The following is a 61,907-nucleotide window of genomic DNA, read 5'->3' as shown; positions in this document are numbered from 1 at the left end:
TCATTTTCAAAATCACATAATTTATTATTATTATTATTATTATTATTATTATTATTATTATTATTATTATTATTATTATTATTATTATTATTATTATTATTATTATTATTATATATCGAGTTCAAATTATAATTTTTTCAATTTATTTCTCATTACTAATTTCTAATTTTTGTACTATGAATAATCAAACAAAAAACTCAATGTGTGTAGTGACCCGCTCTTTTATATATATTAAATCCAGTATTTTGTGTTTATTATTTTTCATCAGTGAATGGAACCGATTATTATCCGGATATGAATTCAGCTTATGATCCTGAATTTATATTATTGAAGCAGTCAGTGATGTTTTTCAAAAGTTATAACTGGCTTAGCGAAGTCATGTTATTTATTGAGCGAGATGAGACTATCGATTATATTATTTATAATTACTTAAGTTGTGGATTATTTCCGACTCATGAGTTAATTAAATCTGCGGATTTAATTTAGACATCAGAACAACGAATGAATTAAATCTACGGATTTAATTTAGATTCATTTTACAACCTGTCAATTCTAGCAAGGCGGGAAATCATAGGTCGAAACACAGGATTTATTTAAAAAGTTAGACAGTATCAAAGCAGATACGAGCACGTGATTCATATTACAATTACAAAAGCACCGAGATATACGAATATATCTCATTTATTCACCACAATCAACCTCCATTTCTATCTTCTAAATTACACCAACACTAAGTACCAAAAGGAAATAACAGAATAAGAAAAGGGGAAAAGGAAAAGTGGGCTGCAAAGGCAGTCACCACTGCACTCTTTCCTCCTGCTCCACCGCCTATTTTGCACCTTTTGACTAAGCACACTCAAGCGTGCATACCACATCCAACCACCTCAGCCGCAACCTATGACTATACCTCCTCTAAAGGCAGATACATTTTGACTTCCTTGTAGTATCAGCCAACAACTCCATCTTTTAAATCATCAGCCAAGCAATTTCCATCCACTTCTTCACACGCCAACAACAAGAGAATGAGAAAGAGAGTTGATTTGCTGCTGCTTGCACTTCTTCAAGAGGTAAGCCTTGTCTTAATTCCTCCACTACCATTCTTGTTCACCTGCACTTATTAAGGGAACAACACATGATTCGTTTCAGTAAATATCCACTGGATTAAATCCAACAACAACAACGAGCAACGCTAAACCCTCACAAGGTATATACTATCTCAGTTTATCCAGTCCACATTCATACCAACAAGCATGCTCAGTTTTATGGAATGCAGAGTGCATAAATGAGTAATATACGTACATATGGTCATAAGCAAACCACGAGTTGCTGTAATAAGATTAATCCATAGTATATTTTTACACAAATTGAATCCCAATCTATGATGCTTCCCCTTGCTCTAGTAACATGAAAGACATAGATTATAGAATGAGAAATTCCTTTCGATTTAGTGAAACTGAATCTAGTATTTTAGGGAAAGATAAAAGTAGTATTTTGTTGTACCTAATTTCATTAAATCGGGGACGGGTACAAGATGACGTCGACGCTGACCGATGAAGAGGAGACGGAGGTCGTCTAACTGAGCAGAGGCGACTTCACCTGAACCGAGAGAGAGAGAGAGGCTAGAGCTCGATTCTTGAGCAGAGAACAGATTTCAGCGGCGCGGCGATTTCCGGCCAAGGAGGGACGCGGCCCTGTTCGATGACGAACTGCCGAGACCTTCGCTACGACGATCGGTGACTCCGAAAGTCGGCTTTGGGCGAGGCAGCGGCAGCCGACGGCGGCGGCGACACCAAACGGCGACTGGAGTCAGCGGCAGCAGCCCCGGCGAGCTAGCCTCTGTCGGCAGCAGCTGTTCTGCCGTCTCTCGCCAACTCCAGAGCAGCAGCAACGGCAGCAATTCCAGGAGAGGCAGCGGCTGCCGAGGCTCCAGCTGGCGACAGTGGCGGCAACTCCAGACGGCGGCGACTTCAGTGGACGATTACAGGCGCAACAGCGGCGGCGGATGTTGGACTTCGCCGGAGTCAGAGATGGGGGGGAGAAAACCGAGCCGTGAGAGAGCGAGAGGCGGGTCTGGGTGGTGACTGATGAGAGAAGGGAGGAGGACGAACGGCTACTCGCCGGATTTGCAGAACGCGGCGGCAACTGAATGGCCGGAGAAGAAGGCCGATCGGCGCCGGATGCCGACTGTTTCGAGAGTATAGAGAGAGAGATTGATTTTTGAAGAATGAATTGAATGATTGCTGAGAAAGAAAGAGATGCAGTCTCGATAATTGACAGAGAGAGAGAGTGTTCTGCTTTAATGAAAAAAAGGGAGAGAACCGATAATTATTGAGAGAGAAAGGCATTCTGTGGTGAAAGAAAATAGAGAGAGAACCGAGATTGAGGGAGAGGGACCGAGATGTTTGAGTTTTGTCGGGCCAATTCTTTGGGCTTTATTTATTTTAGTATTTGGGCTGTGATTTGGGCCTTTTATTAATTCATTTGGGTCTTGTATTTTCTTTGGGCCAATTCTTTAAATTATGTGGGCTGCAGATTTAATTAATTAAGCCCAGTTAGTAATTCAGCCACTTGGGCTGAAATATTTTCTTTGGGCCGATTTCATTCACTGACTGGGCCTTGCATATTATTTCAATTGGGCTGCTATTATATTATTTGGGCCCAGATTTATTAATTATTCAAGCCCACTTATACTTAATTAATTATTAGGCGGCCTTATGTCGAGCCTTTTAATTACTTAAACTTACAACAGTACTTTCTCCCATTTATTAAGCCCGATTGAGTTTTACGAGGATAAAAGCGAGTAAGTCGAAGTATTTATTTATTCTTTCCTATCGACTACGAGGAGCGGGGTTTATTTAATCGGCGGATTAGAACACCCTGTAGAAAACGGATTAATTTTAGATAATTATCCAGCTTCATGAGATGAGACTTAGCTTTTGTTTAAATCCGATAGCCTGGATTAATAGTAAAATTTCCCGACTATTATTTCAGAATAATAATTCATGCATAAGAGGATCATGCATCATTAATTTCGTATTCTCATTATTTGAGGATTTTGCTCGAGCAGTATCTTATTTATATTCTCGTAATAAAGGTCAAGCACGAGATTAATAATCAGTCAAGGAGCTACTGTACCACAGAAAGTTTCTATCAGGTGGGCATTACTTTTACTATACGTATATAGAGATCCCCTGCGTGTCGTAGGCCTCTTATACGAATGAATGCATGAGATGATTTAACTGTTAATTTCAGTTTTATATATCTATCAAATGAGTTTAATGTTACATTTGAGCAAGTTATTTCGTTACAAAATATTTGAGTTAAAGTTATTTCAAGTATTGTCTTGCCATAAAATGTTTAAATTTTAGTATGATATCTATCTGCTTTGGCTTTGCCAATGATGCAATCGAATTCGGGTCCTGAGCAGTTGATAGCTATCCTGCCAGGGCTAGTGTACACCAGTGACCGTGAGTCATCTAGCGGGTTGGCCGGTCAAGTGACCGTGAGAGGTGGCCACCTCTCCGGCACACAGTTCCAGATATGATAGATTACAAGAGAACTTAGACTGCAGTCGAACTTTAAGAATCACAAATGAACTTAGTAAGCTTGGGCCTTTTTAGCGAAAAACTCCCTTGCTGTACTGTTTATGATGGCATGACAATTTACAGTTTTGAAGCATGTATTTTTATACCTAGGCATACGTGCCCACTGAGTGCTTTTGTACTCAGCCCTGCATATGTTTTCTAAATGTGCAGGTTGAGCTGATGTGATGATGGTGCTGCAATGAGCGGAGTCACCAGGGTTGTTAATAAATAGTTAACCTGTCTAGAATATGTCTTCATACATATGTCTAGCTACTTTCCGCTGCAAAATGTTGTTGATGTTATAGTATGTTATGTCATACTTTGAGTCTTAAGAGAATGGTTTCATATGATGTATAACTTGATTAATGATATTAATTAAGTTTTATGCTGTCTTTCATAGACTGTTTTCAATTGAGTATTAATGAATAAAAATGACGAGTTTTATTAAGATGAGTAAGTTTTACGGCTATAAATGACGCCCCTTTTCTTCCCCTTCTTCTTTAACCCCATCCCTAGTCGTAGATCACTCGGCTTAACTATCCTTAGTTAGGGCGGGCTGTGACAGAGTGGTATCAGAGCGAAGGAAAGCTCTGAATTAGAAGTCTTGAGTTTAGTCTAGAATGAGTCACTAGACTAATAGTTATTAACAACCGTGAGCTCAGCGCACCATCACACCAGGCTCAACGAGGTATGTAAAATTTCAAAGTTTATTTGACGTTAAATTTTGAAGAGCATGATGTCGAGGTTATATGATGAGTTATGATGTTACACTTTGAAGGTGCATAGTTTGAGTTTGAGGATGACAACATGATTAATAATGAGTTATTATGTTGTAAGAGCATATGTTGACGTTACATGATGAATCATGAGAGCGTTTATATCATATGATGTTATATGATTGAGGATGCATAATTATAAGTTATGATGTGATGTATTTGAGATGTTTTGTGATGAGAATTGTTTGAACAGTTGTGATAAGTCACAATGATTTAGATGAAGGAATCTAATGTCATTGTTAAGAGAGATTTTCTACTAAGTAGAAGGATGAAATGAGAACTTAGAGCTAAAGCTTGAGAGAATTAGCAATTGCTTTAAGTACTTGTTGGTTTGAGTTATGAGTTTGAGTTATGAGCTTGAGTATAATAGCATGATTAATGATGAGTTATTAGCATGCTGCAATGAGATATTGTACGATATGTTGAGTTGTTTTGTGACGCGAGTTTTGCTCACGGAACCTTAATGGTACTTGAGGAGGTATCATGAGCCATAGTCTTTGGAGATGGCTTTGAGAGAGAATTGTTGAGTTGTCTTACTGAGTCACGATGATTTAGATTAAGGGATCTAATATTATTGTTTAGAGAGATTCCCTACTAAGTAAAGATGGGACGAGATGAGAATTTAGATGTTTTGAGCTTGAGTTTTAAGATAACAATACTACTTAGTAGGAGTTTTGCTAAGTTATGTTTTGTTTATTTCTGTTGCTGGAGCCAAGTAGAGTTAGTTCCTATAGTCACCTTTAAGTTCTCCTTATAGGTTGGCCAGGACTGTTGGCACTGTACGAAAGTGGACTGTTGTGAGATCGAACTCAGGGAAGATCGGATACGAGGACGAGGCGTACAGTATGTGGTACAGAGATACCCTAGCAGATTTTCAAACACATGTTCATAGACTATGAAAGGATGAGAAAGAGCCAAGGAAGGCTAGGGTTGAAAGGATGAGAAGTAGCCGAGGAGGGCTAGAGTTGATGAGGATGAGAAGAGAAGCCGATATAGGCTAGAGCTAAGGATGATCTTGAGAGTATGAGCGGTACACCCTTGTTTTTGATTAGTTTCAATTACATTGCGATGTATATAACTTACTTAGGAGATACTGATACTTGAGCTTTTGACATGCTGATAGATAAGCATGCGAATATAGTACCCTACTGATGTTAAATAGATGGATGTTCCTAATGTGCTAAAGTAGCAACTAGATGAGTTAACTGGTAGCAATTACCGTAGGAGGTCCAGACCGAGACATAGTACTATTAATGGTGTCGGTTTAGAAGGGACATTACGATAGATACTATGGTTTTTGTAGGGTTTATATAACCCCTTTATGTAAGTCCTCTAAAAAGAGGCATTCTACTGATGGATATATTAGGTTGATCAGAGTGGTCTTTTGTTAGCATTTCGTGAGTGCTTATTGCCTTACAGATGAATGTTAAGGTGACCGTGAGGGTTTCCTTAAAGTTGAGTTAGTAAATTGAACTTGAGTTTCGAGGATGCTTAGAGCGTTGGTCGAGTTGAGTTTTCCTTTTGTGATTTCAAAAATGCCTCAAAGATATCATCAAGAGTGTGATGTGAAGGATAGGCGGGATAATAATCCGCCACCACCACCGCAACATGAGAGGAGAGTCGAAAAATATTGAACTTTCAAAACAAGAGTCTAGAACATAGGACCCTGAGTTTAAGCTTTTAGCTTGCTGGTGTGAACTTAAGTTTTGTTATGTATAGTATGTTGAGGATTTAGAAGACACAGAATTTCCAAGTTCGGGATAGTATATCCCGTGTGACTGGGGAGTGATTATGTTGGACCTGGCCAGTCCGCATGATCCAAATCTCAGTAGACGTGTTTTGGGTTTATAAACCCATGTGTTTCAACTTTCGGTTGAAAAGCCAGATGGGTTCTTACTCTAGGTCATTTTTGTTCGACCTGGTAGTTACTTCATTCTACCCTCTGGTCATTCATTTGAGTCTCTTGAACAATTTGTTTTGATGTCCTTCTAGGGTTGAACTCTTACAACTTTTGAGTTATCCTAGTAGATTCTTTTGATATATAAGACTAGTGAGAGGCACGTCAGAGGACTTTAACACCCGAGCAACTGGTAAACTACACCTGAGAACAATTCAAGGCTACTCTTGAGAAATATGTACCGAGGAGTACAGTAAGCAGCGAGAGACTTATTATCGAAGTTTGATTCAAGGAAAGAAATCGATTGTAGAGTATAATTGAGAACTCTGTGAGCTATCACGTTCGCTCATCAGAAGATGGATACTGATGAAGAGATGTTTGAGTTTTAAGTGCTGGTTTAAGGCAGGACTTTAAGGTAGTATGGGCAAGATATTGGATGCACCAGTTAGAATCCTGTTTAATACAGGAGCCTTGCATTCTTTAAGTGTTTGAAGCATGTTACCTTCAAACTCGAACCAAAACGAGCTAGTCCCAAGTTGAGAGTAATCACTCCTGTAGGAAGAGCTACTACAGTTTCTCACATGATTTCTAAATTAGAGTTTGAGTTAGGACCACTAAAGATGAAAACAAGAACCTTGCACTTAATGCCTATGTGGAACGTAGACATTATTCTAAGGATGGACTGGTTAGCAGAGAACTTTGCCCCGACTGATTGCAAGAAGAGACGGATAACTTTCCAACCACCTGGGAAGGAACAAACATGTTTTCACGACATTGATAGAAAGAAGAGAATTCCAATCATTTCGGCACTTCAGGCGTCGAAATTGGTAAAGAAGAAAGGAGCACAAGCTTACCTAGTTTACTTGAATGATGAAGGAGAATCAAGTAAAAACTTTGAGGATGTAGTAGTGGTAAGGGAATATAGAGATGTATTTCCCGAGGTCTTACCAGGATTGCCACCAACAAGACAGTTGGAGTTCACTATCGACCTAGAACCTGGATCAGCACTAGTGTCGAAGGCACCCTATGGAATGGCGCCTAAGGAGCTACAAGAGCTGAAGGTTCAGCTACAAGAATTGCTCGAGTTAGGTTTTATTAGACCTAGTGTATCCCCGTGGGGAGCACCAGTCCTTTTTGTCAAAAAGAAGGATGGCACGTTGAGAATGTGCATAGATTATCGAGAGCTGAATAAATTGACACTCAAGAACAAATATCCTTTACCAAGGATAGATGACTTGTTTGATCAATTACGAGGAGCGAGTTTTTCTTGAAAGTTGACTTGGGATCATATTACCACCAGTTCAAATTTTGACAGAAGGATACACCTAAGACAACTTTTCAAATGAGGTATGAGCACTATGAGTTCATAGTTATGCCATTCGGTTTGACGAAGGCACCAGTAGTTTTCATGGATCACATGAATCGAGTGTTCCATCAATAACTGGATAAATTTATCCTAGTTTTCATAGATGATATTCTCATCTATTCAAAGAATGAGCAGGAGCGCCAAAACATTTGAGAACGATGTTGGAAACGCTAAGAGTTGAGAAGCTTTTTGACAAATTCACCAAGTGCGAGTTTTGGTTGAACGAAGTAACTTTTCTATGACATATTGTATCATCCGAAGGAATTAAAGTTGACCCCGTCAAGGTACAAGTTGTACATGAGTGGAGATCACCAACTACGCCTAACGAGATTCGCAACTTTTTAGGCTTAGCAGGATACTAGAAGAGGTTTATTGAAGGATTTTCGACGATAGCAAGACCGAGAAAAGAAGCTAAGTACAATTGGAAAGAGGAGTGTAAAGAGAGTTTTTAAGAGCTTAAAGGAAATTGACTACAGCACCAGTGCTGCCAGTCCCGGAAATGGATAAAGAGTATACCATCTACACAGATGCGTCAAAGAATGGGCTAGGATGTGTTTTGATGCAAGAAGGAAGAGTTATAGTCTATGCATCATGACAACTTAGACCCCACGAGATAAATTATCCAACGCATGATTTAGAGCTTGCAGCCGTTGTGCATGCCCTGAAAATTTGGAGACATCACTCTACGGAGTTAGATATGAGATTTTCACGGATCACAAAACTTTGAAATACTTTTTCAAGCATAAGGATATTAACATGAGGCAAAGGAGATGGCTCGAATTAGTAAAGGATGTTAAATGCGACATTAACTATCACCCTGGTAAGGCCAATGTAGTAGCCGATGCATTGAGCCGAAAGGTTTCGTCAAAGTTAGGATGTCTTCTCACGAGAGAGGATGAGCTTATAAAAGACTTTGACAAGATGAGGATAGAGATGATAAAACCACCAGGGACGATAGCGAGTATTGTTGCGACGATGTCTAGTTTGAGGAAAATGGTGATTGAAGCACAAGGAAAGATGAGACAATGAACAAGTTACGAGAAAGGATAAGAGCATGAGATCTCAAGAGTTACCAAAAAGCATCAGACAATGCTATCTTATTTTAGGAGAGAATATGCATTCCCCGCGATGATGAACTTAAGAATACGATCATGAGTGAGACTCATGACACGCCTTACACCGCCCACCCAGGAGGCACAAAGATGTATCAGGTAGTGAAAAATAGATTTTTGTGGGACGGGATGAAATGAGACATAGCTTCGTTTGTAGAGCGATGCTTAGCTTGTCAGCAAGTGAAAACATTACACCAACGACCCTATGGGAAGTTAAAACCGTTGGAAATTCCCGAGTGGAAATGGGATCACATAGCGATGGATTTTGTGATAGCTTTACCGAAAAGTCAAAGAAGAAATACAACAATTTGGGTGATTGTAGATCGACTAACAAAATCTGCACATTTCATACCGATCCTAATCGCGTATAGACCAGATAAGTTAGCACAATTGTATGTTCGTGACATTATAAGATTGCATTGAGTACCGGTGTATATCACCTCAAAAAAAAATATATATATATATATATATATATATATATATATATTACATCACGTTTTTGGATGAGTTACAGAAAGAGTTGGGTACAAGGATGAATTTTAGCATAGCAGACGATAGAAGATATGATAGAAACTACTATCCTTGATAGAGGAGTAAATCGGGAGAATGTGTTGCCACTAATTGAGTTTGCCTATAAGATGTGAGACAAAGTTTCGAGATAGGAGACAAAGTTTTCTTGAAGGTTTCACCCTCAAAAGGGGATGAATAGATTTGGAGTTGAAGGACAGCTTAGACCCAGAGTTATAAGTCCTTACGAGATATTGCAAAAGATAGGTCCAATAGCGTATAGGTTGGCTTTGTCACCTAGCTTTGGAAATGTGCATAACGTGTTTCACGTGTCACAATTGAGAGGATATATATTTTCGACCCAAACCATGTGGTTTACTAAGAAGAAATGATCTTAGAAACAGACTTGAGTTATGAAGAGAGACCTCAGATGATGCTAGATCATAAAATTCGGCAATTGAGTAATAAGTCGATTGCATTGGATAAGGTCCAATGGAGATATGATAGTTAGAAAGAAGTGGAAAGAGAGCTTGAAAACAAGATGAAAGAAAAATACCCCGAGTTGTTTTAGCAGAGATATGCAAATTTCGGGACGAAATTTTTGTTAAGAGGGGTAGTATGTAGTGACCCGCTCTTTTATATATATTAAATCCAGTATTTTGTGTTTATTATTTTTCATCAGTGAATGGAACCGATTATTATCCGGATATGAATTCAGCTTATGATCCTGAATTTATATTATTGAAGCAGTCAGTGATGTTTTTCAAAAGTTATAACTGGCTTAGCGAAGTCATGTTATTTATTGAGCGAGATGAGACTATCGATTATATTATTTATAATTACTTAAGTTGTGGATTATTTCCGACTCATGAGTTAATTAAATCTGCGGATTTAATTTAGACATCAGAACAGCGAATGAATTAAATCTACGGATTTAATTTAGATTCATTTTACAACCTGTCAATTCTAGCAAGGCGGGAAATCATAGGTCGAAACACAGGATTTATTTAAAAAGTTAGACAGTATCAAAGCAGATACGAGCACGTGATTCATATTACAATTACAAAAGCACCGAGATATACGAATATATCTCATTTATTCACCACAATCAACCTCCATTTCTATCTTCTAAATTACACCAACACTAAGTACCAAAAGGAAATAACAGAATAAGAAAAGGGGAAAAGGAAAAGTGGGCTGCAAAGGCAGTCACCACTGCACTCTTTCCTCCTGCTCCACCGCCTATTTTGCACCTTTTGACTAAGCACACTCAAGCGTGCATACCACATCCAACCACCTCAGCCGCAACCTATGACTATACCTCCTCTAAAGGCAGATACATTTTGACTTCCTTGTAGTATCAGCCAACAACTCCATCTTTTAAATCATCAGCCAAGCAATTTCCATCCACTTCTTCACACGCCAACAACAAGAGAATGAGAAAGAGAGTTGATTTGCTGCTGCTTGCTCTTCTTCAAGAGGTAAGCCTTGTCTTAATTCCTCCACTACCATTCTTGTTCACCTGCACTTATTAAGGGAACAACACATGATTCGTTTCAGTAAATATCCACTGGATTAAATCCAACAACAACAACGAGCAACGCTAAACCCTCACAAGGTATATACAGCACCAGTGCTGCCAGTCCACATTCATACCAACAAGCATGCTCAGTTTTATGGAATGCAGAGTGCATAAATGAGTAATATACGTACATATGGTCATAAGCAAACCACGAGTTGCTGTAATAAGATTAATCCATAGTATATTTTTACACAAATTGAATCCCAATCTATGATGCTTCCCCTTGCTCTAGTAACATGAAAGACATAGATTATAGAATGAGAAATTCCTTTCGATTTAGTGAAACTGAATCTAGTATTTTAGGGAAAGATAAAAGTAGTATTTTGTTGTACCTAATTTCATTAAATCGGGGACGGGTACAAGATGACGTCGACGCTGACCGATGAAGAGGAGACGGAGGTCGTCCAGCTGAGCAGAGGCGACTTCACCTGAACCGAGAGAGAGAGAGAGGCTAGAGCTCGATTCTTGAGCAGAGAACAGATTTCAGCGGCGCGGCGATTTCCGGCCAAGGAGGGACGCGGCCCTGTTCGATGACGAACTGCCGAGACCTTCGCTACGACGATCGGTGACTCCGGAAGTCGGCTTTGGGCGAGGCAGCGGCAGCCGACGGCGGCGGCGGCACCAAACGGCGACTGGAGTCAGCGGCAGCAGCCCCGGCGAGCTAGCCTCTGTCGGCAGCAGCTGTTCTGCCGTCTCTCGCCAACTCCAGAGTAGCAGCAACGGCAGCAATTCCAGGAGAGGCAGCGGCTGCCGAGGCTCCAGCTGGCGACGGTGGCGGCAACTCCAGACGGCGGCGACTTCAGTGGATGATTACAGGCGCAACAGAGGCGGATGTTGGACTTCGCCGGAGTCAGAGATGGGGGGGGAGAAAACCGAGCCGTGAGAGAGCGAGAGGCGGGTCTGGGTGGTGACTGATGAGAGAAGGGAGGAGGACGAACGGCTACTCGCCGGATTTGCAGAACGCGGCGGCAACTGAATGGCCGGAGAAGAAGGCCGATCGGCGCCGGATGCCGACTGTTTCGAGAGTATAGAGAGAGAGATTGATTTTTGAAGAATGAATTGAATGATTGCTGAGAAAGAAAGAGATGCAGTCTCGATAATTGACAGAGAGAGAGAGTGTTCTGCTTTAATGAAAAAAAAGGGAGAGAACCGATAATTATTGAGAGAGAAAGGCATTCTGTGGTGAAAGAAAATAGAGAGAGAACCGAGATTGAGGGAGAGGGACCGAGATGTTTGAGTTTTGTCGGGCCAATTCTTTGGGCTTTATTTATTTTAGTATTTGGGCTGTGATTTGGGCCTTTTATTAATTCATTTGGGTCTTGTATTTTCTTTGGGCCAATTCTTTAAATTATGTGGGCTGCAGATTTAATTAATTAAGCCCAGTTAGTAATTCAGCCACTTGGGCTGAAATATTTTCTTTGGGCCGATTTCATTCACTGACTGGGCCTTGCATATTATTTCAATTGGGCTGCTATTATATTATTTGGGCCCAGATTTATTAATTATTCAAGCCCACTTATACTTAATTAATTATTAGGCGGCCTTATGTCGAGCCTTTTAATTACTTAAACTTACAACAGTACTTTCTCCCATTTATTAAGCCCGATTGAGTTTTACGAGGATAAAAGCGAGTAAGTCGAAGTATTTATTTATTCTTTCCTATCGACTACGAGGAGCGGGGTTTATTTAATCGGCGGATTAGAACACCCTGTAGAAAACGGATTAATTTTAGATAATTATCCAGCTTCATGAGATGAGACTTAGCTTTTGTTTAAATCCGATAGCCTGGATTAATAGTAAAATTTCCCGACTATTATTTCAGAATAATAATTCATGCATAAGAGGATCATGCATCATTAATTTCGTATTCTCATTATTTGAGGATTTTGCTCGAGCAGTATCTTATTTATATTCTCGTAATAAAGGTCAAGCACGAGATTAATAATCAGTCAAGGAGCTACTGTACCACAGAAAGTTTCTATCAGGTGGGCATTACTTTTACTATACGTATATAGAGATCCCCTGCGTGTCGTAGGCCTCTTATACGAATGAATGCATGAGATGATTTAACTGTTAATTTCAGTTTTATATATCTATCAAATGAGTTTAATGTTACATTTGAGCAAGTTATTTCGTTACAAAATATTTGAGTTAAAGTTATTTCAAGTATTGTCTTGCCATAAAATGTTTAAATTTTAGTATGATATCTATCTGCTTTGGCTTTGCCAATGATGCAATCGAATTCGGGTCCTGAGCAGTTGATAGCTATCCTGCCAGGGCTAGTGTACACCAGTGACCGTGAGTCATCTAGCGGGTTGGCCGGTCAAGTGACCGTGAGAGGTGGCCACCTCTCCGGCACACAGTTCCAGATATGATAGATTACAAGAGAACTTAGACTGCAGTCGAACTTTAAGAATCACAAATGAACTTAGTAAGCTTGGGCCTTTTTAGCGAAAAACTCCCTTGCTGTACTGTTTATGATGGCATGACAATTTACAGTTTTGAAGCATGTATTTTTATACCTAGGCATACGTGCCCACTGAGTGCTTTTGTACTCAGCCCTGCATATGTTTTCTAAATGTGCAGGTTGAGCTGATGTGATGATGGTGCTGCAATGAGCGGAGTCACCAGGGTTGTTAATAAATAGTTAACCTGTCTAGAATATGTCTTCATACATATGTCTAGCTACTTTCCGCTGCAAAATGTTGTTGATGTTATAGTATGTTATGTCATACTTTGAGTCTTAAGAGAATGGTTTCATATGATGTATAACTTGATTAATGATATTAATTAAGTTTTATGCTGTCTTTCATAGACTGTTTTCAATTGAGTATTAATGAATAAAAATGACGAGTTTTATTAAGATGAGTAAGTTTTACGGCTATAAATGACGCCCCTTTTCTTCCCCTTCTTCTTTAACCCCATCCCTAGTCGTAGATCACTCGGCTTAACTATCCTTAGTTAGGGTGGGCTGTGACAATGTGCGATCCAATTTTTCAGCCTAAATTCCAGCGTCATCTTAGTTAGTTTTATATCAATTCGTATTTCAAAATTTGAATGTTGGGATCCAATTTTTACTAATATGTTGTTATTTTGCTACTCTATAGTGTTAGGTAGTTATTAATTCGTATTTGAAATTTACTAAACGACAATCATAGTATGATTCATTAATGCAGAAAGACGAATATACTATAATATCATATACAATTATTTGTTTATGGTATTTTCAAAACAAGAAAATGAGAAAATGTCATTTAAAAATGATTTAATATTAGTATATGATTTAAAATAGTTTTTAACAATAATATTATCATCTTAATGAGTATAATATTAAATTTAATGGGTATTGTATAATAATGATTAAATTTATAGAGCAAGGTAATTTAATGAGTATGTTAGTCATGCTCCTAAATTAATGAAAACAAAAAAATTGAAAATACCAAATAGAATTAAAAAATTTAAAGAAATTATCTTGCTCTAAAGAAAAAAAACGCATCACAAAGACTTGTATGAGACCAGTTTGTATGAGGTCCATGCTCCAACATCTCATCGAATGCTTGTGGACTGTTAGTATCATCGTCGATTATTTCATCTTCAGAATTAGTACCAAACAATTCATAAATACAATCATTGATTTCTTGTTGTTGAGCCATTCCAATTTTTTTTTTTTGAAAATAAGAAACTCGTGACTGTGCTTAGAAGGGAGAAAGAAGAAGAATTGTATGATAATTGATTTTTTGATATTTTTGTGTAATCTTTATGCATTATAGAATATGTATGTATAATAGAATATTATATATGTATAATCATGGCATAAAGATAATACAAATTCGTTATTTTTTCTCGAAATGAATATACGTAAGTGAGGTTATTCTAATTATCCATTTAATATCTCACACTATAATACTCATGTTTTTCTCTTTAAAAAAAGAAAGAAAGAAAAATAACTTAAAAGTCAATGCCTACCCTAGCACCTTATATACGATTAACTCACAATCATGGCAGTATAATAAAATTATCCATTTAATATCTTACTTTCCTTTTGAATATCTTTGCTAAGTTTGTTAAGGGAATCATACATTTATTGATACAGTTGACCTTCATATCCTATCTCAAAATTAATGAAAGGGCATTATAGTCATCTATTATTTCCAGAAATTTTAAGGGGTATTATGGCAGCCATAATTATGGCTCCATATAATTTCCCATAATTTAATTACACAATATCACAAACCAATTTAGGAGATTTGCATTGTAAAAGGAAAGAGGAAGATGTAGATTCACGGCTTGAAGGTGATATCCGAACAAATTTAGGAGATTAAAAGGGAATAAATAATCAGTTCCCAAAATGGTGTAGTATTAGGCTTGGGACATGGAGTGGGACAGGCTTTGGATACAGATCATCCGAACTGAATTAAAGTACACAGAAAATATATTCGAAACAAGCCTATTAACTCCAAATTAAGGTTAAATTTTTGAAGTTTTAATTTTAGTGATGATAAGTAATTAAAATTCATTGTGTAATATTTTCTCCCTCCAGGAAAGAATATAGTCAATTTTTCATTTATAGACTCTACTCCACAACATAGTATTCTCACTATTATTAACTTATTTATCTACTTACTTTTAAGATGTGACTCTCTCACAATATACTTAAGCATTTTTATTAAAATTGTATTCCTAAAATTATTTTTTATGAGCTAAGGGGGTAATATTTTCTTATTTTTATAATAAGTAACTATAAAATAAATGAAGTTAATAGTGGGATAAAATACTATGGGACAGAAGTCGAAGTGGAAAAACAAGAAGATTTCTCTTGCAGGGAGGGTCACTCTAATTCGGTCCGTTCTAACCGCTATTCCAATTTACCAGTTGTCTTTTGTTGTGATGAACAAAGGAGTGCTTTCTCAAATCCGTAAAATTTTGGGGAGTTTCCTTTGGGGTGGAGGGTCGGGAGAAAGGAAATTACACTGGGTCAAATGGGAGAATATCTGTAGAGACTGGGGCCTTGGAGGTTTAGGCATTAAAAATCTGGAGTGGTTCAATAGATCCCTTATGACCAAATGGATTTGGCGTTTTCTCACGGAACGTGACTCTCTTTGGTCTCGGGTGATTAGAGATTGCAGGGGGGATATCTCGTGGGACGAGGATGGGTTCAAAATTCTTGGGCCTAGGAAGGAGAGTCCGGGGTGGTGGAAGAAAGTACTTGAGTTGAGCAGGGGCGAGAGAGGGAGCTGGTTGAGGGAGAATCTCGAAGTCATTGTGGGGGAAGGCAATGGGCTGTTATTTTGGCACCATATTTGGGTGGGGGGATCAAGTCTTAAAGAGTTGTTTCCAAGGCTGTTTAGGATCAATACAAAACAGGGGGGAGAGATTAGGGACATGGGAGAGAGGGTCGAGGGAGTTTGGGTTTGGAACCTTGAGTGGGGAAGACCGCTGAGGGGGAGGGAGTTGAATTTGTTATCTAACCTGTTGTTACTGATTCAAAATGTTGAAGTCATGACAGGTTCTACAACTGGTTGGAGATGGAAGGCTGATCCGAAAGGAATGTTTTCGGTGAAATCGGCATACGAGATGATCAGTCAAAAAATGGATACGGCCACGGAGGTACAAAACGCACCAGAGTTCTCAATCATCTGGAAAGCACCGGTACCAATGAAGGTGAAAACGACGGTTTGGAGGGTGTTCAAAGGAAGGATGGCTTCTTGTGAAAACCTTCTTAAAAGAAATGTGCTCCACTCGCCTGTTGAAGCCGAATGTGTTATGTGTAAGAATGCAATTGAATCATCTGATCATCTTCTTTTCTCCTGCTCTACATCCTCAGAAATCTGGTACGCTCTCCTCTCTTGGATCCGGAAAACTTCGGTACTCCCATCCAGTGCAAAGAATCACCTTCATCTGTTTCGAAACCTGGGAAGGAAAGAAGACACTTCGTTTTATACCTGCATTTGGTTCTGCTGTGTTTGGAGTCTGTGGAAATGGAGAAACGACTGCAAATTCAATCAAGCAGTTTGGAATTCTCGTAAAGTGGTGGCAGAGATTAAGTCTAGAGTGTGGGGGTGGATTTTCGCGTACAAGATCCGGCAAGCACCTTCTGGTTTCAGCTCCTGGTTCCTTGATGCGAATTGCTAGATTCTGTTGCTTGTGTTTGAGTTGGGGGCAGTCTGTTTTCATTATGTTCTTTACCGCTTTTTCTTTTAGCTTCTCTCTGTTTTGTTTCCCGGTTTTCTTGACTTCTTGGTACCTCTTGTACCAATGTATCCTTGCTTTATCTTTTTTATGAAATGCCTTTTCCCGATCAAAAAAAAAAAAAAGTTCTCGTCTGCTAAAAATAAATTAAAATTGAATGTTCTTGTGTTTCTACAAGTATAATATATTTTGATTTTTGTGTAAAATATACTGCGATTATTGCACCCCCAATAATATTGAATAAGCTACTTCTAGATGATGCGGTCATTTAGTAGTGACTGCTACTGATGAAATATACCTAATATTTGCTTGGTTACATAATTAAGCACATCACATGTATTTGCCAGCCAGCAATCAGCATCACTCCAAAACTCAATTTCACATACCATTTAATTTCTCAAATTCAAACCCCCACTCGTCTCAAATTCATGATGGATTTGTAACACGTAACAATTTCAGTATTCCAATTAATGATCAAAGAGAAAACTTGGATGACAAATTTCTGCATTAATTATATATACTATCGAAATCATGTTTCACAATTCAATAATGTTATTTGAACAAAATATGATCAAATACTTTTAAAAAGTAATTATTTAATTTTTTTTGTTCGAAATAAAAAATTTAGTTAATTTTATTATTTTATCCACATTGTAATTTTTTTGTAATTTTTAATAACTTTTTTAATTTTTATTATTTTTAAAGTACAAAAACTACAAAAAAATATAATTTTTTAAAAAATGTTAAAAATTACAATGTGAAGAAAACAATAAAATTAACTAAATTCCTTTTAAATTTAAACAAAATCTTTTAAATCAATCAATTTTTAAAAATATTTAATATTTTTTTGTCCGAGCAAATTTTATTCAAATAGCACTACTCTTCACAATTATTCCACATCATCACCGAAAATAAATTTACATATTAACCATTTTATAAATGGTTTCATATAATTGGGTCATTTGGAAGAACCGTGAGGAGAGTAGATTCGAAATGAAAAGCTGGGAGATAAAAAATTTGGTTTTGAAAATTAAAGCAAGAATGTGGAGTTGGAGTAGGATTTTTGGGAGCTTAGATGCCGAGTCGGTGAATGTCCGGCGATTTTTCGCCTTTGAGGATGTAATGTTTTCGATCGGTACCTCTTGGTGCCAAATTGTTGATCTAATACAATTTCCTTTTCTTATTAAAAAATAAATGGTTTCATATAAACAGGGTACCCCAAAACAGTAGAGCGACTCGAAAAATGAATATTGGTTTAGCTGTAGCTTTAGAACATGCTACAATTGCATCGTAAGTAGACCATATAGTCGTTAAAGCAGGCTACCAATATAATGAAATATATACAACTCATTACTTTGCTTCGATTACATGCTTAAGCTTTAAGCATGTCACATGTATCTCACCTAATTTAAACTAGGTATTGCACGTGTATTTCTCCACATTTAAACTAACATATATAAAGCACCAGATGCACAACATGTTCATTAACAAAAACAAGCTAACCTAATTATAATGTGCAGCTAGAAATAATATATATGATATTTTGATGATGTTGGACGAAAATATATATGAGATAGTTTGTAATTAGGTAATTGAACTCAAAAAGTATACATGATATAAATATATACTCTATTAATTCATAATAAGATCCTATAATCTAATCTAGATATTGTAATCTAAATATAGAAATTTACAAGTTAGAATTGTCGGAATGAGCAGCAGCAGATTTAGAGTTATGAAACCTCCACAAAAACTGGTAGTCTTTACTCTGGCAAACCAATTTGACAGCGCTGCAAGAAGCATTCACACACATCTTCTTCCCTTGCGTCTCCCACTCTATCCTCACCGAGCACGTGAAGGCCGCCATCGACTGCTGCACCTCCGACTCCACGAAGCGTAGCGACACCTCCCCTCCGATCCTCCCCCGCTTCCCGCTGGCGGCGCAGTCGAGCCAGCAGCACTCGGGCTGGCCGACCATCTCCTTGTAGGCGGAGTTGCACATCCTCACCTTGTTGTTGGAATCCGAGACAATGGCCGGCACCGCCTCCGACTCCACCGCCTCCTCCGCCCCCTTGGCCATGGTGGGGCGCTGGGGGTCGTCCTCGATGAGCTCCACGATGATGCTGGAGCCGACGGGGCGGACGGGGCGGGGCGAGATGACGGAGGGCTTGGGCGCGTGGAGGTGCAGCAGCAGGTCTAATTCCTCGGGGGCCTGATCCGCCGTGAGGTTCAAATCTATCCCCTTGCCCTTGGGCGGAGGGGCAGCGCAGTAGAGAAGGGGCGCGTCGATGGAGATGGGGCGGGTGAAGGCATGCATGGCGGGGGAGGCGAGCTGGTAGGTCCTGGGGCGCTTGACGGAGGGGGGCGAGAAGGCGGCGGTGCGGCCGCGCTTGCGCGTGCGGGTGGGGCGGGCCTGGAGGTGGGCCCACACATTCCTCAAGTAAGGAGACTTCTGAATGCCGTCGTTGTCGGCGGTGGAGTTGGCGGCGGCGGGGGCCTCCGGCTTGGGGGCGATTGGGCGATACCGGGACATGATCTCGGCCGTTCTGGCGGTGGCGTAAGGGTTGATAGTTTGGATCATTTTTTTTCTACAGCAAGGTAGGGAGGGGGTGGATGGTGTGGTGATTATAAGAGGGGAATGGACGAATGGGAAAGCGGCAACATCAAGGCCAAATGACACTTGGAAGAGAGGGGTGGGTACGTGTGAGAGATGGAGACATGTGGGATTTCGAATACCTTTAAACTTACATGCAAGCTTACACTTAACACTTTGCTTTTCATTCCTCATTTTTTTGTCCCAACTCACTTACATTTACACCACTCCTCCTGCATGCTTAATTTCACAAACTCAATTTCTTCACTTACTTGTAAAATGTAGTCGTTTCATTCTACGTGTAGAGCTTCTTCTCCTTGATTGTAATTTATCTACGTACTAAACAAAAGAGAAAATATTATTCTTTTCGTCTTTTTTTATTTCATTGTTTTTTAATTTAAGGTAAAAAATATAATTTATAACATTAATATCTCAATAAAAATATTATCACGTTACTCTTTAGAGTAAAAACGAGGGAGAAGAGGGAATCCTTTTTCATTTTATTCAAAAAAAATTATCATTCTTACAGAGTATGTGAAAACGATAACGATGTAAATATTTTCCATCATTTTCCATACTCTTAGATTATATACAAAAATAAAACAACCTAAATTCTTGAGATGAATTGTCGTATTAATTAATTTTTATTAAATTATATACAATACGTATTTTAAATTATTTTAAATTTTCAATCTATTAATTAAAGATGAAACGTACTATTAACCGCGAGTTTTGCGATTCAATATTAGTTATTTTTATTATAATAATGATAAATTTTACAACTACAAATTGCTCGAACTATTCGTATAACAATTCAAAATGAAATAAAATATAATCACACAAAATTAGTGTAATTTGTATGCATGTTACTCGCGAATTGGCCTATCAAATGTTGTTGATATATCGGTAAAAGTAGCTTAATTTTCTTTTTCTTTTTTCCTTTTTTTTGGGTATTGGGGTGACTAATTTTTTATTATAGTGAAATTAGTGGCCGTCTAGCTTCTTTTTTGGAAAACTTATTTATAGCTCGAACCTTTTTCTGGAAATTGTACAAGCTTCAAGTACAAAAAAGCGTTTATTGAAATATAGGTGAAACCGTGTAAATATACGGGAAGAGATCTGAGGCATATGGATATGTAATGGAATTTAGTATAAATAGGGTCAAATATAAGATAAATGCTTAAAAGAACGAGGGTAAACTATATATCCTTAAATATTAGTACGTCTTTTGTGATAATGTAACATATCTCCATTAGTAAAAGGCTTTTCCTATCATCAATAGATTTTATAATCATACACAACGGTATTTCATGTGTTATGTATCCTCATAGTACCGTTATGTATACATAGTATAGATAACGGTATATTACCGTTATGTATGAGCGTCCTCATACATAACACCACTATATACAACGTTTTTTTTTGTACATAGATAACGGAAAATTACCGTTATGTATGAGCGTTTTTTTTAGTAGTGAATCGGGTTCAAATTATCAGACAAAATAAAATATTACTCCTTCCGTCCCACCGAAAGTGGTGCGTATTCTTTTTTAGACTGTCCCATCGAAAGTGGTGCATTTCTTTTTTTGGTAATAATTTTACACTACAAACAATGTGGCCCCATATACATTTACACACATTTACACTACAATTTTATTCTCCTTAAATTTCGAGCCCAAAAGAAGTGCACCACTTTCGGTGGGACGGATGGAGTATAATCTTTAAAAAAAATTATTAAGTCTTTTATATTAGCCTTGTATTAGCACACATGTTTATAAAGTTCCCGTACATCGATTTGCGAAACAGCGTAGTAAATGCACATTGTATTTTGACCTTTCATTTTCTTAAGTAACATTCATCCTATAGTCAAAATGGAAATTATATTAATAATTAAATATAGTGTTGAAACCTAATAAAGGTATCAGGGTCAAATAAGCGACTATAAAGCATTCAAGTGATACATTGAACTATCTCATTTATTTTCCGAGAATAGATTGATAGTTAGAAGTGAAGAGATGAAAAATGAATATATCTTTAAGGTGAAAATTAATAGAGGAGAGGTTGTGCAGTGCAGATAATGACAATATTAATGAGTTTGGAGTTATATATGTAGTGATGATAAAAAAGAAAAGAGAAACGATGGTGATTGGTTGGAGGGGAAATACCAATGAGGCGGCGGGAGCAACGCGTGTGGAGGAGAGGTGCATGCATGCCTACACCTATCACCAATCCTTTCCCTATTATTCCTTCTACGCTTCAAATCTTCCACGCACACCCATTTCATATAAGCCTGTCTCATTAGGATATCAATCTATTTTCTTTTCTTTCCAATACATATTTCTAGCCATTAAAACACCGTTTTTCTCAAGGTTGATAATTTTATTCTGATTATTGCATGAATTATAGACAAAGTACAAAAAATATCACAGATGGAAAGTTTAATTATAAAAAAGGTAAACTTATTCGAGAATATAAATAATCTTCTCTTAAAATTATCATTTTGTGTATTTTAATTCATATACTCCATCCGTCCCACTTCAATTGACACACACTTGCCTTTTTTGTTTGTCCCATTTTAATTGACATTTTCCAAAAATAGCATGTGATCCTTACCTTCTCTACACACATTAAACAAATGGTCATCACCCACTTTATACACTCAACCATTTATTCTTAATCTATGTGCCCGAAGTAAAAGTGTCAATTGAAGTGGGACGGAGAGAGTATTTTTTAAAATGTTAAAATCCGTGTCAATTTTTTATTGGTATAACCGACTGAAAAACATACTATAGAAGATATTAGAAATAATATAAAAATATAATTCAATCATCTATTGGCATTTCAATATTTTTTTCATTCTTATTTATCTAAATTCTCTATTTACTCTCTCTTTGTTTTAGATATACTCAAATCAAAATTTTGATTAAAAATTATATATTAGGAATAACGTTAATATTTATTAGATTGATACAAATACACATAATGAATCTCTTTATGTAATTATATGTGTGTGTATATATATATATTAAGAAACAAAAACACCCCTAACGCTTATATTGTAAACCAAATTAATAAATCCCTAACGTTCATAAATTATGACAAATAGGTCTCTAATTAATGTTCACAATCATTAGATGCAACAACTTATTTGTCCCAATTTGTAGACGTTTGATGACTTATTTACTCTAATTTATGAACGTTAAGAATCTAATTGTACAAAACATCTATTTACTTTTACATTAAATGTTAAGGGTATATTTACCTCGCCATAAAATTAGCAGGCCGATTTCCCTCGCGAGGGATGTGAGTGAAACGGACTCGCCGAAGTTGAGTAAGCAATCAGATTCAAGTCACAGTATGACGAATACTAACAAAATTAATTATATCATTAGACAATAGATTTTTGAAATATTTTTTTATTTTAATTAAAATACAAAAAAAAACGTGAAAACCCTAACCTAACTTCTTCATTAATCAGACAACAATCGCCACCTCCTCCACACTCCGACATCCCTGTTGCCGCCCTCCCCGCCAAACCTTTCCACCCATCTCTTTGTTTTAATCCCTCGCTATCGCCTACCTCGTTCACGTCGCGCTCCTCTGTTGCCACCCACCTTCGCCGCCTTCACCCACCAAATCATCGATTCAATTTGTTTCAGTTCTTTGAAATTATTGTAGAAATCGAATATATTATTCTCTCTATTTTATTATTGTTGACTTATTTTTATTAGGTATGGATATTTAGGAGAATAAAATTATAATGTAAAAGTATGTAAAATTGTGTGAGGTTATATTATTTATAATATAAAATTATTACTAAAAATAAAAATGAATCATTATTATTGAGACAATATAGTGAAAACAACAAGCCAACGATATTAGGAGGAAGGGAGGAAAAAATAATACACAGTGTCCAGTCCATGTCCATAACCGATAAAGTAGATATTTCGTTGCATTATTCACAATATATCCACTTGCATCAACATTAAGAATCGACCTAATCAATGTTGTGCTAAATATAAACATGTTATTTGTTAATGTGAAAATCAGTACGTACCTAGCAATAATCACTAGACAAAAGTAATCATAACCACGTGCTAGTTGATGACGAAGGACATGTATTTGTGATTAGCACACAAATGAAAAAAGATATAAGTAATAGCCATGTAAATTTTAAGAGCAGTTTTATTTGAATAAAATACTATATTTAGATAAAAATAAATATTTTATAAAATTAATTTATTTAAAAGTTTTGGTTCAAATTTAATAAGATTTAGTTAATTTTATTATTTTTTCCACATTATAATTTATTCTATAATTTTTTAATATTTTTAAAATTATTATTAACTGTTTCGTATTTTTTGTACTTAAAAAATAGTATAAAAAAAGTAAAAAAAATTACAATACGAAGAAAACAACAAAACTAATTAAATTATTTTTTATTTCAAGCAAAATAATTTAAATAAATAAAATAATTATTTTTTTATCTTGACATATTTCATCCAAATAGCTAGCATTAATTCGGATATAAGTTGTATGATTAATATGTATGTAAAAATTTAGACAAAATTATATTATGACTGAGAGAGAAGCATTTAATTTGATTAAAAAATAAAGAAAGAAAATTAGCACAGGTTAGAATCTGTGATAGCGCATTTGCAAACATTAAAAAACGTGCCAAGAGGAAGATAGAAAGACAACACGTGGGGTACGCGTGGCGCAGAGTAAAAGCGCGCCTGCTTTTGCAACCAATGGCGATTGGCAGCAGCAGCTGCATGCAATTGGATGCTTTGCTCAGCTGAGACTAAGAGAAAGGAGGAGAGTTTTCATTTGCATTTAATTTCAATATTAATAAGATATCACGCCCAACAATAAAGTCAAGCCAACACAAACTTTTTGTTTCATACGCGTCGCCATTTAAACCTACGTATTTGCTTCAGCTTATTTTAAAGAATTTTTAAATTTTAATACTCTATATATTTACGATATTGTTTCCATTTTGTAGACGACACAGATTTGATAAAAATGATTGATAACAATAAATATTATTATGAGAGAAGTTTGAATCCCATTATAATTGTGAAGTTTGTAGATCTTACTGCATAAATGAAAGTGAAATTGATATTATGAATGGATTAAAATGACAAAAGTGGAAACGATATTGTAAACTGAGATAATAATTTTTAAAATTTATATTTTCAAGAAAAGATGAAAATAAATAAATTTTAAAATATAAAGTTTTATATAAATAATAAACTATAATTATATACAATAATTCGTCTATGTAAAATTATGTAAGTTGGGTATCGTTTTAGTAAATACCTTTGGGTTAGGATATTTTTGAAAATTTGTTAAAATAATGAGATATAAAGTAATCTTTATCCAAAAATAAATTAAGCTAAGGACTTATTTTCTGGAAAGCTTGACTTCTTAAAAATTATTTCTACAAGATTACAAGTTATAATATGCATGAGCAATCGAATAATTTAATTATTTTATCAAATATTTTTTAAAATTATAAACTCTTAATTATTAAATAACTTATAAATTATTTAAATGAGTTTACTAAACATCTTTTTAATTTCATAGCTTTTCATTTCCTTTCTTTTCTGGAAAAGAAAAATTAGCCAACATTGTTTGACTGAACGATTCTTGTTAGAACGAGTGAATGTGATAAAATTGAACGAAGAAGAATCATAGCCAACATTTTTACTAGATTATGGCTTTTTATTGAATTCTAAAAATAGGCGGACAAAATTATATTTTTGTCTTTAAGAAAAAATTTAGAAAGACAAAACTACGATTATATTAGTGTACTTAATTAGTTGAATATGTTTTGTCGTATATTTGGATTGCTCTATAATTGTATTTTAAAATATAAAATTAAATTATATACAATTGGGTTTTGCATAATTTTTAATTATAATATTTTTTTAAAAAATTTAATAAGGTGTAGGAAATTTTACACGTTCATTTTAAAATTCTTTAACCTAATAATTTTGTAGACGTGTAACCAATATCTATATAAGAAACTATTATACTATATACTTCATGTGAGCATCGTTCACGTTTAGCCTACATTAGAGCATCAATAACGCTTACACGATCCCCCTCTACTCGAGTAGAGGGGATATCGTGTAATGCATTGCAGGCTCCCCTTACACGAGGGTTACACGATAGATCGTGTAACCCGATGGCGATAATGAGTGTGAATTCGGCGCGTGTTTTCACGCATGTAATATATATATATATATATATATATATATATATATATATATATATATAAAATACCACACTCAATTTTTTTTTTTTTTCATATCTATAAATACCCCACTCATTCTTCATTCACACAACCACAATTTTACTCCTTTCCATTCCCAAATATTTGTCTTTCAATTTTTGCTTCTTTGAGCAATTAAATTTAAATGAAAAGCATAAAAATCAAAACTAAAAAAATCATGTAGGCTATCATGTAACCCCAATGCAGCCTCTTTACACCATGTGGTCCCCCCCTCATAAAGTAAGCTATTATGTAAGCTATCATGTAACACCAATGCGGATGCTCTTAGTATTCTCCCATTGTTTTATACATTTATTTTGATATTAATACCTCACAAATTGTTATTGAGATTATTAATTTTATTAATTACATAAAAATCAAAGCTTGATTTGTTCATTTTCCTTTAAATTAAAGAATAAATTGAGATTTGATGTAATTTATAAAATTAATGATCTCAATAATAGTTTGTGAGGTATTAATATTAAAATAAAGGGCAAAAGTGCACATTGCCCCCTGAACTACACCCCCTATAGCTTTTAGCCCCTCATACTCGGTCAAAGCGCGTTGACCTCCCTGAACTAACACCCCGTTTAACGCGGGGTGTTATTTGCACCATTCTTTCGGGAGTTCAGGGAGGTCAACGCGCTTTGACCGAGTATGGGGGGCTAAAAGCTATAGGGGTGTAGTTCAGGGGGCAATGTGCACCTTTGCCCTAAAATAAAAAATATATATATAAAACAAAATAACACTGATGTGGGCTCTGAATGTGAGCAATACTCACATAAAATAAGATATGTAACATAACATTTATCATATAGAATATATAAAAACATAGTTTTACCAGTAACTTTTTCCCACAAAATATTAATATTCAATATGTATCTTAAAATTAAAAAAAAGTGACATGTTCCTCAATTTAATGTAAAAACCATTAAAATGAATTTAAATATTTTGTTTTCTCTTTACCCATTAAAATTTGAGTCTCATTTTGAGATAACCATTTTGAACAATAAAACACAATATTTGACGACCCATCTAAAAAACACAAACTTTGGCCATTATTTACGTTTTAAGACTGTTTCACACTTAATTAGGGCAGATCGGATTCAGGTTTGCGCGCGGATCAGGTACACTTGGCACTATTAGTGCCAAAAGTATCAACATAAATTAAAAAAAAAAACGAAGTAAAATGGTACTTTTGGCACAAATGGTAATATTATTGCCAAAAGTATCATTTGATAATTAAACCCTAAATGAGGAATCTAAACTTTAAGTGAAGAGTGTAAATCCTAAATGGGGAATCTAAACCTTGAATGAGGAATCTTAACCCTAAAATGAGAATTTAAACCCTACGGAGAAGTATTCAAAATGACCATATAACTGTATTTATCTATATAAGACAAGACAGTGTACCATGATGAGCCCAAGTTTATGCTCTGTTTTTGTGTCTGTTTTAGGTCTAGATAGAGTCTTTTTCCTTATTTTGTTAGTGTCGTGTCACCTGGGAGGGCGTAGTTCCAAGGCAGGCCCGCTCTTTGAGCAAGATGTGCTTTTGGGGCATGGTGCTGTTGCATTCCACGAAAGAGGCACGATTTTGATGCAAGGGGATTTGGAGAGCATGATGAGCTGTTTCAGGATCAAAAGTCCGAAAAGTAGCAAGTTGGGCAAACCAGTCATTTGCCCATAAGTACCGTGTGGGATTCAGCAGGCATTGAGGAGAAGGAAGGTCAGAGGAGCGCAACAGACGGACGAGGTAGGAACTTAGTGTGGAGGCTTGATATGGGTAGAAGGTGGCAGCGACCAAGAAAAGGCCGGCGGGGTCAAACCAGCACTCCGTCCATATAAGAGCATCCGCAATGGTGCCTACTCGATAGCCTACTTGATAGCTTACTTGATAGGAGGGGACCACATTGAGTAAGGAGGCTGCATTGGGATTAGTACTTGATAGCCTACATGATTTTTTTAGTTTTGATGTTTATGCTTTTCATTTAATTTTAATTGCTCAAATTTAAATAAAATAATTAACTAATAATTAAAATTGCATTAAATAAAGATCCTAAATATTACATCAAAAAACACCTAAAGACACATTAAAAATTACTTAAATCCTAAAATATATATTTAAAACTAACATTAAAATATCTAATTTCAAAGAAAAAAAAGAGAAAATGGGTGATTCTCGGGTATACTCGAACAAACGAGTAACCCTCGAGTAGGCAAGCTCTGCAACGGGCTACTCGAGTAAGGGGCATCGAGTAGCCCGTTACCGATGCTCTAAGGAAAGAAATCTCTTCAAGATTAGGTCTGAAGATTTTATCACATCTCCAAAATTCTGGATCCAGCCGCAACATCATGGGCTGGGCCTTCTCTAGCCCTAATCACCTCTATTAATACTCGAAGGGCTCCCCCACTGATTTAGCCACCTCATCGAGACCAGTACAAAACCCTCAAGCCGGCTAAAGGTATTTACGGAAGACAATTTCTCTTGACATTTTTTTTATGGTGAAGATATTGAATAACTTTTCTATTTTGATTGCTCAAGTCCATATTTTTGAGTAAAATTGTTGTTGAAATCACGTTTGAACTTTTGAATTTGTTATCGAAATCACATTTGTATATGCCCGAAATTTTGGTGAAAAAAAATTAAAATTTTTGTGGGGCTTTAGAAAACTGTGTTTTGATATAATATATAGATAGATTATATAGTAGGGAGTAATCGATACTTACTGTAATTTAAAATAAAAAATTAACTAGTAGTAATACTTAGAGCGTGAATTTACAAAATGAAAAAGTAACTTTCATCTTCTCAACTCACTCTCTCAAATTCCTAAATTGAAAATTCCAGAATACTTAATTGCTCGTCCCCACCCATCTTTCTTTTATACTTCTTGAGCCCTAATTGCCCTCTCCCTCGTTTGCATCTTCAATTCCAGAGTTTGGAGACATAGCAGCACATTCAAGAAAAGGTACGTACGGAAGATGATTCACCTTACATTTCTTTTTTATGGTGAAGATATTGAATGAATTTTGTTGGTGTGATTACTGAAATCCATGTTCATGCGTAAAATTGCTGAAATCATGTCTGAAGTTTTGAAATTGTTGCCGAAATCACGTTTATTTAAATATGCTTGCATCTCCCAATTCCTACATTCTCGCATCGCCTCAGCGCCTCCAGCGATTTTCACAACATTGCCTGTTGGCAAATATTCATTAAAGATGCAAGAGATTCTACGTTTATTTTGCTGAGTTGTTGACAATCTCGAACAATATGTATGAATTTATTGTTTGTGGGTGGTTGCAAATAACAGAATCTTAGACAATTTTTGATGAGCCGAGCTTGAATAACAGGTTCAATTTTATTTTTTTTGGCCAAGCTGAACACAGAGCTTGAGTTCCAATAACAGGTGGTCAATTTTTACTAGGGCTATCTAAACGGATATCGGATATTGGTTAATCCAATAACCGAATCGAACCGCTCGGGTTTGGTTACCCGATAACCGATTTTTTCGGTTATCGGTTCGGTAATGGTTAGTGATTCTCAAAAAATTTCGGTTATCGGTTAACCCGATAACCGAATCGGGTTAACCGAATAACCGATATTTTAAAGATTTGTTATATAATATATATTTTTAATTATAATTTCTGGTTTATTATCATTCTAATTCTAATTGATAAATGATAAGGAGAACCCTAAATAACTAAATCCCTAATTCTCCTAAATCCTAAACGCTGCTCCTGCCTCTGCTCACGAGTCACGCACGCGAACTCATCTCTCTCTCTTGCCGCCGCACCGTCTGCCGCCGCTGCCGCCGCCCGCAGCATCCCAGTAGCTGTCGTCGTCGTCCGCAACACTAGAGCAGAGCGCCCTCCAGCCGCACCAGTAGCTGCCACACCTCCAGCTGTTGCCACCTGCGAGTAGTCGTCACCGCACGACAAGCTCTCTCTCCCTCTCTATCTCTGTGCGTATTGGTGTGTAAGCCAAATGCAATTTCAATTTGTATAGGTCCTCAACTTTGACATCCGACTGATTTCATTTGTTATGCTTATGATGGTATTTCATGGATTAAGTTCTCAACTTTGGTGTTTCTTTAATTTTTAACAGCATAATTAGATTTACTTATGTAGGATGCTTGTTTTATTCATGTAGCTTGAATTGAAGAGCTTCGGATGGTTTTTTAAGTGAATGGTTTAACTGAATTGCAGTCGATTTGTTTTATTTTTTACTTTTATTTTTTTTAATTTTTTACTACCCCAGCTAGAACTTGAGTATGATAAAAACGAATTTTTATCGAAACAAATTCAAGTCGAGCTGGAACTCGATGTTTAAAGCTCGAATCCTTAAACCTTTTCACAAGCTCAGCTCGCGCTTGGTGAACTTGAATTTCCAGTAAAAGAAATTGAAGTCTTTTTTCTTGTTCTTTCTAAATTCAATGCATGTTTAGTTACAAGCATGCCATGACCATTATTTTCCTAGTTTGATGTGATTGTTTTTGTGATTGTCAAAGAGATTTGGTATTTATTCTCATTTAAAGAAAACTGCTTTGTAGTTAATCAAATTATGTGTTAGATATGGTTTATATCATGAATGCCAGTTTGTGAATGAGAGGATGGATACTGATGTACGAATAACTCAATATCATTGGTAAATTAACTCAAGTTGCACAGAGGTAACAAAGATGCACACTTTGCAAATCCTATGTGATGATTGAGATGAAAGAGGGATGCCAATTGAAGTTAGAAAATAAAGGTAGGATACAAGATTCAATGTAGAGCAGAGTTGATATCTACCCTTACCACTAAACTATGGTATCAGAGAACTTTATCTCTGCTGGGTAACAGGTGTCAATATCATCAACTCATGTAAGTATATTTTCTTGATCCAATTCAATAGTTTACTAGGTGGGCATAATATCCGGAAAGGTTAACATCTGAACATGTCTTATTGTAGATTTGAGCAATTAGATAAGTATTGTTAACTTTTGGATTTTATTTATACTCGAGCAAGAATGTTTTTCTGAGCTTTGTGTCTTTAAAGTCATAACAGTAGAATCTGATCGTAGTGAAAATTCCTTTTCTGCTCACCCGAAGAAAACAAAAAGAAAAAAAAGAGAATACTAATCATATTTGGGTTGTGTATTTTGAGTAATTATATAGCAGTCTGGTTACCCTAAAGTGAATTCACAAGTCATTGTGTTTTTCATATTCTCTTCTTGCAGTAAACTCTAACCTTCATCCTTTCTGTTGATATTTTCCTAATGGTAGCATTTCCTGATGTTGATAGTAGTCTCATATATCAAATGAATACTTTATTTAACTAAAGACATTAATTTATCGTGGTGATATATTCCTTGGGGTTGATTTTTAGCTTATTGGTTTACTGTTTTATATCAGTTACCCCTTGCTAGTTAATAATTGACCTATAATAAATCTAAGCATTTTTGTGTAAATGAATTCTGTAAGATTAATTTTAGTTTCCCATTTCTTTGAATAAATCAGAAATTGTAAGGTTGAGGAGATGAGTGTTGGGAACAGCTTAGGAGGAGGCTTGAAGAAAGTGCTGGCTGAAGTGGCCATCAAAGGAGTCACTGAGGCTAGAGCTAGGATTTTCGGTCATATTCTTAACCCAACTGGTCAAAGATCCCCCCACAAAGTACTTCGCAAGAAGCTAATTGGTGACAAAGTTGCAGCTTGGTATCCTTATGATATCAACAGGGATGATCCCAGTGTGATGCATGCTCAGGAACAAGTGTAAGAATATTCCACCCGTTTTCTTAATTTTGATTGGTATTGCTTGGATTGATGATAGAGGATTGATTGGTATTGCTTGCATTGATGATAGAGGAGGTGACGTTTGTAATTCATATTAGTTTTTATTTGCATTTGGATTAAGCCTGTTTATTGGAGAAAGTTTATTGCCGGCTGTGTTGCAGTCTCTACCTATAGACTTATATAAGGAGACTAAACCATATATTTTTTCCGAGGTAATTTAGAAATAGATAGGTGTTCAATGGGAAAAATAATTATATATTTTTTCAATCTCATGTTAGTTGTTAAACCTTCAGTAAATGAATAAAGTGATAAATTTCATAGGATTTTCACCATTCACACACTCATCCAATTTACTTCACTCAGCTCTTACTTGTTTAATAAGTTCTCACCACATATTCAAACTCTATAGGCTTGCTATCATTTAGCACCAGAGGCATGATATATGAGAAATATATGTCAACTATACCAAACATTAAAAAAGTTGCTTTGATAGTGTTCTTGTGGACAGATTACTTGGCAACTAGGATTATAAAATTGTTGTCTTAAAATGTGATCAAGGAAACTTAGTAATCCATCTTGTTTTTGTAGAATGCTCAATGAGTTTGTAGACCCCATCTAAAATAGAATAAGATTTTTTTATTTGTTTGGATCCAAAATACTGCGATTCTAACTTGGTTGTTTGCGGCAGGCGATTGAATAGGCTTGAAATGTTGAAGCGTCGCCAGAAGGGGCCACCAAAGAAAGGGCAAGGAAAGCGCGCTAAAAAGAGTGGCCGATGAGGATGATCTTCAAAAACCCATTCCATCTACAAATTTATATGAAATGCTAGCCACCTATGCCTTTTTGGAGTGCATCATTTTCTTGACATGTTTTTCATGTACTAAGTTTTAAGATGCAAATAAGATGCAAGTAATTTGCATATGTTTAACCCTACAACATATCTTGATGGTTGGCCTTGTGTCTTTGAGCTGTCAATAATATTCAATTGCTTTGATAGGGATAATCATAATTCATAACCTTTATTTCTTCGGTTGGATCCAAAAAGCAAAAATAACCTTTATTTCTCTATATATGTTCATGATGGGCTTGGGCCTAGTTGAGAATAAGAAAACAAGCTGGATTTCGTTGTGCATGACGTAACAGAAAAAAAGTTGAGAATGAAATTCTATATAAAAATTATTATATGTATGTCCCAAACTATATGAGATAATCAAATGAGATTGAGTGAGCGCTAACCTCATAATTTTCATACTACAAATAAGCAGGACAATAAAAATGGTATAATTTACCTTGAGGCGGTGTAAAATTTCATATTAATAATTTGTATTTGAATTTGATTCATAATGGTTGGAATACTTTTACACCGTAGTGTTCTTATTTAAAGTTACATGTAATTTAATGTTTCTCAGCTGTATGAGGAATTGAGGATTGGACATTGCCCGCCTCTTTTTTTTTTTTTTTTTCACTGCAAAGAAGAGAAATCATATTCCAAAAGGTTTTATTTTGAATCTTATTAATATGCATATTTAGGCATAGCATAACGCATGCAACACTAAATATGATCACCTACCTAAAAAAAATTTTTTTTTAGCTCGCTACTCTTTACCTCAATTATTTCATAATTAGCATAGTCATATATAGACTTTATAATTGTGATATAAGCACAACTTGATGACTCGGTTTTACTGTATCGCCTTTGGAAAATTAAGAGCTTGTTTGGCCAAGTTTATTTTAGAAAGTTTATAAGCTTCGACAACTCTTATTAGATGTTTCAAGAGTTTATAAGATGTAAAGTCTCAAGAACTTATAAGTTATAAATATAAAATCACAGATAGAAAAAGAAAATCGAAGAGAAATGAAATTGAAATGATGTATGTTAAAAAGAACAAATTATAGTAGGATTATTTTTGTAAATTGATTGTTACTTACAAGATTATGAAAAATAAGCTATTTTTAGGGAACTTGTAAGTTGTTGGAGCTTATTTCTAGACCTTATAAGTTATTTAGAAGTTTATTTTATCAAACATTTTCAAGAGCTTATAAACTCCTGAACAACTTATTTTAGGGGGATTATAAGCTCAACCAAATACCATATAAGTCTCTTGCTATATATATCTTGACCACATTTTTCTGTGTGTTAATAAATTAGAATTGTGATTTTGTTAAGTTAAAATTCTTTTGAATCTTGCAAGATAGTGAATTCATTAACTCGCATTAGATGTTATCAATTGTTTAACTTTTATTTGTGGGACAAATCAAGCTTCACACTCGACAGTACTACATACTCGTGATTTTTCACAAGTTCAACTCCACAATTTATGAAATTTTAATGTACTATTTCTCTATATGTTTCACATCATGCTTAGCAAAAAAAATTGAATAACAAAGATCAAAATAAAGAAAACGGTTATGATGTGAACATACATATATGATATATGTGGCAGATCAGAAAAAAATTAAGTTCAAAATTTGCTTTCATTGAGAGTTGAACTCAAGACCTCCCGCTTACTAAACGGGTGCTCTAACCAACTGAGCTATGAAAGCTGTGGTAACTCATCCCTATTATTTAAATTAATGTAAAAGCGAAGTAAATAAATGCAGTTCTATTAACCCAAAGATAAAAGACAGATTCGTGCATATGTGAGATCATTTATGGACCTTACTATTTCATTTTCTCATTTTTTTATTATTGAAGCGATTTTAGTAATTAGCCAAACATTGAGTAATTTTCCTTACATCTCCAACCCTGGGAGCCCAAGATAAAAAGTTAGAGATATTGCTTCTCTGAAATATTGAGTACCAAAATTTTTTGATAGCTTAGATTTTTCCGATGGAATTATTCCCTATTTTCACTCGTCGTATTTCATTCTTTCTTCGGAAAGTGTGTTACAAATACTTAATTTGTGTTGCGTTGTGTTTGGCAGGTAGCGACGTTTGAATTTTGTAAATAGGAAAAGAAAAATTATTAAATGAAAATTGATGGAAGAGAAAAATAAAATAAAATAAAATAAAAAAGAAAGCTAGGGAAGGGGACAAAAATCTGAAGCACATGGGTTGGAACAACACACGTGTGGTACTTGACTAAACCTATTCCCGAAAGGCTCGATGCTGGTCCACGTGAGTTTTTGACATTTCCAATTTTTTAATCAAAATTCCCAGACATCTAATTTAAATGATGCAAATAATAACAAAAAAGTAAAACAAACCAATTACTATTTTTGTTTAAAGAAAAATAGGAGTGGTCACTTATTTGAGAGGACGAATTTGCACCAATTCACACCATAAACCTTCGATTTCACAATAAATGTTTTCGCAATTGGGGTAAAATCTTCAATCCAAGAGTTTTTTATAGTAATATTTAAAGATAATTGCAAATTAAACCATGATTTTTAGACATTCCTGCAATTCCAATTCAAACTTTGGACTGTTTTAACTAAGACTCAACTTTATGATTTATTACAAATTAGACGCTTTGATCTAGGTTATCATTCAGTATTTTCAATTTTATTTTCAAACATTCAAAATTGTAATTTTCGGATTATCAGGAAGCTCTATCTATATCGCACCAACTTGTGACTCAATTATTCAATCGTCGTATGTTTGACTACACAATTGGCAATGCGGGAGGACAACACATCCAATAAGTTTCAAAAACCAGCCCTCGATTAATATTAATTCTGAGTTTTAATATTGAATAAATATCTAAATTAATCTCAGTTCTAAACACCGTTAAAAGATATAGAATGATCTTATTTATGACAAATAGTCAGGTTGAGTCTTAATTGAAACAGTTATGTGTTTGAGTGGAATTTACAATAACGTTCAAAGGTTGAAATTTAATTTACAATTATCTCTATTTTTTATTTTATTTTTGTAAATGCATAGTGGGTAATAATTGGAATAGCTTGAATCATCTACAATGCAAAGTATATATGCACGTATTTTGTCATTGGATTTTCCATGCTCATCCCAACATATTGTACAAGCTTTGAGCCTCACTATTTTGGACTAAGGATTTTCGAATTTCTTGATATAACAAAATATATATGCTTCCATGTCCAACAAAAAAGGTGTAATTGGTGTCAAAACTTTGTTTGAGTTTGAAATCTATTGAGATGAGATTTTCTGTTTTGGGCCATAAATTAACATTTTGGCATCAAATGTTGGATGAAAATTAATATGCTGCAAATTTGATATATGTCATCTGCGTGAAACACAGGTGGCAAAGTTAGGACGCAAGTCCAAAAATCTTTTGCACATTCGCATGCTAATTTGAGAAGATAAATCTATTTAGTTTCATGGAATTTTAAGAGAATCATTATTAGAATATTGCTACATAAATTTCAATGGATGCAAGCTTCTAAAGAGGAGCTAGAAATGAGGTGGTGCTTATGAAAAGTGTTAGCACCAATTAACACAAATGAATAGATATATATATTGAGTTTTGTTAAAAGTGTCTCACATTGGTTGGAGATAGTAGCATGTGCCACTTTTTACGGTGAGACAACCCTCTCTCTTATAAGGCCTTTTAAGGGATGAATGAGCTCAATATCCATTTCTAACAAGTTTGAAAGTGCATGATACAGTTCAACTTAAGAAATTATAATTAATATGAAAGATTAATGAAGGAATAATATGCTAAAACAGTACCGGCCGGATCGAATAGATAATACATTACACTACGTAGGAATGATTATAAGTTTGAGTTTTGAAGTGGGGATTCTCAAACGATGTAACTAATCGTATCTTGATTTATTTAAAACATGATATCAATTGATCCAGGGGACTAAAAACAAAAGATCTTTCACCATCTTAATGTGTGTGTATGGCTGCAAATTGGCTGTCAAGTCTGAGAAATAATATATATGTATATATAGGCCTCTCTCTCTTTTTTTTTTTTTTTCTTTAAAATAAAAAAAAAATAAAAATAAATTATTTGTGTTTGTGGTGCGTTTGTGTTAGGTCCACTTATACATTTATTGTTGAGATGAGATGGGTTTGAATTATTGAGATAGGGTCTGAAAATCCAATGGAGTGATTAAAGCCATTTGGTACACATCAAAGGGAACGGCCTTTGGAATTTTGTATGGCGTACAGCTTAGATTTGAGACTTCATTACCAAAAATATTTGTTGCTATATATTCATATTTACTCTCTCATGTGACCTACCTATATTATTTGTTGCTTTCATTTACCTAGATTTGACGCACACATTCAACCACACTATATACATATACATGCATCGTGTTTTTGGAAATCTACTACTTTTGCATTATTGCTCAATGCTCACTCATGTATATTGGATAAAACACTACACTAATATATACTAATTAATCTTATTAGGGGATCGGACTTTATTAGTTTTATGTCTGATTGGCAATCTGAATTAATTTACTGTTGGAATATGCTTCACAATAACTTGAATTTAGTTGTTGAAAATTAATGAGTACACTCATGAAAAAGTTCAGTCGAAATCAAACAAGTTAAGAAGAATAAGGATCTAAAAGAATCAAGATAATTAAAGTTTTCTGTGATAGAGAAACAAGAGATTTACAATTTTTTTTTTTCATCAAATGGCTGAGCATGATATCGACAAGTTTTATTAAATTACTAAAGAGGTGACAACGTGTTTTTAGGTTCGATTGTAAATGAGAGATATTTCATATTTAATTTTAATTTGTTAGTATATTTGGTGAAAATATATAAGAAATTAAATAAAAGGTTAGGTAACTTTCAGAATATTATATGGAAAGAACACTTCTCATGCAGAGTGGGAGATAGGGATTTAGGAGTCAATTGATGTAGACTTGGTTCTTGTTCTTGGGTCAATTGTAATCAATGAAAACGATGGAAAACATATATTACAAATTAAATATAAATAAATATATAAAAGTCTCATTTGTGAGAGGAAACTAATGGAAACCCTTGGAACTTTTAAAGCTAATTCGAAGTTACAGTTGACATTACAATTTTTGCAAGGGAGGGACCATTTACAGTTTTTTCTTTTCTTTTTTTCTTTGAGCCCATACTCTTAAATTGCTCCATATTCAACTTTGAGCCAATGTCATCTAATGCTGACAACTATACATTCTAGCAAGCTTTTACTTCATCAGATTTGGATAATTTATTATCAATATATATATTATCTCTCTCTCTCTTCTTTCCAATGAGCACAATTAATTTATGCATGTATTTTGATGAGATTGTTGTAATGGATATAACGTTGCTCTCTCCGATCCGCTGTCGTCCCATCCATACATTCAAAAATTAGGCTGATTGAAATGTGCCCAAAAATTAGGAAAAAATATTGAAAATAAAAATATACAAATAAACTTCCCAATATATATGCCTATATTTATTATCTAATGATGAATTAAAGTTGGAGAAAATTAATAAAGAATTAAATAGGAATATAATAGTAAATAAGTGAAAAAACATTACTTTTTATAGAAATAATCCTATATATTTGGGACTTCGATAAAAAGAAAACAAGCCTATATATGAGATTAAGGGAGTATTAATTTCTTTTTCTTTTTTTTCTATGATGTGGGTAGATAGTCTGTCGTCAGCGAATAAAGGTATTAATTTCTTTTTCTTTTTCTAACTTTCAAGTGTGATTCGGTCTTGCATTCAAAAACATCCTATTTTTTTATTTAAGAAAATCAACAACAAAAGGGTATAAAACGCAATCCTCCAAATAATTCACCTTATATTTTCAAATATACATGTACGATTACATTTATTCCCATATATATGCATGATAATAATGAAAGATAAGAATTAATAGCTAGACCACGACACGTGCAACTTTAACATATATTAAAACTTTTAGTACGTACACGTCGTATAACATTGATTGTCTTATAATATAAACCACATGGGAAATCAAGAGAAGATGCAGAGAACTTAACTAAAGAAGATGGCATATTGAAATGTAAATAGTTTTAGCGGCATATTTGATACTAGCTAGTATATTCCAAATTAAAGTGGTGAAACTGAAGTAATTAATGATTGAAATTGAGATTGGGTTTTGTGGTAAGGGCATGCAGCTAAATGACATGTGCAACTTAGAATAGGCTACCGTTACGGGACCAGCTGACTCACAAGATACAGCTGATGCAATTTCCATAATAAATTATATATACTCACAAGAACTTCTTCCCTCTTTGTCCCCTCACACTCATAGTAATTAATTAATTACTAAACTTTTTAAATTTTGTGAAAAAAAAAATGTTTAATTTCCTCATCCATTAGAAACCCCAAGTGGCCTAAAAAGTTAAAAAATGATTAGAATAGGAATGCAAGTAAATGTACATGTGGTGTGTATTAAATAGTAAAAATATATGGTCGGATATTATTGTATGTATTGTAGTACGGTTTGTTATGGAAAATTAAGGAGTGTATAGTAATAATATAATTTCCAAATAAGGGATAACACAAAATGAAAGAGTGAAAATATATAAGAGGAAGTTTATGATGTAGAATAGGAATTTGAGTGGTGTGTGATGAGTTAGAAGTACTAGTGTATCTATCACAACCTACCTGTGCATGTTAGCAGAAGCACATGATGGGCCTATGATCATATGTACCCTTTACTCTTGGCTGGCTTCTGCACATCCTTGCCATCACAAATTTAATGGGCCAATCTTGCATTTATTCAATTTTGACACCATGCATCTATCCATTCCATGCTGCTGCTACTGCAAAGATGAAATAATATTCATGCCTTTTTTACTATTAAAAGTTTGTGTGTGTGTAAACTATTCTTGGTGGAAGAAGACAAAACTTTACATGCTAATGAAGAGATGAAGACAGCAGATTCACTTTTTAACATGTGATCAAATATATTAACTGAGTCTTAATTAAAGATTACTAATTCTGGTGTAACGTTTTGAGACAAACGGGAGCACTTTATGTAAATTGTTGTTGTGCCAACAACTAAACTTGTTTCCTTTTCCGAATCATTTGTTTCTCTCTCTGTGTCTCTCAGATTCTGCTTTTTTCTTGTAAATCCCAAGAACACTAGCTCCTGTCCTTTGAAAGTTGGACAGCTTGAGTTGAAAATAATTGGTGTGGTAAATTTAGAAATTAGCTAGGATGTAATGATGTGAATGGAGAGGAGTCACACTTACTTGGTTTTTTTATACGAATGAATCGGTTAGCCAGCACCAACTTCTCTCCGTGTTTGTCACAAATATGGTACATTTTCACGCGTCTGTGGTAAGATATTATTCAATATTTTGGAATCCTATCTGGCACAGCCTTGTGTGAAAAATGATGGCTTCCACTCCAAATATTTACCACACATCTCCTATTCCTATATATGAGTATTAGTATTAGTTGTGAGGGAAGAAGGGAAGGGAAGCTCTCCCCACAATGACCAAGACAACTGGCAACTTTGATTCTTCTGGAATCAGATATATAATATTGAGCTAAAGGATAGAGCCAAGGACAAAAAATAGTCTAGGATTTGAGTCTGATTTATTTGGTCTCACATACCCCTTCCCCTTCCCCTTCCCCTTCCCCTTATAAATACATACAAACAACACCAAAACACCCCTTAATTCTCTCTCTCTCTCTACAATGAACGCATCAACCTCCGACTACAGCAGCGGCTGCGAATCGGGCTGGACTATGTACTTGGATCAAATCTCCAATTCGGATGCCTTGTACACCAAGTATCAAGACAAGGGGGGCTACCACGACGACGACGACGACGAAGATCAGTCGATGGTGTCGGATGCATCGTCGGGGCCGCCGCCGCTGCCTCACGCGTCTGAAGATAAGAAGAAAAGAGCAGACACCAAGACCAGAAAGGAGCCTAACCAGAAGCACGCGCTCTGCCTCGACGACACTGCTAGCTCTTCCATCTTTCATTTCTCCCAGGTATATATATATATTCAAACCTAATTCTTCTCCAATTCTAAATAGTAACATCATCTGCGTTGCTGTTTCTGCTGGCTTTAATTTATGTTGTTGAATTCTAGGACAATGTACCTCCTTCTGATGATTCCGCCGCGCATTTTGAGGTACTAGGCCGATTCTATTTCTCTCTCACGCACGCACTCTCATGCCTGAATTAATTGTGCAACTCTTAATTAGGGTGAATCGGTAACGAAGAAGCGTCTGAGTTTCTTCAAATCATCGACGAAAGGGAAATCAGGTAATTTTTTAGAAGAGATATATTGTTGGTTTGATGAAAACAATGTATATATATGTGTGTGTGTGTGATTTTGTCAGGAAGTGTGGTGGGGAGGAAGAGGCAGTGAGAAATGGAGTATATTTTTGCGGGCGGGCGGTGTGGTGCAGGAAGTGAAAAGGGGGAGGATGGCCATCTGAATTTCCAAGATTGTTGTCTGTATCTATCTTCTTTTTAATCGATTTCTTTAATCTTTTTCTACCTCTGTTTATTTCTTCCTGTCCATGCACTAGGGAGCAACCCATAAATCATCATAAATGTATATAAAAATCAAGCCATCAAAATAAAACTTTTTTTTTTTTTTTTTTGATCTGTAAAAATTCCATTATAATTGGGAATGGTACCAGAGATACCACAAAGTTACACAAGGGGTGAGTACTCATTGGAGCACCAACCCGAAAAAGAAACATTTGACTCTACAATATGAAAAAGCTGATTCCAGCTCCACAAGTTACCTTTGATATCTTTAGCAATCTTGGACACCTCCCAATTCTTATTCTCAAACCTACTATCATTTCTGTATCTCCACAACAGCCACACTGTAGCAATCCATAAAGCTTTAAGGAAGGCCGTATTTTTCTTACCTCTACCCCCTCCTATGAAGGACTTGAAATGCTCCACCAGTCTTTGTGGTTTCGTGGTTTCGATGCCGATCCACTGATGAATGTGATCCCACACACGATCAACCTTCGGACAATGGAGTAAAGAATGGACAACCGTTTCCTCCCTCGTCACGCACGCATTACACCACTTTTCTTCATCCGGAATCTGTACTTTCCTTTTGAGTAGGTTGTCACAGGTTGGTAACCTATTGCAAATGGCTCTCCATGCTGTCACTCTAGCCTTATGTGGTGCCTGAGCCGTCAACAGTTGCTTGCTTTCTTCTTTGAGAACCACGGCCCGCTCTCCTACTGCCTTAGCGCACTCCGCATATGCCTCTTTGGTCGAAAAAATTCCTTCCGCTGCACTCTTCCATTTCCATCCATCCTGTTTGCCAAGACAAGGAGAAAAAGCAACAATCAAAGTATTCAAATTATCCTCCATCTCCTTTTCCCTCCCCCTCAATTCCCTTCTCCACTTGATATCCCACTCCCACCCTTCGTCCGTCCATTTCCCAGACCCCTCCACACTGTTATTTTTTAAGAGGCAAAGGTTGAAAAGCCTTGGATAAAGAAACTTGAGAGGTCCGCTCCCAACCCACGCCTCCCCCCAGAAACTAACCTCCTTCCCGTTCCCCACCACCCTTTGGATGTTGCCGTTAAACCACTTCTCACTCTCCCCCACTCTCCCCCCTGCCCCCTACAATTTTGGACCACCACCCCTTCATCCCGCCTCTTTTCTCCACCTTCCACTCCCCCCCCTCCCCAAATGACAGTTCCCCATACAATGAGCGGATTACTCTTACCCACAACGCCTCCTTCTCCACCAAATACCTCCACATCCATTTGAACACCAGAACCTTATTGAACCACTCAATGTTTCTAAAACCCAGACCTCCTTGAGACTTATCCACACACAAATCTTTCCATTTGAACCAAGCAATAGATCTGGAAACCCCATCTCCCCCCCACAGGAATTTCCCAAAAGCTGCATTAAGCTTATTAATCACCTCTTTGGGAATGAAGGTGAAAGAGAGTTGAAACACTGGAATAGCTTGCAGAACAGACTTCACAAGGACTATTCGCCCTGCTAACGATAACGATTTCTTCTTCCATCCTCTAATTTTCTTCAACACTTTTTCCTCCAAGAAATTCCAATCAACACTGCTGTTCATCCGCCCTCCTACCTTGATACCAAGGTAATTGAAAGGAAGAGAGCCCTCCTTACAATCCAGCAAAACGGCCCATCTTCTCAGTGAAGCACTTTGTATTCCGACCCCCATCAAACTACTCTTGTCAAAGTTAATTTTCAGCCCGGCCAAAAATTGAAAAAGCAGGAGAATCCTCTTAATGTTGATCACATTGCCCTCGTCCGCTGTGAGCATAAAAATCGTATCATCCGCATATTGCAGGTGCGACACCTGGATTTTCTCCATCCCCACAACAGCCGGCCTCACCATCTGTTTCTCTGTTGCTCTCCCCATCAATGCGGTTAGCCCTTCGGCGATAATTAAAAAGAGAAACGGCGATAACGGGTCCCCCTGTCGAAGACCACGTTCCATCTTGAAATCCCCTGTGGAGGATCCATTCACCAGAACACTCCCCGACGCCGATTCAAGGCATCCCTTCATCCACCTCCGCCATTTATGGTTGAAGTTCATCAGCCGAAGTAGAACATCTAAGAAATCCCATTGCACGGAGTCATAGGCTTTAGCAAAATCGATCTTGAAGAAAAGTCTACCGATCTTCTTTTTCTTTGCTTCCGCAATTGCTTCGTTGAGAATCACCACTCCATCAAGAATGTACCGTCCTTTAATGAAAGCACACTGATTATCCGAGATAATGGACCCCATCACCGCCTTTAACCTTCCTGCCAAGGTTTTTGCGATGATTTTGTATAAACTGTTGATCAAGGAGATTGGTCGAAACTCATCCAACTTCTCAGCCCCCTCCTTCTTGGGGATAAGCACGACGAACGACGTGTTACTCCCCTTAGGAATCCTCCCATTCTCGTGAAATTCCTTCAAGATTTGATGAAGATCTTCCTTAACCGTATCCCAAGCAGTTTTCCAAAAGCTGAAGTTAAACCCATCTGGACCCGGGCTCTTATCGATACCACAACTCCATACCGCCTCCTTAAACTCCTCCATCTCAAACCCTTTACACAGCCACTCCCGCTGTTCATCGGTCAGTTTCTTTTTTAGGAAGTCAATGGGCATATTTGGCAAGTGCCGAGATTTTCTTTTAAAAAAATCAACAAAATGATCCCTAACCTTGGTTTTGACCTCCCCTGGATTAGACACCCACTGGCCTCCGAAGTACAAACCCACAATATCATTCTTTTTCCGTCTCCCCTTAATTGCTCGGTGAAAGAATCCGGTGTTAAGATCTCCACTCTTAAGCCATCTCACCTTGGCCTGCTGTTGTAAAACACTTTGTTTGTCCTTCAACTGGAGGAATAGATTAGCTTGAACCTCATTCCTACGGATGATTTCATGCTCCTCCATCCCCTGCTCTTCATCTTTCTTATCGAGATCTTGGATTTCGGCCTTCATTTCCTGAATCCTCTCATCAATATTCCCAAAGGTGGTTTTATTCCAAGCTTTCAGCTCCATCTTTAACTTCTTCAATTTTTCACTGACCACGAAGCACCTCCAGCCCATCAATCCGTTTTCATTCCACACATTCCTCACCCGTTGTTCGAAATCCGGATGCGACGCCCAAACGTTTAGAAAACGAAAAGGCCTAGGCCCCCAATCTTCCACCTTAGACATCATCACAATGGGGCAATGGTCCGAAATAGAACGCTGAAGACCACGCCCGATGGACCCCTCCCACTGTCGCAGCCAGGAGTCGTTGACCAGAAACCTATCAAGTTTGCTCTTGCACTTGCCGTTCGGTTTGTACCATGTGAATTTGCGCCCTTGGCATCTGAAATAAAACTAAATACTAAAAAATAGAAAAATATACTATAATTAATCTATATTTTTTTTTTTTGTTTTTCCGTGAAGCATAAATGAAGCTCCATAATCCATTGCATCTTTCATACTCTAGGCTCGGAACAGTACAATCTCATGTAATACTATATCAATTTCTATATATATTTAGTATAAGGGTTTTTTTTTTTAACTAATTTTAAATACAGCAACGGCAAAATTATTTAGCTTCGTGAGATGGCCCTAGTTGATCCACACACACACGAGATTCCACCCTGCTTAGATCACCCAAGATTGTGTGTGAGAAATGCATGGCACTACAATTTAAAACGTAAAAACAAAGGCTCTTGTGAATTAATACTAACCCTACTCAAATCCAAAGATAAATAAACATTAATAAAAATTTAAATATACCATCGAATAATCCAAACATAAATATCTTCTTACTGATTATGACGTGTCTAACAGTCTAATAAAAAAAATAGTGAATTGAATAAAATTTTGATAAAAGAAGCACACCACAACATAATTGTGTGTGTTTTAAAGGCATGGAGTAAATTGTGTGAGTAGGAGAAGTGCCAGCCTAGACAAGAAGTAGTTGAGGTGGACTAAAGTGAATAAAATTGGTAATATAATCTGTTGTAAAATACAAAGAGGACAATATCTATGATGAAAATTTGGTGTTTCTTTTAACTTTTGTTTTATTGTCTTTTCCCACCAGAAAGTCCAAAAGGGACATCCCACCACTTATGACAGCTACATCTATAATGAAATCTTTTGATCCCCATAAATATATATAATTTCATGCAATTATTCAAATTTGTTGAGATTTGCATTCTTCCAAAATAAATCTATATTAAAGCGCTAGTGAATTTCAAGCCCATATCTCGGGGAATGATAGAGTTTAGGGAAAGGACAACCCCTCCTACTCTAAATAATTGAATCACTTTTATATATATAGGAGAGATTATATAGTACTATTGTACTCTTATAATTGCATAATGTTAAACACAAAATTACATATGTGAATTCAAAAATTATATAAATACATTAAAACATTACTGGATATATGCATGCAATGCAATTTTCAAATGACGCATAATTATATATACAATATTATTCTACACACAAAATTGCGGGTATTGCTTGATTATGACCTATATATATATATAGGGATGAGCTAGAATAAAAATACATTTTTTGTATAAGCGATAAACAAATTAAAATGTATGAATTCTAGTAAAAACACGTATGAATTGGTTGTGTAACTGTATAAATTGCGAAAAATAATTTTTTCGCTACCTTTGGGATTCGAACTCAGGACCTGAATTCATCCAATAAGGTGATGAATCAACCATAGATCTTGATGATCTAAGGGCTTAAATTCATATATATATATAGGGTGTGGTTTTAGAGAGAACTACATTATTTGTGAGAACGTGAGAACCATTAAATCTAATGCACCCACTATAAAAATTAATGCATTCGCTGTTAAAATTAATGCATTCAAAAAAATAAAAAAAAATTGCTCCCTTCAGGATTCAAACCCAGGATCTGCATTCATCCAACAAAATGATGCATCCACCGTAGATCTTGATGATCGAATGGCTGAAAATGGTTCTCCGTTCTTCTTTTATTTAATGGTTCTTTCTTGAACCTCTCCCTATATGTGTGTGTGTGTGTGTGTGTGTGTTTTATAAAATTAATGATCTCAATAATAATTTATGATGTATTAGAATCAAAATAAATATATAAAAGAAAAAATAACGGTAATGTGGGTTAAATGTGAGCAGTGCTCACATAAGGATAAGGTATGTATCATATCACGTTATGTGAGAGGTGTGCTCACATAAGGTAGAACATATCTGCCTATGATACTCTTAAGGCGAGTAAAAATGCAACTCTTGCGCCACCATCAAATCTGAAGCAGTTAGCAATGGTATGGAACAGCAAAGCGCCCCACAAGGCAATTATGACGGCGTGGAGGGTGATTAGGAACAGGATACCGACCTATGACAACTTGAGAAAGAGGAGTGTAGCCATTGGAGAAGAGGACTCCAAATGCAATGCATGCAAGCTCCATACAGAATCGTCAAACCACTTTTTCCTGCAATGTCCGAAGGCGGAGGAGGTTTGGAATGAGATACAGTTGTGGATGGGAATCAGCACAGCTAGAACTAATTCGATTGGTGAATTTCTCTGTACGTTTGTGGGTCTTGGCTCCGGGAAGAGGTTGGATAAGTTGATGAAGTCCCTATGGGTTTGCTCCATTTGGACAATGTGGAAAAGAAAGAATGAAAGTAGATTTGAAGGAAAAGTTTGGGATTCCCAGAGTACCGTTTCAGAGATTAAGGTACGTTTGTGGTGCTGGAATAAGATTTTCGAGATTGTAAACAAGGAGTTGAATCTCTCCTCCTGGTGTGAAAATAACTTGCTCACTGCTCTTGTGTAATTTTTTGGGGTATCTCTGGTACCTTATTAATGAAAGTTCCTTTTCCTTGATAAAAAAAAAATATTCGTGAGTTTGTCGAACCTTTAATCGAGCTTTCAATCGAACTAATACACAAGTCTTAAATGAGTCGAGCTCGAAATCAAGTAACATACTCCCTCCGCCCCACAAGAGTACTGTGCTTCACTTTTGGTGGCACACGTTTAATAAAATGTTAGATGAGTGTATTAGGTAGGAGTGAAGAAAGTGATCTAAAGTAAGAATAAGAAATAAGGAGTTAGTGATGAGATAGTGTCCAAAAATAACAAATGCACACTCTTGTGGACGCCCCAAAATAAAAAGAAATGCACATTCTTATGGGACGGATAGAGTATTAATTAAGATCAAGGCATAATTTGAACATTTTTCAACCTTTTCATGAGTTTTTGATGAGTTCGAGCTCGAACATCTGACGAGTCGAGTTGATGCTCAAATTCGATATTGTCGAGTATCACACGAACCGAGCTTAAGCTTGATAAGTGGGTAACAAGCCAAGCTCGATCAACAAGACATAAGCTCGAATCAAGTTCACGTTGAGCTCAAACATCTAAATATTTAAACGAGTCGAGTTCGAATGTGCTAGTATTCGGCTCGTTTACCAATCTAGTTGATATAATTTAATTCACACTAAACACATATTTTTTTTTTTTTTTTTTTTTGATCGGTCAAAGTCATGTTAGATGTTAGTAGTTAGTTCTCCATCCACTCCAAGAACCACCTTATCTCTCCATTCACCAAACTCCACCTTATATCTCCAATCACCAATTCGTTCCCAAGAGGGATCGAACCCGGGTCACTTCACTTAAGTGAGGACCCGGTGGCCAGTGGGCTAAGCCCCCTGGTTTTATTCACACTAAACACATATAAGAAGAAAATTCTAGGTACATTGTTATGGCTCATAGTCAAAAGTATGCACACATGTTATATACTCATACTAGTAATTAATTAATTTAGTTATTCGTTATTTAAATGTTATGTTCCAAAATGTGACGGTATATTTCAATGGTAAATTATTACTATTATTTACACATATATGGCCTATAATATTTTAAATACTAAATATAATTAGTATATATGTATATAGAATATAAGATAGTAATTAGTATTTGTGTGGCCGTCAGTAATCCGATATATGCTCTAAAACTATAATTCCGTATGGAAATTAGTTAGCTTGTAGGACTTATTTGAAATTTAGTTAATTGTTAGAACATTAGGGGCATGTGCATTAGCATAGATGTTTGTGGAGTAATTGAGCTTTATTAGTCTCGGCTGTAATCAACTAAATTAGCATGCTTTTGAGAGGTAGATAAGTCCAATGGTGGGTTTTCTTTATCAATTGTTTTGTTGCTAGTCAAATGTTTGTCCCTTTTTTTGATTGAAATATTTGTCCACATTATATATAAAACCCAAAATTTGGCCTCGCGATTGCCCCCCAATTATTCTTACCCTTGTTCTTTATTTTCATCAACTATTGAATAAAATTCTTGCACACGCGTGCAGTTTGCATGTAGACACACCAAAAAGAAATTCAGACAAAACAATATTTATATTAAAAAATTAGATAAAAAATTAAAGCATCGAGCAGCTAACTAAATTAATCAAATGAAAAAAAAAACTAAATTAATCAAATTAGGATAAACATCCACGTGTGCTCAGTCCTTGGACAATTAAAAAAAATTATACCATGCACCCACTTTGAAAAACAGAAAAAATAACATCAAATCCAGCTCAGTGTGAATAGACCATGTTCAATGGAGTACTTCAATTCATATATTTTCAGAATTCAATATTTAATACTCCAAGTTTGGATTCTGCCCATAAATAATTGGTTTTTCAAAAGAAAATACTATCAAAATAAATTATTATCAATCCCAATGATACGAAAGAAAAATAAGTCCAAGTAAATGATTAAGAAGATAAAGTAGTTTAGAATAATAATAAAAAAATAAAAAATAAACATGAAACAGCAAGTTGTGCGCATCCAAACAAAACTTATCAGAATCAGAATGCATCGTTTTCGCATTGAAATGGAATCTTACTACCTTTTATTTTATTTATGACGTGAATTATTGTTTGCTTTTCTTGCTCTAATACATACAGCCCCCATGAAAAGTGATTCAAAAAATAATTAATACACTTTATCCAAAAAAAATTAATTCATACACTGGCGCGTGCGATTCACGATGAATATTGAAATTATATGATATATTTAAATAAATAAATAAATATAAACATTAAATAATCATAACCTATTCATTTTAAATTGGGTAAATTACAAAATAAGTCACAAACTTTGCCTCATTTTCAATTTCAACGCCATTTTTAAAGCTTTGCAAAAAAATGCCAATTCTTCTAGATTTTTGCAATTGGGGCTCCCCCAAATTTTTGCACGTCTTGAAATAAGACATTGACGACACGAGAGAAGCAAGTGAACCTGCTGTATGTGGAGATATATACTAATAAATAAATTATAACAATAATAGCACAACTAATTGTAAGAAAAAAAGAGAGAAAAAGAGACTGTAAATTGGGACGAGAAGCCCCAATTGTAAAAACTTAAAAAAAAATGTACTTATTTGTAAAGGTTTAAAAGTGATGTTGAAATTAAAAAATGAATCAAAGCACATGACTTATTTTACAATTTACCCTTCTAAATTTAGTTCTGATTATTACTACCTCAAATAAAATTTAGTTCTGATTATGGTATAATCTTTAATTTATGGTGTATATTGAATATTTTTTCATAAATCAAATTTCACGATTTTTAAGAAGTAAATAATAAAACAACATTATTTTGGAAGAAGATATTTACATTATGTATATTTTTTATTTATGAAAAATATTCAATATACATCTTAAATTAAAGATCACAACAAAATCTTTAATTAAATATAAACTTGACACGAATAATATGTATATTTAAAGTTTGGAACTATTTGTATCTCTCCTCTATATTCCCTATACTCTTTTTTTTCTCTCCCTTTCTCATCTTTTATCTCTCATATTCGAAACTTGTAGTATCGATTGAGCATGTTAAACGAAAGATTCAATAAAAGCTCTTGAATATGACTCGAAGTAACACACTTAATGACAGAAAATACTTCGCAAAACAAAGGCATCTATAAATGAAGATGCAAAAACTATAATTTCAAAATGTGCTTAGAATATTTCCATCTCACGAGTTTGAGTTTTGGTCTCACAAGAGACTAACTTTAAAACATAAAAAGGCCCTTTATACATTATGCTCTACAAACACATAGCTAATGCCGTGACACAATCACTGATAATAGCACCTTAAAATAAAAATATAAAGCAAATAATGGAAGACGTGAGCAATAGAAAAAAAAGAATCCGTTTAAATAATGAAGACTTTCTAAATCGAATGTTGTATTAAACATTGAATAACTAACTTGTTAACAGAGCTACCAAGGATACATTGCACAACATGGTCAAGACAGCCAGCCTACCCTCAACCCACCCACATCCCACACCAAAAGAGAGCACAAAGAGAAGCAAGATCAAAAATGATGAAGGCAACATTCGCCGCCTTCGCGCCTAATACGCTGAAAGAAGCCTGCCCGTAACGGAGTGTTATGTTCCAAATATATGTCTATGGACAGGCTGGGCATCGAAAGTGCCAACAACTTGCATCCATGGTTTGTCTATGACCAAAAGAGAGTTTTTCGATAGATGTTCAACAAATAAAACAGGATCTCTGAATGCACAAAATTCAAAGTTCTTTCTACCACCGTGTTTAGTTTCTAATCCCTGCAGTTTTCGCTTAAGCACCCCATTGCTGTGTACCTTTCTTGTTAATCCCAGACCATTTGCCAAGTCTGTTGTATCATCATCCCTATCAACAGGCATCCCAAAATCGATCAAGCACATCGCCCTGCAATACCAGAACAGTAGACTCATGAAATGTAAATACAGAAAGCAGAAAGTAAAGACGCAGGGTTTTGGGGAAGCTGGCATTCCTTGAGGTCTTGGATACAAATGAATCCGGTGATAATTTACCAAATCTCAAGATTTATTTTTTTAGTTGGCAATTGCACATCACTGAACATGCTCATTATTTATACCATCTTGTATCAGCTCTAGTCCAGAAATCCCTCATACAATCCATAAGGAGATTGTAACAACTCAACATAATGATCTGTCTAATAGATAACCAGAAGAGTAGGACAAGAAAAACTACAGATAAACTCAGCTATCTAAATGTGCAAGTGTAAGTTATCTAGCTAGCTAGATAAGAAAAGAAAATGAACTCGGCTCCTTCCAGTGTTTGGGATATGGAAGAAGGCACTAAGAGGATTATATACCGAGTCGTCCAACCTTGTTACCCCTATATAGAGTCAGTGTAACATTAGAGAATAATCTGGCCCCAGCAACAAGTCTGTGTAAGGTTTCTAGCCTCTATTTTTATCACCCAGTTGAAAAAGTCAGCCCTGAGTCACTAAGCTATCTGGTCAGGCACATCTGTGTTATGGTAGCTTTAGTTTTCGTCATTATCCCAAATGGTGGTTTAGTCAACCAGCCTGAGTTCCACGGTACAGTCCAAAGCGGTCATACTATTGCATCTTCATTATTTACAATAAAATGTACATGCTTATATTTAGTACAAGGGAAAATGATATTACCTTGGACTATAGACAATAACGGAAGATGAAGTTGAGGATGGCTGGAAAGAAAGACCAATGACTTCTCCAGGAAATTCTTGATATCTCCTTGGCAGAGAAAATGTGTGACGCATGGACCACTCCCCCAATTGTTTAGCTTCCACATCTAATGCATACACCTGATTTGAAGAGGTGGAGATGATGAGGATGTTGCTATTTTTAGGAGTAAATCCACCAGCAGTAACCGAAGCACCATCCAATCTTGATATGAACCAGTGTTGCCTGTATTAAAAAATAATTATATTAAATAAGATAGCTATCCAAATAATACAAATTTAAACTACATTTATGTGTTAACCTTAAGGCCAGTAGCCATTTCCACAAGAGCAATAGCTGGACATCACTATGAATCTAACAGGATTATGCAACTATTAATAAATAAATATACATTAGAACCATTGAACTAGGATCCGAACATCTTTTATACACCCAGTAGTAGCTAACAATATTTTAAAAAACCATTGAGGCGTAGGAACTGAGGCTCGCCTTAGTTCCATTCGGTGGAAAACCGCATCTGAGGTGGCACCTCAATTGAATTAGCAGAATCGTGCACCTCAATTAACTGAGGCTATCTGAGGCGGTGCCTAGGAATCAGTTCTTTTGAGGCTTAAGCCTCAGTTATAATCAGAATTTTCAGCCCAATTTAAATGGGCTTTATCAATTTTAACCTAATTACTCATGGGCTTTGTCAATTTTAACCTAATTACTCATGGGCTTTATTAATTTAGGCCCAATTTATAGTAAAGCCCTACATTTTAATTAATACCTAATACTAATAGCCTAATACACGTAAGAGTAAGACTAAGGGTTGCAGAAACTACAGCTTTATGACTGTTAAGTTGGTATTCTACTATAGCTTTTGACTTTATGGTATTAGTTATTTTGTTATGAACCTATTATATTTATGAACCTATAATTTTTCTTAAAGGCTTACAGCTTGAATCGGTTCCTACGCCTCGATTCGAATTGGTTCCTACGCCTCATGGTGCTATAAGAAAACGCCTCGGTTCCCGATTTAGTTTTTTAAAACATTGGTAGCTAAGAAGACTGATCCAGTTAGATTGATGTGCAATTAATAGAGAGAAATTGATTAGATCCAATAATATAAATAAAATAGCATGCACCATACCTTAGTGTTTCAAGATTGAAAATATAGACATCTCCATAGCAGTTGACAGCAGCTAACCACTGCCCATCATTACTTGTGAACATTTTTGTAATGGGAGGTTCACTAGGAGGTAAACCATCAACACTGTCTTTCCGGCAAGGAGTGAAAGCATGAAGGAGCTCCTGGCTTCCAACATCTACAACCTACAACATGATTATATGATTTCAGAGTAATAATAACAAAAACTGGGAAGTTCAAGTCACATCTCGGGAGCTTGATTTAAAATTCACTTGCCCGATAACATCTCATTTACTTGAGTCTAGCAAGACAGGTTGTGCCCTTAAACATAATTCAAACTCTTCATCTACTTAGAAACACAGCAAGAACTCTAAATTAACCCACAGCCCAAACTTTTGAAAATGGAAGAAAGTGTCGATATATAATTCAAGGCTCAAACCTTGTAAATGAAGAACGTAAAACAAGTAATGATTCAAGCAAAGGCTTTTTTTAGCATAAACAGAAACTAGTGATAACCAACAACCAGTAAGCACAAGATGAATAAAACATGTGAAAGTATAAACTGCACAAGAAAGTACAGAATCCCAACATTCTGTTCATATCTACAGTGCACTATGAACGCCTGAATCAGAAAGACGTTTTTGCAATACAGTGTAATATGCTGTTGGTGAATTACTAAGCTTTTATATTAGCATCATCTATCCCCTTAAAAAAGAAGTTAGTTCTCATATGATCTCACATTGAGTCACCCCAACCCACAAATAATAATAGATCTGCATACAGATATCCATAATAAAGAAGAAAAAGGAAAACAGATTACGTACATATATCCTTCTGTCCTGCCCAGCTAATATTAATCTCGAAGAATCAGAGCTGAAAACCATGAAATGGGCAAAAGGTAATCCCTGAGGGAGCTGCCTTTTCTTCACAGACCAACTGTTGCCTGATTTGTTTCTTTTCAACTCAAATAAATTAGGTTTTACATGATCCGAGTAGGCAAATAGCGCTCCTGATGAAGAGATTGTACTGCAGATGATCTTCCGAGAATCCTTGCATTTGATTCTAGCCACTAAATCAGTACTTGCAGACCCAGCAGATGAGCTAGGACTGATATCAGTTACACCGCCATTTTTCAATCGCACACAAAAGATGTCTAAGAAATGTGCAGACTGAATCAATAGCAATGGAGTCTGATTGAAAAGTGTTTTAAGAACAAGTTGCATTGGCATTCTTTGCGGTGCAGGGCATATGTCATGAGGAGAAAACTTAGTAAATTCTTTTACAGAATATGCAAAAAGTTTAGTGTCATCGCCTGCTGAGATAAGCATGGGCACACCCAAATGAGCCCATTTATGGTAACTGAAGTCGAGGGGCTTATCTGGACCTCGTGACCTCTTTACCTTTTCATCAGGAGGTAGATCTGCCAACAGGAAAATAGCAACGTTAGGTATCAGTAAATAAAATATCTCTATCAAAAACTTCAGCAAAATTCGAAATATGCAAACCAATCTACCTTCATGACTGATAGGTACAGCTAAGGTCAACGCCCTTACATCATGTGTATGAGCTCTCACATAGCCAACATAGATCCATTTCTTGATAGCTGGGACAAATTTTTCATCACCAGAATCAACAGCCTCAGTAGAAAGTTTATACAGTACGATCTACAAAACGGCAATTATCACAAGTTATAGTTTAACCAAATTACATTATCATGCAAATAGCATTTCCACTAAGGAATGGTCATGTCTGAGCAAAACAAAGCTTAGACGATCAGAAGATTGAATAATCAATAAACAATTTTCAAGGCAAAAGTAGCTATGACTTAAACTCTAAACCCCAGAAAATTGCTAAAACCACAGAAGATATATAAGAGCCATATGAACAAAAAAGAATATTAATATACCTGACCATCAGAACCAGCAGAAAATACTCTGTTATGGCTGGGAGCTGCAGTTAAAGCATTTACATCACCCTTGTGATTTGAATGTGCATGCAAAAGTGTTCCAAATTGACCATCCCAGAACTTCACACTACCAGAACTATCCCCACTGGCTATTGTCCCACACCTGATACCATAAAATGCAAACAGAAACGGAAAATCTATTAGTATACAATGTAATTCGAATATGCAAACATACCAGATACAGAAGCAGAAGTACAAAATAAGAAATTTGAACAGATCCGACCTCAATGCAAGTAATGACCATATGCAAAGATCATTTCCACCAGCCAAGCATCCATGACCAACAGTTATTCTGTAGATCTCCCGAGCCAACTTAACATCCCAACATCTTATGAACCTTAACATGAAAAAGATATAATAAAACTAATAAGTTATCAGAAACTTCGAGGAAAAAAAAAACATATTAACAGTCTCATGAAATGCATCTACAAGCTAAGAGAAATGCTATATGTCCAGCATTTCAGATTCACTCGACATTCGCGAATAAAGAAAACAAGCATACCCGTCACTACTCCCTGAATAAATCCTATTTCCATCTGAACTCCAGGTTACACTAAGTGTGCGCCCTGAAACAGAAAAAAAAAAAAAAAAAAAAAAAAAAGGATAAGAAATAATCATAAGCATTTTATACTCCCAACGGTTGACCAAAAGGCTTCTCAATTATGTAGGGGGCTGATGTCTCACCACTGACCCTAGGCAGCGTTCTATTATAAATGAGTTCTTCTGCATCAGAAACACTATAGATTCGGACACAGCCATCATCGCAAGCAGCTGCTAGCCGGGTACTTTCGGCGTCATTTTGCTCATGAACCAGCACTGCATGTTTATTATCATTTTCATCTTCACTTTCACTATTCTCCTCATCATCAACATCACTGGTAATTGAAGGGCTAGTGTGGCCATTCTGATAAGATTTTGTTTCCTGCCTCCCATTTTGATGCAAGTCATTGCATGGCTCTGCAGCAATTTGCCAAATCGAGACACCAATTGAACCTAGAACCTCCTGTAGCAGTACAAAGCAAAAGGCAGTAACCATTAATAACTTGACCAAAATGTCTGAAGCCCAAATCTTGACCCAAAAAAGAAAATCTTAATTCATATGCTTTTTGTATAGTACGCCTATGCCTAACAAAGTTTATTTTTGAGGTCTAAAAGATTCTTATAGATATCAATACATATTAAAGTATCGACTGAAATTGAGCATACAGGGCTACTTGGAGTGCTTTGCAGAATTCCAAATCCTAGCCATTAGCTCTCATCAGGAACAATCATGCTAATTTATGGTATCATATACAAATGCATCTGGCAATTGTACGAAATCTTGGCAAGCTTCCATGTTATAATTGCATCAAACTCTCCCAATTTGTGAAACTAAGCTTCCAAACAAGGTAACTGATATGTCATATATAAGAAGCTTAGCATTATTTAGCTACAGCACTAACCTTTTGTTTCAAATCGAACAAATCCCACTCGGAAATGGACCCATCGATACTGGAAGACAACAATCGGCCCAACGGTCCACCCCTCGGCCCGGACTGACACCACACCAGCGAAGACACTCTAGAATTAGGGTCCCCGTGTATTGTCTACACAAGAAACCCCAAAACAAAATTTCAGAATTCGCTAATTCTTTCAGTAAAAATAAAACAAAAACATGACAAAAACAAAAAGAATCAGAGGGTGGCGCGGCCTACAAGCTGACAGTGCCAGCCAACGGAGCCGGGAGAGACGAGCCAAATCTCGAGCGAGCCGTCGGCGCGGGCGGCGGCGACCTGTGAGCTGTCGGCGCTGGTGGCTAGGGCTACGACGGGCGACGGATTCCACTCCACCGAGTTGATCCTGTGAACCTTGAGCATTTTCCGTTGATCGAATCTTTTCGAGATTTAGGGAGTTGAGAGAAGCAGCATGAGAGAAAATGAGGGCTGGGGCGGACGAGGTGGGCGAACAGAAATCAAAGTAGGTTTTTGAGGGTTTAAGGGCACACCCGCGGACCATATATACCGGGTCGGGTTGGATCCAAATACTATTTCCGGGTCGATTGCAGTCCAGTTACCTGTTTCTGTCTAGGCCCATCTTGTCACAATCCATTGTCTTATAGACTTAAACAAGATAATTATTGAAAATTAATCAATTCAATAATAAATACGGAATTTAAAAAATGGCAGAAAAGATTACAAATAATTTTAAATTTTGATTTATTGAGAAAGTTGGAGAGATGATAGATATTCTTTTATTTTAAGCTTTAAACTATAATAATTTTAACATTTTAAATTAAATTTGATATTATGTACTCCCTCCGTCCCGTTAATAAAGACACAGTTCTTTTGGACACGAGAATTTAGGAGAGTTAAATTAGAGAGTAAAATGTGTTAGCCTCTTTATTTAATACATTTAATTAAATTTGTTTAATTCTTCTTTTTCTCTCTCTTCTCCTCTCTCACTCCTCCCTAGTCCCTCCCTCACCCCTCCCCCATCCTTCTCTCTCCTCCCTTCTCTCTCAGTCGAAATTCTCTCTCTCTCTATGAATTTGAGAATCACAGTTCCACCATTGTTGTAACCTCCATTTACTATCTTTTCTCCTCCGACGAAATCGTCGGTGACCACCATCGCAGACCACCGTCGAAACAACAAGAGTAAAACAGAGCTGCAACACAACCATTCCCATTCCTCACATTTTTTGTGAGAGTAGATTATGAAAAAATACCCAAATCAAAAATGGAAGAAACAGAACAAAGGGGTGGCTAGGGCTTAGAGCGGTGGCGGCCATGGCTGCCGTTGCAATCGCTGGGAATCGAGAGGGAAAGTGGTGGCCTTGCTGCTGTCACTCTGAATCAGGTGAAAGAACGGCGATGGCGGCTCGTTGTTAGTGATTCGCCGGAGAGAGAGAGACGCCAGTCGATGAGTTGTTGACTGGTGCGTGAGAAAGAGAAAAATAGTGAGATGATCGAGGGAGATGGAGAGGGGCGGGGGGTGCATCGGCGGCTGTGGCTTCGCCGGCGGCGGTTGCTCTGGCTGTGAAGATGGCCGGTTAAGGTTGGAGAAACCATGGCTACTGCGAAGAGATAAAGAGAGAGAATTGGTAGGTTGGAGAAATAGGTTTGTATGTGGCCTTAATTAATTCACTAATTTTATGTTAATTTTAGCCCAAAATAGAAATGTGTCTTGTTTAATGGGACAACCCAAAAAGGAAAGTGTGTCTTAAATAATGGGACGGAGGGAGTATGATTTTGTGCATATATGCATTGAGTTAACGGCTATGTCGTCGAATGATAATTGTTTGGATTTTGTTATTCTATGTGTAGAACTGTGACTTCAAATTGATGGTGCAAGAGTTTAAGTTTACACCATGTTTCACACATCGAATGTAGTATATTACTCTCTCTGTTCCACTCCAATAGGCTCGTTTTCCATTTTAGGTTATCCCACTCCAATAGGCTCAGTCTTAATATGGAAATATTTAGGGCTTTATTAAGTAACAACAAGGAGTACTATTTAGTCTTTTCATGAAAGAGTACTCTTAAAAGGTTAATTTTTGGTGGACCACACACCATTTAACTACTAAAAAGTGAATTTTTTAATCTCCGTTGTCGAAAAAAAATGAGCCTATTGGCCTGAAACGGGGGGAGTATAATGCAAAGGGATCGACATTGTTGTCTGCCGAAAGCTAATATCATTAGGTCAACACGATAAAATAAGCAAACATGTCATGAGATATTTTCTAAAAGGCCTATATAGTCGAATGGTAAAAAACTAAAAATTGTCTAAAGTTTTAGTAGTGCAGGCTACATGATACATATCCCATTGCTTATTTTGCCATGTTAATTTTTCTAGACTATTATGCATGGATATAGATATTAAAAATAACAACAAAACATGTCGAAATTGACACAACGAAATGCAGATAAGACGTTTGATATGTGTGGAGGAGAAAGATAAAGAATTCTAATTTTGCAGTTGGAAATCAGCCACCTTCATTTGAGTAAGATATTGAGGAGAAAGAGAAAATTAATTTTGACAGGTTAAAAATTGGTTAAAATGGAGGGTGCATTTGTTATTTTTTTAACTAGTGTATTACCCGTCGAAATTCGACGGGTACATATTTTTTGTAATTTATATATTTTGTGTTATTCTTATGATAATTATATAAAATAATTTTTTATGTAAATTATTTATATAATTAATTAAATTAAATTAAATTAGTAATACATTTTAAATTATATTAATCTCAACAACTTTTAGCAATTAAATTATTAATTTTGTTGAGATCATAAAAATACCCATTAGTTTTCATATGAAATTTTATAAAAAGTTAACGCGTAAGAAAAAAAAAGAGTAGAAATACATATAAATTTGACATAGGTATGATGGCGGATTGATTTGTTGCATTTGTTATTACAAGATTTATTAATTTTGTTCAATTTTTTTTTTTTTTTTGCCTTTTGACCATAATTTTATATGGAGTTTGAAAAATCATAATTGAATTGTGAGTATCATATAATTCCGAACTTCTAAAAGCATAACTAATTATGAAAATAATCTCACCTGATATTTAAAAAACCATAACTGATTTATCGAACATCGTATCATTTGGAGTTTTAAGACCAACCAAGTTGTGGGCATCATCTCGTCGCAAACTTGACAGATCATCTCTAACTTCTGAGCATTATCTTGTCTGAAACTTGGAAGAGAATCATCTCGTCTGGAGTTTTGAGCATCATCTCATCTAGAGTTTGAGAGAGCATCATCAAATATGAAATTATATTCAACCATGACTCCAATTGTCAACTATCTAACAAACATAACTCTAACAATTTAGATATTTTATTTATATATGTAATTTTATTAGTTCAAACTCTAGAGAGAAAGGAAAGAGAAGAGATCTTAAAGCAGTAAAAGAGAGAGCGTGTGCTTTATTTCATCATCGTGGGTATTTATAGGCATTACAGTCGGGGTAAAGTAGTAAATTCGTTTGGTCATCTATTCCGCATGCTCGCCATTAAACTAATTAAGGCTATTATTATATTATAACTTGTCAGATCGTTGTCCCCTAATTACAGAGCTGGATTCTGTCCTCATCATCCCGCTCTGTCTAGTAGCTCTGGATTTCCTTCCTTGGGGCAGACTTTTACTCTTTGGCTCCGCTCTGCTAAATAGCTCCGCCTTCTGGCGAATTGTCTCTAGCGTGTGGCTCCACGCTCTGGCTCCAATAGCTTAGCTCTGACTCTGGATCTGACGATTTGGCTCTGGCTCTGACTCTAACGACTTAGCTCTGACTCTGGATCTGGCGACTTGGCTCTAGCTCTGACTTTAATGACTTAGCTCTGGCAGCTCTGCTCTGGCAACTTGGCTCTGGCCCTCTGGAAGCTCTGCTCTGGTTAGCTCTGGCTCTGGCAGCTTTGCTCTGGAAGCTCTGCTCTGGCAACTCTGCTCTGGCAGCTCTGCTTTGGAAGCTTTGCTCTGGCATCTATGTTCTGGTTAGCTCTGGCTCTGGCATCTCTGCTCTGGCAGCTCAACTCAGCGGTGACTCGGTAGCGGACGAACCGCAAGCTCAGCGGCGACTATTTCGCCGGAGTTTAGAAGAAGGAACGACAACGGGTTATAGGAAAAAGAAATCTTAGGGCTCTTGTATTAATTGCTTCGAATGGAGAATTCTCATTGGTTTAAGAAGTGGAAACATAATCGAACTAATTAAGGAATGGAAGAGGGAGTCAGAGATGAAGCGGAGCAACGCCGCCCTTAGGACGGCGGCGACGCCTGAATTTAGAGGGAGAGAGAGGCGGGCAGTTTAAGGGGGGAATTAGGGCTCAATTTGAGTGTGCAATCGACTTTAGAGAGAGAAAATGATTGAGAGAAGAGAGAGACAGTGAAGGGGGAGACGACGCCGACCTGATTCAGGGACGGCGGCGATGGGGTGAGGAAAATGGAGGCGTGAGGAAGAGGGAGGCCTGACTTTTGTTTTAAAAGTGAGAATGAGAATATATAAATTGGATTCTCAAACGCCACGTTGCAGATTGAGATTGAAAAGAAAGAATTTGAGGCCTGCCACGTAGGCTAAGGCCTAATCGTATTATAGAATAGATATTATTATTATTATTATTATTATTATTATTATTATTATTATTATTATTATTATTATTATTATTATTATTGTTGTTGTTGTTGTTGTTGTTGTTGTTGTTGTTGTTGTTGTTGTTGTTGTAGTAGTAATGGACGAACAAAAGCAAATAAAGTTTGCAGAAATGAAAAATATATTTTTCTTCCCTATATAAATAAAATGTATGGATTTATTTTATACAAAATAAAAATAAAATTTTAATTATTTTGATAGACATATAATAAGATTTTGTTTTAAAGTAATCAGTTTATAGAATTTGTGCCTTATTATGCAAACATGTAAATCAATAACCGGACCCGTTTATAATTTACATATACGTGCATGTCTCAATTCAAAATTAATTTTATTGAAAATTAAGAATATAAATATTATATATATATATATATATATATACAATATAATATATTGCAACATATACATATAATATGTACGCTATTGAGAAATATAAAATTAATAACAAATATACATCTAATCACTAACATTGAATTAAGATAATTTATCGTATATAGATTATAATTTTTTTTCTTATCAGACATGTAAATCTAATTTTTATCTAGAAAAAATAAATAATAAAATTTATTAATTTAGATTATATGTAATGTTGATATTATATATATATATATTATGATTAATGAATCTTTATATAGAATGTAATAGTTAATTAATAAATAAATGATGAAGATTATATATGGTAAATTTTGAAATGGTGAGATTTTAGATATGCCACATAGGTTAAGGCTTAATCTTATTATATAATAGATGATGTGAGATTATTTTCGTCAAAACATAAGTTAAGCTAGCAAATAATATATTCTACCAAACACCTATATTTATGTTATCTTTATTTTTACTACTATTATCAACCAAATACCTATTTATCTTCCTTTTATTAATCCATTCATTTATGACAATGAGGCATAGCTCAAGTGGCAAAGTTGAAGCACTTAAAAACTCATTTATGAGAGGTATTGAGGTCAATCCTACCTATATGCGGTGTAATTTTTTCACATTTGTGTGGTGTAGTGGTCTAGTAGAAGTCTCATCTTTGTATGGTGTATGAGTCCCGCCTGCATGCGATGTAGTGGTTTATTTGATTATATAAGAGACACTAATTTAATTAAGGAATACTAATTGAGGTGTTTAA

The 61,907-nt window shown here is 35.9% G+C and overlaps 5 protein-coding genes, 1 long non-coding RNA gene and 1 other non-coding gene across 12 annotated transcripts; 3 read left to right on the top strand and 4 right to left on the bottom strand.

The window, feature by feature from the left end:
- Nucleotides 1-18,578: 18,578 nt before the first annotated feature.
- LOC130995322 (uncharacterized) lies at nt 18,579-19,851 on the bottom strand. The gene has a single exon (XM_057920570.1). It carries the CDS (start codon nt 19,799-19,801, stop codon nt 18,704-18,706), a length of 1,098 nt encoding a protein of 365 aa, XP_057776553.1. The 5' UTR covers nt 19,802-19,851; the 3' UTR covers nt 18,579-18,703.
- An 8,435-nt stretch (nt 19,852-28,286) lies between these two features.
- Nucleotides 28,287-32,658, top strand: LOC130995321 (uncharacterized). 5 transcript variants are annotated; one of them, XM_057920569.1, is made up of 4 exons: nt 28,287-28,348; nt 28,820-28,852; nt 31,383-31,634; nt 32,344-32,658. In XM_057920569.1, the coding sequence occupies exons 3-4, from the start codon at nt 31,402-31,404 to the stop codon at nt 32,432-32,434; spliced, it is 324 nt and encodes a 107-aa protein (XP_057776552.1). In that variant the 5' UTR covers nt 28,287-28,348; nt 28,820-28,852; nt 31,383-31,401; the 3' UTR covers nt 32,435-32,658. The 5 variants fall into 5 exon arrangements, with proteins under 5 accessions (XP_057776552.1, XP_057776548.1, XP_057776550.1 ...); XM_057920565.1 differs by lacking the exon at nt 28,287-28,348 and having other exon boundaries at nt 28,657-28,852; XM_057920567.1 differs by lacking the exons at nt 28,287-28,348; nt 28,820-28,852 and adding an exon at nt 29,240-29,845.
- A 1,467-nt stretch (nt 32,659-34,125) lies between these two features.
- Nucleotides 34,126-34,199, bottom strand: TRNAT-AGU (transfer RNA threonine (anticodon AGU)). The gene has a single exon. It is a non-coding gene; the product is annotated as a tRNA-Thr (tRNA).
- Nucleotides 34,200-39,091: 4,892 nt separating this feature from the next.
- Nucleotides 39,092-39,959, bottom strand: LOC130995320 (uncharacterized). Its single transcript, XR_009092122.1, has 2 exons — nt 39,788-39,959; nt 39,092-39,355 (listed from the first exon to the last, which is right to left on the bottom strand). It is a non-coding gene; the product is annotated as an uncharacterized LOC130995320 (long non-coding RNA).
- On the top strand, nt 39,563-41,055 carry LOC130995319 (protein SOB FIVE-LIKE 5-like). Of its 2 annotated transcripts, XM_057920564.1 has the most exons (4): nt 39,563-40,541; nt 40,643-40,684; nt 40,758-40,818; nt 40,896-41,055. In XM_057920564.1, exons 1-4 carry the CDS (start codon nt 40,239-40,241, stop codon nt 40,922-40,924), a joined length of 435 nt encoding a protein of 144 aa, XP_057776547.1. In that variant the 5' UTR covers nt 39,563-40,238; the 3' UTR covers nt 40,925-41,055. The 2 variants fall into 2 exon arrangements, with proteins under 2 accessions (XP_057776547.1, XP_057776546.1); XM_057920563.1 differs by having other exon boundaries at nt 40,003-40,541; nt 40,758-41,055.
- Nucleotides 41,056-46,325: 5,270 nt separating this feature from the next.
- On the top strand, nt 46,326-46,841 carry LOC130993838 (uncharacterized). The gene has a single exon (XM_057918876.1). The coding sequence runs from the start codon at nt 46,326-46,328 to the stop codon at nt 46,839-46,841; it is 516 nt and encodes a 171-aa protein (XP_057774859.1).
- A 3,372-nt stretch (nt 46,842-50,213) lies between these two features.
- Nucleotides 50,214-56,706, bottom strand: LOC130995318 (WD repeat-containing protein PCN-like). Its single transcript, XM_057920561.1, has 11 exons — nt 56,343-56,706; nt 56,091-56,234; nt 55,333-55,651; nt 55,151-55,214; nt 54,872-54,985; nt 54,589-54,751; nt 54,196-54,346; nt 53,507-54,102; nt 52,686-52,867; nt 51,518-51,778; nt 50,214-50,769 (listed from the first exon to the last, which is right to left on the bottom strand). The coding sequence occupies exons 1-11, from the start codon at nt 56,502-56,504 to the stop codon at nt 50,469-50,471; spliced, it is 2,457 nt and encodes an 818-aa protein (XP_057776544.1). The 5' UTR covers nt 56,505-56,706; the 3' UTR covers nt 50,214-50,468.
- Nucleotides 56,707-61,907: the final 5,201 nt, after the last annotated feature.

This window comes from Salvia miltiorrhiza, chromosome 7 (assembly GCF_028751815.1).
Source record: "Salvia miltiorrhiza cultivar Shanhuang (shh) chromosome 7, IMPLAD_Smil_shh, whole genome shotgun sequence".
NCBI lineage: Eukaryota > Viridiplantae > Streptophyta > Magnoliopsida > Lamiales > Lamiaceae > Salvia > Salvia miltiorrhiza.
Note: the sequence above shows the minus strand (reverse complement) of the source record. Positions and strands in the feature narration are given on the sequence as shown.

What these genes read in the sequence shown, in the direction of transcription:
- LOC130995321 (XM_057920569.1), top strand. Translation starts at nt 31,402, where the DNA reads ATGAGTGTTGGGAACAGCTTAGGAGGAGGCTTGAAGAAAGTGCTGGCT. An exon ending in ATGCATGCTCAGGAACAAGT is followed by an intron (nt 31,635 to 32,343) that starts GTAAGAATATTC and finishes TGTTTGCGGCAG; the next exon opens with GCGATTGAATAGGCTTGAAA.
- LOC130995318 (XM_057920561.1), bottom strand. Translation starts at nt 56,504, where the DNA reads ATGCTCAAGGTTCACAGGATCAACTCGGTGGAGTGGAATCCGTCGCCC. An exon ending in TGTACCTATCAGTCATGAAG is followed by an intron (nt 54,103 to 54,195) that starts GTAGATTGGTTT and finishes TCCTGTTGGCAG; the next exon opens with ATCTACCTCCTGATGAAAAG. An exon ending in GTTATTGTCTATAGTCCAAG is followed by an intron (nt 50,770 to 51,517) that starts GTAATATCATTT and finishes CTGGTATTGCAG; the next exon opens with GGCGATGTGCTTGATCGATT.
- LOC130995319 (XM_057920563.1), top strand. Translation starts at nt 40,239, where the DNA reads ATGAACGCATCAACCTCCGACTACAGCAGCGGCTGCGAATCGGGCTGG. An exon ending in CCATCTTTCATTTCTCCCAG is followed by an intron (nt 40,542 to 40,642) that starts GTATATATATAT and finishes GTTGAATTCTAG; the next exon opens with GACAATGTACCTCCTTCTGA. An exon ending in ATTCCGCCGCGCATTTTGAG is followed by an intron (nt 40,685 to 40,757) that starts GTACTAGGCCGA and finishes ACTCTTAATTAG; the next exon opens with GGTGAATCGGTAACGAAGAA.
- LOC130993838 (XM_057918876.1), top strand. Translation starts at nt 46,326, where the DNA reads ATGGTATGGAACAGCAAAGCGCCCCACAAGGCAATTATGACGGCGTGG.
- LOC130995322 (XM_057920570.1), bottom strand. Translation starts at nt 19,801, where the DNA reads ATGAGGAATGAAAAGCAAAGTGTTAAGTGTAAGCTTGCATGTAAGTTT.